Raw genomic sequence first — 72089 nt, 5'->3', positions numbered from 1 at the left:
TTAAATGAAGAACTTGAAAATGCCTGGTCCTTTTAAGATCAAACTTTAGAATCTTTTAAATCAATTAAATTGAATAACGTATTTGCAGATATTTAGCACACACTTGACCAGATTCTGTTCCCATTTACACCAGTGTAAAGCTGGAATGAATAGACAGATTTCAGTGGGAACTGTAGGTGCTCGGGACTTGTGGAAAAGCCAGGCCTTTGTCTAAATATGGAATTAGGCATTTAATTTTAGGCACCCAAATCTGGCATATTTACCTCTCTATCTCTGGTCTTTCTAAGAGGTCAATTATCTTGGTATTTAAACTCCATAATATAATATAGTCTGTGCTGGCTAATTGTCACAGTGGATTCGTTTAGCAGGCCTCCTCTCACCTCTGCAGGTCTTGACTCCAGACCCTGCATAGGTTACAAGAGACATGAACTCAGGTCTCAGCTGAGGCCCTCCAGCACTTCTCCTCAATGTCTTCAGCCTCAACACTGATTTGACCAGCCCTACTCACTGGGGGTCTAAAGTGCAAGGCCACATCAGGTGACAAGTCTATGAGTTAAGACTCACAAATTTGAGGTGAAATAGTTTAAGCAGCCAAAGATACTTTCCGAGTGCGAGTCTCTGTACCATGTTCCTGACGTGAGCAGGAAGCTGTGCTGGACTTAATCTTCTCACGTCAATTATGACAATGTTTTTGAAATGCCAGATTTCAGTGGGAGTTGAGGGCATTCAGCACAATGCGGGATGGGATCCAATGATCTGAAGAATCTGCTCCACAGAATTTCACTTTATACAGAGTCAAGATCTTATCCAGCATCCTGAAAAGGAGCAGCTGGCTGGCCTATTCCTCCCAGGAGAAATTAACCAAGAGTAAAAGAAGATTGTGTTGCAGTTAAGGTGTTCCCATACAAGTCAATAGTCTTGTCAGTTAAGTGTCTACATCCACTGCTGGCATGGGAGACTAGCATGAGAATAAGGCAAAGTATATGCTAAAGGAATAAAAGGGACATTTCATTAAACTCTTGGAGGGTTTTAGCAAGAGTTAGGAGCAGTGTTCAGAGGCGAAACTGAGCTCTGTCTGGTATCTTTGTTCAGTAGGAGCCGAGCCCTGTGCTAAAGGTCTGATCCAAAGCTCATTCATACCAATGGAAAGACTTCCACTGACTTCAGTGGGCTGTGGGTCTAGCCCTTATTAATTTCTCACTGTTCCACGTAAAAGTTTATTAACAATACACAGATTCAAAGAATGACGGAGGCAGTGAAGGGAAACTCAATCTCACAGAAAGAGGATGGAGGGAGGAGAACAGATAACTTGGAGTGTCTGTACTCCTTGCCCATGACCTTCTGGTGCATCCCCAGCTCCAAACATCACCAATACAACTGGTCAAAAGTTTTCCACTGAAACTTGTTTTTGATGGAAAACTGGATTGCCAACTAAATGAATGTTGCAGAAAGTGTCTGCTTTCCTTGAAAAAAATTCAATTTTTTGTCAAAAAAACCCAACCCTAACAACTTTTTCAATTTTTCAATGAAAAGTCAAAATTTCCCACTGAGTGTCAATGAAAAGGAACTGTTTTTGCTTTCACCTACATTTCCAACTAACTCTGCTCACGACAGCATCATGGAAGTAGTGCCGCTTTTCCAGCCTTGGGCCTTTTACGGATTCATTTTAAACAAAGAGATTCACACCTAAACTCCTCTAAGGAGCGCCGTCCGCTGTCAGAGGAGCAGATTATTACCAATCTATTATTGGGATTTCCTCACTTTTTTTTTCAATTAAATAAATAAATAAAAAATAAACAGAAAATGTTGACTAAAAAACAATCTAATAGAAAGTTCTTTTTGACCAAAGAGTTTGACCCTGCTCCACGACAAACGAGAGGAAATGAGGGTTTGTGACTTGCTCGCGGTCAAGGTAAGGCAGGAAGAGAACCAAGCACTCCTACCATGTACTCGTGTGCTCAGCAGTTCCTTAATATAATTGAGGCCAGCAGATGCGTTATTCTTCTCTCACCAGAAGCATGGGAGCTTCAGAGACCTTGCACATTTTTCTATTTGTGGATGAAGTCTGACGCTCAACAATGGTTTATTTAATACTGTAAGTGGGATCTGGGGCATTCCAGTGGGAAGCACATTATTGCAAACAAACTAATAAAAGAAATTGTACACAGTGGCTTGGAAAGCTTTTGCAGAGATATACAGAGGACAGCTCAATCAGCCCTGAGGGGGGGAAAATGAACTGTACCTAAGGGAAATCATTTTAATTGTATTAACAAATAATAAAACTCTGTATTGGCTTCCTGCGGGTTTGTTTACCTATATTTACCATTATAAAAGTTCAGCAAGGTTATCAAATCTTCAAGTCGCATCAACCACTAGCTGTTCTAAATATTATGGGCTTGATTCTGCATTGCCCTGCACTTTGTGCAATCACTGACAGCTGGGCACAGTGGACATAAGACTCTAATATTGATAGAGTTTTGCATCTATTTTCCAGTGGTGAAATTGAGCAGGGCAATGGAGAACCAGGCCGTCTGTTGTTTTAACCCTGTTCTAAGAGTTGGGGATCCCAAGGGATATGGCAATTTCATGCTTTTGAAATCCTGCTTCTCAGTGGAAAATTGACCCAGAGCCAGCTGCCGTAAGGTGTTTCCTCAGGAACTTTGAATCCTTCCCCTTTGGCGGAGTCAATATTTCACTGAAGGGCAGTCTATGAAGTCCTGGTTGCCAGGGTCATGTCCTGATTATGATGGGAAGGGTGTGCATGGGACATCTTTATGTCCTAACACAGGAAGTGATCAAGAGATAGGAGGTGAAGGCTGAACAGTTATAACAAGGACTGTTAATAGAACACTACGGGCTGTGCCTGACTTCTCTCTGGAATATTTATTCCACGTGATGTGCTTGGCTAAGTTAAATTTCTTTCCCCAAGTTTCTCTTGTCTTATGTCCATCTCACTTCCTTTTCAGACCCACCTTATTCTAGTACTTATGGAAACTATGAAGCAACAGACCAGAAGCTATTTTTTTAAAAAAAATTGTACTTCCTTTCACAGTCCTGTCTACCGAGGCCCATGGAAATGAGAGACTGAAAGGACCTGTTCGGTTATTTTTCCATGCCCTGACTAAAGCAAGATTTCCCCCTACAATGTAATCGCAAGAGCTTTGGCTATTTCAGTTTTAAGTGCCCCCAGTACACTGCTGTTCCAGACAAGCACTTTCACTTTTATGGAACCAGATCATCAAGAGTGAAAAGCGAAGCTGTTCACATGGAGTTATAGAAGCAACTTTTGAGACACATGTTCCTTCCGGACCTAATCGGAAATCTGGCTTCAGAAATGATTTTGGACTATCACACCTTTAGTTAGCAGGGAGCAGCAGGGTCACAAACAGAGCAATCTGTGTTCTACGTGGGGCTATACATAGCCTTTTATCTGAATACACAGGTCCCCTCGAACCAGAGCATCACAAAAGGGCCATAATGGGGCTGAAAATGTATGGGTAAAAAGCCCAGGACCCTCATATAGGGCTAAATTCTCCATTCATTTACACTGGTGTAAATCCAGAGTAACATCATTGACTTTGCATGGCAGGAGTGGCCCATAAATATCCATAAAATCACAACATTGTCCTCCTCAATTCCTTTTAAGACTCAGATCTAATAGAACACTTGGCAATGGTGAGGCATGCTGAGCCTACAGTACAAATGAACAATAATAATAATGGACTAACTTTGGATTTACGCTGGTGTAGCTGGACCCCTCTCTCAATGGAAGCAAAGGCATCTTTGATCGGCCATGTACCCTGTGTCAGGGCCAGTGCAAATGGGTCCAACTCTTCCCACTACAAAGCCAAATTATCAGGTGATAAATAAACAAACAAACCATTATTAGCCATGGAATAAAAGTGACTAGACCAATGCAGAGCTCGCAATGGTTCCCCTACACTACCAGCATGCATTAGTAAGCAAAGCCCCACAATCCTGAGGAAGCAGCTCTTAGGGAAGGTTGCATGGTGACCGTGCTAAGCCTTTTGACGTGCTCCCTGTCCCTGAGGCTCAGAGCAGAGCTGGCTGCAGTGGGAGACGAGGGATGTAATGCAGAGATGGTGACCCTGGAGGGAACCGCTAGGAGGCAACAGAAGGGGAACTCAAAGGATGGCCATCAGTGGGTAGAGAGGTTGGCCAACCAGCTAATTGGTGCTGTGTGAACCTCCTTCTGCCAGGTCCACAAAACACAGCAGACCAAGTCCTCAGCTTGTGTAGGTTAGCAGTCAATAGAGCTCTGCTAATTTACACCAGCTGAGGCTCTGGTCCAGAGACTTCAAAGCCCACTAAGAACATTGATCACAATTCTAATTGGGATCTGGGGACATCCATAGACACATGCCCCAAGCAGAAGAGCTTTACAGGGGAAAACTGCAAGGCTTCCTTGATACAAACCTAGAAATATCAGGGGAATAATTCCTTTGGTGGTTCCACTGCTAGTTAAATACCAGGAAGTGCAAAGGGGTGTGAATATTTTAATGTTAGTTGAACATTTGAGCCTTCAGCTAGGTCCTGGTCTAATTTAGTTCAAGTTCTAGATGGAGACTCAGGTTCGCTTTAGACCTGAGTTGGTTCAGTAATCCCCTACATTTAATTAACCAATGAGGACGTAAGCTCTTTTAGGCAGGCAATAGCTTAGTGTTTTATGTGCATGCAGCGGCTAATCTAGTGGGGCCTTGATCCCTGACTGGGACCTGTAGGCCATACAAATAATTATAAATAAGTAACTATGGAGGAACTTCCGTGGCTGGTCGCCAGTCACATGAGCAGATCTTCAGCTAGTGTGAATTGTCAGAGCTCCATTGAAGTCAACGCCAAGTAAGTTGTCATGGCTCCATCTGCCACAACTGTAAGCAGGATCTCCCCTCTGTCCATCAGAGCTCAGGGTTTTCTTCACATTTCGCTTCTTCTTTGTTTCAGCTCCATGCGTGCTCAGCTTGTTTCCACTGCCAGTGTGTTCTCAGCTGACCTCACAGCCTCTTGTAGATGACCAAGGAGGGAAACACGGGATCTGGGCCCAGCATTTACTCCAAATATTTACCTCATGTGTCACCCGACTCTGCATGCAACACTGAACTGACATGAAAAAGCCGGGCAGCCACCACTGAAGTTATGACTTGGCTAGTTTTGTAACTCAGCGAAAACAGGCGCCTTGTAAATATTGTACTTTGACCTAGCGAAAAGTTGGATAATTCTATTACGATAGACGTCTGAAGGAGAAAGGGAGGGGAGGCGCCTCTGGTATCCTTCCTCTCCCCACTCCCTCCCCCACTCCCAGGCTGCTACATCTCTCTATCATTGAGCCTACTTGAAACCCTGCATTACAAAGATGCGGCTGCCACCAGAGACCCCCAGCTGGATTCTTCGATTGACCGGAGGGGCGTTCCAGAGCCATGGGAGGCACTGCTCCCCATGCCAGGGGCTGAGCACACTGGCCCTGCACTGGAAAGGACGCAATCTAAAGTATTTCACTTGCACTGGTAGCCAGCGCAGTCCAAAAGTGCTTGCAAACGTTGGGTACAATCCTGCACTCCTTAGTCACTTCTCCCCTTCAGGGGTGCTCTAATGAACATGGGGGAAAGGGAATACCGGAAGGGAAAAAACACAAGAGCTTAATATGGACAGAGGCATCAACTGCTTATTAAGCCAAACAGCCATGGGCTCATTCTTGCCCTCATTACAATCGCCAGGGTTTGATCCATGCCTATGGAAGTCAATGAAAGGACTCTCATTGACTTCAGTGAACATTGGGTCAGACCCCGTTTACAGCTCAGCAACTGCTTTCATTAGCCTGCAATGAGGCCGCTTAAGACAATCTGCTGCCCTAGGCACAACTTCAGTGTGCCAGCACTGCTCCAGCCTCCCTTAGAACAGAGGTTCTCCAGCAGGGAAGGAGAGGTCCACCTCCTGGGGGCAGTGTCAAACCTTCTGAGGAGTGTGGCGAGTCTTCGGTTCAATGGTTATGTAGAAGTCGGAAGGCCAAGTGCCAGCTCACAGCACCACTCATTCAGGTTTGATCTGGCCGCCCCTCCATCATGACGGGGACGGCCAGGCCAAATCTGAGTGAGTAGCATTGCATCCTGGTACATAGGGTCACAGTACCACTCAGGTTTGGCCCAGCTGCACCGGCAGAATCTGGACTTATGGCTAGAGCAGGCCTCTGGTGCACGTTATGATGTTTTGGTTCAGCTAGTGGGCTTTAGAATAGAGCAGAATGAACCCGAAAACTTTCTGGGCCTGGAAAACCAGTGTAACTTAAAAAATATCCACTGGGCTTTAGTCACATTGAAAATGTTTCCATCACATTTGTAAATAGAACACACAACTCAACTTGATATAACAAGGCCTAAACGTTAGAACTTCCATGGATCAGATCCTCAGCTGGTGTAAATGTTTTTTAGACTGTACATTCATAAGTAGGGCAGGCCCTACCAAATTCACGGCCATGAAAAATGGTCTCCCCCCATGAAATCTGGTCTTTTGTGTGACCATGAAATTGACCAAAATGGACCGTGAATTTGGTAGAGCCCTATAAGGGTATGGACTGTTCTTTTTGTACAGCTCCTAGCACAATGGATCCATGATCTCTGTTAGGGTCCCTAGCTGCTACCATGATAGAAGTAATAAATAGGCATGCACCCATGTATACCAGGTGAGGATCTGGCTCACGTTGTTTTGAAAAGATTCTCTGTATCATGGGCACTGGATTATCTCCAGTCTCTAGAAGGAATTACAGCCTCTTCTGTACATGAGAAAGCAAAGAATGGCTTTTCCAAAACAAAGCTGAATGGAAAAGCCAGCTGTTTGCAGGAAAAGGTGTAAGGACAAAGAAGCCATTGCTCCAAAGATTTCAAGTAATTGAGAATAAAGCAGCAGCATGAAATTTGATTCTCCCACCTCTGGTAGTAGTAATGTGACATTTACCATTAACTCAAAACTGAGTTAGCTATGTGGACAGACAGGTGGTAGATCATTGGCAGAGAATTCCATAACAAGATGATACAAATATAAAATCTTCACTGTTTTGATGTTGCCTAAGTAAAAAAAAATAGCATACGAGAGGTTTATGCGCAGCTGTCTGAACTTCCTACCATCTATGGATCAAAGCCTGACTTTCTAATTCCATCTATTGTTACACTCACTCAAACGTGCACATAATATCCTTGCGGCTCTGTTGGATGGACAGGTGTTTATAACATGCATGCAATTACAGGAGATTAACAGATTTTAAAATGTGCGTTATACTCCTGTTAGGAAGTGGTATGTTTCTACCTGAAAAGGAAGCTTTTGCATGAGGACCTTCCAGTCTGGGACGAATAGGCTGCTCCTTCTCCTTCCTGTTGCTTGGGCAGATGGTCCTATTACTTTTATCTATAGGATGGTAGCACCTACAGATCCCAACTGCAATTGGAACCCCATTGTGCTGTGTGATGTCCAGATATGTAGTGAGAAGTCCCTGCCCCAAAGAGCTTACAATTTAGGACACAAAAGGCGGGTTGGAAGAACACAGGCCAGTGGAGGTGAAGTGACTCATCTAAGGTCACACGTCTAGGAATAGAGTAGCTTTTACCATATACTATACTATACAGATTTCAAGGGAGAGACAGATTTCATGGTAGCAGCTAGAGATCCCAACACTGGCAGCCACTGAGGCCGGAGCAGATGTGGGCGGGAGTAGGGGCTGGCTAGCATGGAAACAGACACGGGCTGGAGCAGAAGCTAGGGCTACCCAGGGATGCAGACTGTTGAAACAACTGGCAACGGGAATACTCCCAGCCAGGTACTGACACAGAAGCAGTCTCATCAGTCCACTCACTCGGGAGCCTATATACCTACCTTGGGATCACCTGGGTGGGTCCTCACCTGTGGATTGGCTGAATCCTAGTTGAATGGCATGGAGCCTATCACAAGACCTGCAGGTAATTGCCTCTGATGCCTCATCACACTCTCTGACTCCGTGATAGCTCATCAGGTATAAGCAGGCTCAGGCTCAGAGGTAACTCAGGCAAGCTCAGCAGTATCCCAGGTCTTCTGACTCTCCCCACAGGACCCATCCACTGGACCACACTGCCCCTCCTGACTGGCAAAGAGAGGTCAGAATCAAATCTGGTGTCAGTGGCTCTTACTCTGTGGAATTACCTTCTTACCCAGGTCTGAGTCTGGTCAAAGGTCTTCTATGCTACAACTTCCACTTCAGCACTCCTGCTCCTTTTACTCCTCATTCTCCTCCTATTGACTAAAACCAAGCCAGTTAACTGCAACCTGCCTTGGTGGATTATCACAGTGGTGGACCCCTTCACAGAGATTCACTTGTCTCCTTGGCTCCTAGAAGCCACTACTGTGATGTGTCTTTCACATGGTTATCAAGAATTCTGGATGGAAATAATGTTCTATACCCAGCACTCTCCCAAACCCAGGCCTGGCAGCAGATTTCAGATAAACAGAGGGCACATTTAGACTAAACTAGCTAGCAGTTCTGATCTCTTCTATTCAAGGTGGCATCTGAGGAGGCACTAACATCTACACAGGAATGCCTGATAAGGGTGTGTGATCGGATACACAAACTCCACACTAGGCAACGTGAGCTAATGTGGGCTCGGGTGGCTCTGCCCCATCATACCTGTGAGAAGTGTGAGGAATTTAAGACGGAGATCCCCAGTTCAGTTAATGGTAGCCTAGGGAGGAGAGCAGGCTTTCAATGCTTGGCTCCTGCCCCAGGCTCCTTCCTGAGGAAAGGGAGGACCGGCTACTGATGGACCTCAAGCAGGAACCATTCCCCTCTATTACCTGTGAACTCAGATTATTTGTATTAATTCCCTTTGTTTCCATCCATTGATGACCCTGGAAAGGGAGAGACTGTAAGGCAACCTAGCTCGAGGGCCAAATCACAAGGAGAGGCAGACTATCTCAGCACTAGGATGACTGTGAGTTGGAGATACCTGATGGGGGAGAGCAGCTATGCCTCCCTTGGCCACAAGGAGGTGCTAGTGCGGATTCAATCTCTTCCCAGAGTGTGATCTGAATGCCAGGTACATAGTGACCTGCAAGATGTTATCCCACTGGGAACTGATTCTGTTTCTGCCCAGGAAGCAGCCATTCCCTGTGGCAGGGACATATCTTAATACAGCTGAGAATCCTCACAGGTGGAACCAAAAGCAGAGCCCTCTAATTCAGCTGATTGGCATGAATTAACAGCCCTGATCCAAAGCCTGCTGAAGTCAGTGGAAGTCTGACTTTAATGGGCATAGGGTGAGGCCCGGAGAAAGGCATTCAGGAATTCATTGTGGCACATTGATGGGGATACTATAAAGTGGCACCAGAGAAGGCCAGGAGTAGAGTTGGCTGGAACCCTTCTGGCTAAGTGAACTTCACCAAAGTAGGCTGTTTCCTTTATGATGAAATGATTTGCAAATTGTATGAGGCAGGGGAGGACATTGCAGGGAAAGGGCAGAGGCCAGGGAGAGATGTTATAGCCTGGTAGTTGGGGGGTTGCCCCTAGAATGTGGCTAGGTTCTAGTCCCTGCTTTACCTCATTCAGTGACCTATGAGAGAAAAACTCCAGCCTGAGTCAAGAGCAGCGACTCCCATCCCAGGACCCATGCTCTTCCAGAATGGAAAAGCTCGTTTCAGTCCAAAAATCAGACATTTTGATACAACTGCATTTTCCCAAAGGTTTTGGTTTTGTTCTGATGCGGGGGCTGGTGGGGGGGCTGTATAAACCTCTAAAGCTGCCCCCAAACGGAATTGTTATCCTCTGGTCACCTCTAGCCAATAGCATCCTAGGCTGTACAAGGAAAAGGGAATTGCCATGCCATTGTGACCCAACCTGGGTGTAGCACACTGGCCTAATCGCCGCTGAAGAGACGGAGTCGCTCAGGAGGTTCTGTAAAGAGAAGAGCTGTTAAACCAATCAGTGGCATTGAATGTCTTAACTCGGAGGGACTGAAGAATTTAGAGAACAAGAGCTGCTGAGTTCAACGGCTTGGGGTACTCGTAAGGGGAAAAGAAAAGCTTGTCTAAGGGTCCATTGGTTTCCCCTCACAGGTTAGCATGGGGCAAACTTTTCCTCCTGGGAATAAAAGTAGATGGACATAATGTCTCTTAGGGTTTGAAGGGTTAAGTAACTATAGCCATTTTTGCTCACGTATGCAAAGCTGAACTGATCTCCCAATTCCATTAGGATCTGTCTTCACTGCAGCATTAACTTGGGCTCTTCCTCAAGTGTTGCTTCTCACCCTCCCTCCTATCCCCACACACAACCCTCTCACCTGAGTATGGTGGTGCTTTCAGCGCAGGCTAGCTGACCTAGCTAGGGGTATCTTCTAGAGCCCAGGTTCTGCTTTCACTCGAGCTGGTAACTCACCCACTCTGCAGTCAGGATCCAGGCTAAACCACTCGTGCCGAGACAGGACCTGGCCCCAGCAGTCCTAGCAATACACTTAGGTGAGTGCTCCACCAGTGAGGACCCAGTAGCTCTGGCAGGGCTTTGCAGTGTGGCTGTTCACACCCAGGCTAGGCTAACCTGGGTGCCAGTCACCTGAATTAACTATGCAGGGAAGGCATACCCTTAGCATGTATTGATAATGTCCCCCCCAAACTGACAGGTATTTACATATTCCCTTCTGAGTGGTTGGCATGCACAAGGGTGCATGCACACTTTTCCAGTGAACTTCGTACACTGCTTTGGAAGCTTGATTCCCAGAGCCAGAGCCTCAGCTAATGTAAAATGGCACAGGTGCACCAAAGTCTCGTTAGGCACATATAGTGTGCACAGCATATCCATGCACATATACACAAACTATAAGCGATTTGGAGCAGAGACTGTTATATGTTAATCCAATAGCCAACAGATGAGGCTCTGGCAGCTAGGATCTATCAGAATACTACTAATAACTTATAGATACATGTTCCCCACAAAAAATATGCTAAAAATATTAAGGTTGCAAAGACAAACCCTCAATAGAGAGGGAAGAGCATCTTCGCAAGCAGGCTGGCTAACCTAGTGAGGAGGGCTTTAAACTAGGTTCACTGGGGGAAGGAGACCAAAGCCCTGAGGTAAGTGGGAGGAAGCATGAGCAGGAAAGTGCAAGAGGGGAGGACTCCTGCCTCATACTGAGAAAGCAGGACGATCAGTGAGTTATCTTAACTGCCTATACACAAATGCAAGAAGCCTGGGAAACAAGCAGGAAGAACTGGAAGTCCTGGCACAGTCAAGGAATTATGATGTGATTGGAATAACAGAGACTTGGTGGGATAACTCACATGACTGGAGTACTGTCATGGATGGATATAAACTGTTCAGGAAGGGCAGGCAGGGCAGAAAAGGTTGGGAAGTTGCATTGTATGTAAGAGAGCAGTATGACTGCTCAAGAGCTCCGGTATGAAACTACAGAAAAACCTGAGAGTCTCTGGATAAAGTTGAGAAGTGTGAGCAACAAGGGTGATGTCGTGGTGGGAGTCTGCTATAGACCACCAGACCAGGGGGATGAGATGGACAAGGCTTTCTTCCGGCAACTAACAGAAGTTACTAAATCACAGGCCCTGGTTCTCATGGGAGACTTCAATCACCCTGATATCTCCTGGGAGAGCAATACAGTGGTGCACAGACAATCCAGGAAGTTTTTGGAAAGTGTAGGGGACAATTTCCTGGTGCAAGTGCTGGAGGAACCAACTAGGGGCAGAGCTCTTCTTGACCTGCTGCTCACAAACAGGAAAGAATTAGTAGGGGAAGCAAAAGTGGGAACCTGGGAGGCAGTGACCATGAGATGGTCGAGTTCAGGATCCTGACACAAGGAAGAAAGGAGAGCAGCAGAATACAGACCCTGGACTTCAGAAAAGCAGACTTTGACTCCCTCAGGGAATTGATGGGCAGGATCCTCTGGGAGAATAACATGAGGGGGAAGGAGTCCAGGAGAGCTGGCTGTATTTTAAAGAATCCTTATTGAGGTTGCAGGAACAAACCATCCCAATGTGAAGAAAGAATAGTAAATATGGCAGGCGACCAGCTTGGCTTAACAGTGAAATCCTTGCTGATCTTAAACACAAAAAAGAAGCTTACAAGAAGTGGAAGATTGGACAAATGACCAGGAAGGAGTATAAAAATATTGCTCAGGCATGCAGGAGTGAAATCAGGAAGGCCAAATCACACTTGGAGTTGCAGCTAGCAAGAGATGTTAAGAGTAACAAGAAGGGTTTCTTGAGGTATGTTAGCAACAAGAAGAAAGTCAAGGAAAGTGTGGGCCCCTTACTGAATGAGGGAGGCAACCTAGTGATAGAGGATGTGGAAAAAGCTAATGTACTTAATGCCTCTGTCTTCACGAACAAGGTCAGCTCCCAGACTATTGTACTGGGCACCACAGCATGGGGAGGAGGTGACCAGCCCTCTGTGGAGAAAGAAGTGGTTCAGGAATATTTAGAAAAGCTGGATGAGCACAAGTCCATGGGGCCGGTTGCACTGCATCCGAGGGTGCTAAAAGAGTTGGCGGATGTGATTGCAGAGCCACTGGCCATTATCTTTGAAAACTCATGGCGATCGGGGGAGGTCCCGGATGACTGGAAAAAGGCTAATGTAGTGCCCATCTTTAAACTACAGGCCAGTCAGCCTCACCTCAATCCCTGGAAAAATCATGGAGCAGGTCCTGAAGGAATCAATTCTGAAGCACTTAGAGGAGAGGAAAGTGATCAGGAACAGTCAGCACGGATTCACCAAGGGCAAGTCATGCCTGACTAACCTAATTGCCTTCTATGAGGAGATAACTGGCTCTGTGGATGAGGGGAAAGCAGTGGATGTGTTATTCCTTGACTTTAGCAAAGTATTCTTGCTGGCAGGTTAAAGAAGTATGGGCTGGATGAATGGACTATAAGGTGGATAGAAAACTGGCTAGATCATCGGGCTCAACAGGTAGTGATCAATGGCTCCATGTCTAGTTGGCAGCTGGTTTCAAGCGGAGTGCCCCAAGGGTCGATCCTGGGGCCGGTGTTGTTCAATATCTTCATTAATGATCTGGAGGATGGCGTGGACTGCACCCTCAGCAAGTTTGGAGATGACACTAAACTGGGAGGAGTGGTAAATATGCTGGAGGGTAGGGATAGGATACAGAGGGACCTGGACAAATTAGAGGATTGGGCCAAAAGAAATCTGATGAGGTTCAACAAGGACAAGTGCAGAGTCCTGCACTTAGGACGGAAGAATCCCATGCACCGCTACAGACTAGGGACCGAGTGGCTAGGCAGCAGTTCTGCAGAAAAGGACCTAGGGGTTACAGTGGACGAGAAGCTGGATATGAGTCGACAGTGTGCCCTTGTTGCCAAGAAGGCTAATGGCATTTTGGGCTGTATAAGTAGGGGCATTGCCAGCAGATCGAGGGACGTGATCATTCCCCTCTATTCGACATTGATGAGGCCTCATCTGGAGTACTGTGTCCAGTTTTGGGCCCCACACTATAAGAAAGATGTGGAAAAATTGGAAAGAGTCCAGCAAAGGGCAACAAAAATGCCTAGGGGGCTGGAGCACATGACTTATGAGGAGAGGCTGAGGGAACTGGGATTGTTTAGTCTGCAGAAGAGAAGAATGAGGGGGGATCTGATAGCTGCTTTCAACTACCTGAAAGGGGGTTCCAAAGAGAATGGATCTAGACTGTTCTCAGTGGTAGCAGATGACAGAACAAGGAGTAATGGTCTCAAGTTGCAGTGGGGGAGGTTTAGGTTGGATATTAGGAAAATCTTTTTCATTAGGAGGGTGGTGAAGCACTGGAATGGGTTACCTAGGGAGGTGGTGGAATTTCCTTCCTTAGAGGTTTCTAAGGTCAGGCTTGACAAAGCCCTGGCTGGGATGATTTAGTTGGGGATTGGTCCTGCTTTGAGCAGGGGGTTGGACTAGATGACCTCCTGACGTCCCTTCCAACCCTGATATTCTATGATTCTATGAATAGTTAGGAAATGCCAGAATTAAAGCTGCCTGTGCAATCTTAGGTTGGCCCCCTTGTGCATATGCATGATAATATCTTTAGGCATCTAGTCATGTCTGTACACGGCTTTTAGCTCCTTGGTGAAAGGCGCTATGTGAATGCAGAATACTCTTACAATAATATGATCCACTGTATTTCAAATGCATTTGTAATATAGCTGTTCAAAAGTGTTCAGTCAAGCATTTTTTAATTAAAACAAGCTTTGACAAAACTGAGGGTGGGGTTTCCTGGTGAAAATTTCTGCTTGTTTAAAACGTTTGGGTTTTTATTGAAAAACAATAATCAAACCAAAGTTCTGATTTGTGAATTTTGTTTATTTTTTTTAAATGATTTTTTTCAAAGAAATACTTCCATGAAAAAATGTTCATTTTTCACACAAAAATAACCTCCCAACCACCTCTAATTTCTAAGGCTGCATTTCTATAGTGCAGCTACATAATGGCAGACAAGATACCTGAGCACATGCCTAACTTTAAGCCCACGAGTCACCTCATTGTAGTCAATTGGACAACTTACATGCTTAATATTAGGCTCATAGTTAAGTACGTTGCTGAACCCGGGGCCCAACTCTTGTTGATTTGGATACTGAGGGTCTGACGAACTTCAGCTTTTTGTATAATATCACAATAGCACTGTCAAAGGAAATTCATTACGTTCCACAGCTCACTTCAAACCCTCAGGAAAGAACAGCCAGGAAGACAGTTGTTTTCCTTTGTTTTGCTTGTACTGCATTCATGTTAGAATCACATCGTTTCTTTTTCTGTTGTATAAAACCAATAAAAAAATAGGCATTTGTCCACTTTGATTGCAGTGGCTTATGTGAGACAAGCTTTGATGCAATGGAAGGAAATCATGTATTTTATACCTTTGATGCAGGACAGACGCAACTAATATAAAACAGGATACACAGGAGATAGGGAAGGGTGTGGGGAGCCTTAACCTTGGCTTAAAATCAACAGTCTGTTTAATTTTTATGTTAAGTTAACTTCTCCATTATTATCATTGAACTAAATCATTTTTTCCTCTGTATTGATTTTAGTTCCCTTTAGAAAGAGATGAAAGTGAGAAATGTCTTGTAATCAGCTTTCCAGAAAATAAATGCAAATCCTGGACAGTGTACTAAGACAGAACACCCCCCCCCACCCTTGGCAATCTTTCCCAAGAACAATGATTTGATATGACTTTGAAAACAAAGAGCTGGATGTCTTATTTGTTCACTATTGCAGTGGTAGATTCCATTTCTATTGTTATAGTAAAATATAATACACACGTGGCATAACTGCGTTGGCAAGTGTAGTGAGCCGGTGTGGTACCCCTCCGTCTCCGGCAGGGCCGAGCTTCCTCCAATCCCAGCGTGGGTGGAGCCACCGGGTCCGGGGCCCGCCCCTCCGAGGTCACGGCCCCGACCCGGAAGTATAAAAGCCCGTCAGCAGAGCTCAGTGAGGCCCAGACCGCCAGAGAGAGCAGACGTCCCGGGCCGAGCTCCTGCTTGGGAGACAGCCGCAGGCCGCGAGCCGCCTGCTACCCCCCCGCGCCGGTCAAGCCTACCTCTCGCCAGGTACCCCGAGGAGGACTGGCCCAGCCTGCCCCAGACCCGTTACCCCGAGGAGGACTGGCCCAGCCTGCCCCGGACCCGTTACACCGAGGAGGACTGGCCAAGCCCGCCCCGGACCAGCTGCCCCGAGGAAGAGCCAAGCCTGCCCCGTGCCAGCTACCCGGGGGAGAGCTGCCGGACCGGCCCCCAAGCCCCGCACCCGAGGAGCCGATGCTGCTGGACTGGCCCGAACCCGGCATCGCCGCCGAGGTAAGCCCCGAGGGGGAACAAGGAAGCAGCCCGGGGGTAGCCGGCCCCGGTCAGGCTGCAGAGGCCTGTAAGCCGATGTCAGTGTGTTTCGGTCAGGACACCCCACTGACCGGCAGCGACAGTAACCGCTGCTAGGGCCCCGGGCTGGAGCACAGTGAAGTGGGTGGGCCTGCGTTCCCCCCTGCCACCCCGCACGGGTGGCAGGCTTCCCCCTCACCCAATGCTCAGGTGTAGAGCCTGGGCCCCTTAACTGCTTGTCCGCTCAGCCCCTGCACCAGGGGGCCTGAGCTCCTTAACTGTTTGTTTGCTCAACCCCTGCCCCAAAGGGGCTTGAGCTGTGACTGTTTGTGCCCCGCCCAGGTCCAGAGCCTGGGCCCCTTAACGGCTTGTTTGCTCAACCCCTGCCCCAAAAGGGCTTGAGCTGTGACTGGTTGTGCCCCGCCCTGACCCAGGGCCTGGGCCTGCTTAGACAGCGCTCAGCCCCGGCCTAAGGGCCTGAGCTCCTGAACTGTGGGCCGCTCAGCCCCTGCGTAAAGGGACCTGAGGCCAGACTGTCTGCACTTTAGTGAGCCGGTGTGGCACCCCTCCACCTCGGAGGGTAGAGCCCCGGCGCAACCCTACTACACGTGGCAAGCCAGGCAGGAGCTCTTGCCCAGCAAGTGGGCACGAGCCCTAGACCCCTGTGAGAAGGAGTCCGGGGGGGAACGATCCCCCACAGGAGACATGGATCTAACAAAGCTTTTTACGCTCCTGACGGAGAGCCAGGAGCGACAGCAGGCGGCCCAGCTTCAGCAGCAACAGCAGCAGCAGGCCGCCCAACTGCAACAGCAGCATCAGCTCGTCCAGCAGCTGGGAGCCCAGCAGCAGCAGCTGCTACAGGACCTGACGGTGAAAACCCAGGAATTCCAGCAGCAGTGTCTACAGCAGTTGGCGACCGCTCTGCCCCGACCCGCAGGGCCCCAGCCAGGAGACCCGGACAGGGCTCCCTGTTCCACCCTGCCGGTAAGGCTGACCAAGATGGGACCACAGGATGACCCGGAAGCCTTCCTAGTGACTTTCGAGAGAGTCGCCCACGTTGCCGGGTGGGCGCCGGACCAGTGGGCTACCCTCCTGGCACCATACCTGACTGGGACGGCGCAAACCATCTACCGGGGCCTGTCCGTGGAGGAGGCGCGAGATTATGTCTGGGTAAAGGCGGCGATATTAGACGCCTTAGACACATTAGCCCCGAAACCTTCCGACAGCGGTTCCGGGCCCTGTCCTACACACCGGGCGCCCGGCCTCGGTTGGTGGCCCAGGAGCTGAGGGACCTGTGCCAATGATGGCTACAACCTGAGAGGCAGAGCCCCGAGGAGCTCGCCAAGCAAGTTCTGTTGGAGCAGTTCACTCACATCTTCCCGTCCCGGGGAAGGGCTTGGGTCCTCCACCACCGGCCTCCAACTGTAGCAGCTGCCGTCACCCTCATGGAGGACTTCCTGGCGGCCGAAACCCCGGTGGGTCCGGGTATGCGGGGTCATCCACCGGGGCTCGAGCGCCCCAACCCCGAGAGACGGACGAACCCCCGAATCGAACTACGGAATTCCCCGAGGGGTCAGGAGCCGCGGTATTGACGTCACGAGGGTGCCCCTCGGCCTGCCCCCATGGGACCTGAGAGCGGGACTGGCCGTGGCCCACGGAGTCCCCCTAAGAACCCAGTGCGGGGCCCAGCCAGACCCGGGCGACCAGAAATCGGACCCTGTTTCTCCTGCGGGAAGCGTGGGCATCTCCAACGTGACTGCACGGAGATGGACTGCAGCTTTGGGCATGTGTGCGCCGGGGAGAACCGTGCTCGACCCCCGCAGGCCGCCAAGGTCACCGTGCCCGTCGTTGTGGGTGGTTCCCAGACCCGAGCCCTGGTTGACTCCGGCTGTGGACAGACCTTAGTCCGCCAAAGCCTGGGCTTCCCCGAAGACCCCCAGCTGGGGAACATCCTCCTGCAGTGCATCCATGGGGATGTCCGCCCGTATGCCAGTGCCCGAGTCCCACTGACCGTTGACGGGGTCACGCGGACCATGGTGGTGGGCCTGGCCCCGCAACTTGCCTACCCCGTGATCTTGGGGCGGAATTCCCGAGCATCCTTAACGGCTTGTTTGCTCAGCCCCTGCACCAGGGGGCCTGAGCTCCTTAACGGCTTGTTTGCTCAACCCCTGCCCCAAAAGGGCTTGAGCTGTGACTGGTTGTGCCCCGCCCTGACCCAGGGCCTGGGCCTGCTTAGACTGTTAATTAGCGCTCAGCCCCGGCCTAAGGGCCTGAGCTCCTGAACTGTGGGCCGCTCAGCCCCTGCGTGAAGGGACCTGAGGTTGAACTGTCTGCACTTTAGTGAGCCGGTGTGGCACCCCTCCACCTCGGAGGGTAGAGCCCCGGCGCAACCCTACTACAGCAAGATTCTCATATGCTGACTGCCCTAAAAAAAGTCAGCACTTAATATGAATAGAATAAATACCACATAAAATATTTCTACATCTCATCTGCAAGTGTTTCACCAGCATTACGGACCAAAGGTCCATTCAAGTCAATGAGAGTTTTGCTGTTGACTTTGGGGCCTATTTTCATGAGCTCAGCACCCATAGAGAGCACTGGATTTTCCAAAGTGCTCAGCAGAGAATGTGTTCGGTTCTTTTGAAAGTCTGGCTACTAATCTTGGGGCCTAAATGGGAACTGAGCTTTTTTGAGAAATCTAACCCTAAAAGTTGCAGGGAGCCACTAAACCAGTTGGTATTAAAGAATCTACATTTGCCAACGGATACCACAGTGTTACCTGAGACTGTTTCCTCAAGGTTCATACCAGGAGGGGATGCCTCATGGAAGGCTTGTTGTGGGTCCAGGAATCCACACTGGGCAGTTGTTTGGCCTGGGAAGAGAGGCCTGCTAAATTTCTCCCTAAACACAGCCCCCCAGGTGACATCAACTTTTTGCAGCTCTCTGTATGTGGTTGGGGAACCAGACAGACACCAGCTGTGGAAAGCCTGCTAGGAAAGGACATAAAGGCACAGGACCTCGGCACACGTGCCCTGGTGTCCCTCAGAGGCATCTCAGGCCAGCCAAACGTTTTGTAAGCCAATCCCATGGCCTGTTCTGCAGGGAAGCAAATCCCACCCTTCTGATGGGACTGTTGGAAAGAGAGCTTCACAAAGAAACCCTCACAGGTGTCTCCTCCCTTGAGCCCTTTCCCATACTTTTTCCAATAAGGGTGTGTGGGGGGGGGGGGGGGGGGGCTGCGATATGGCCTACAGTTATGTCACATTTTATCAAATCTGGCCCTGTGTTGAGTGGAATGTGTAACCCTTCCCAGCCATACTATCCTTCAGTCTCAGTGGCATTAAGGGGTAACTCATAAGGATCAGCTAGAAACTGACCTATTTTGCCACCATAAAAAATAAGTTGAATATTTCACAGAGTTTTGTACCAGACCTCAAAATCCTGCTAGATCAGTCTTATGCCCAGAAACATTTTTTTTTTCCAGCCAGGGCCTACCAGAGGCTGTCCACACAGTAGCTAGGAGGTGTAAATCATAGAACAGAATATCAGGGTTGGAAAGGACCTCAGGAGGTATCTAGTCTAACCCCCTGCTCAAAGCAGGCCCAATCCCCAGACAGATTTTTGCCCCAGATCCGTAAATAGCCCCCTTAAGGATTGAACTCACAACCCTGGGTTTAGTAGGACAATGCACAAACCACTGAGCTATCCCTCCAAATCCCATCTTGGGTAGATATACATGCACTAGTTCCATTTGAGCTAGCACCTAAACATAGGCTGACTATATTTCCCTGTGCTGAATACGGGACACCTGGTAAAATTACTCGTATTCAAGCGAGTTCAATGGAAATCAGTCAGAACTATGCAGTACAAACGTTCAAATTAACATCAAGTTGACTGAACCCCTGTTAAAAAGAAATACTGCATAGTCGGATTCTTTTTATTTACCTTCTTATCTTTAAGGCTTTAGGGTTCACATAGGGAGGGGTGACACACACACACACTCCCGTACACCTCTCTCACGTGGGGGGGGCTGACCGACCAACCTGGCCCTCCCTGCCCAGCACTCTCTGGCCTCCATGCCTGGCTGGGCCCCCGGGATGGACCCGCCTCTCCTAGTACCTGACGCCGCGTCTTCCCGAGGCAACCCGCGCCTCTCCCCCCCCAGATTTCTGCCAGGGTTCATACCAGAAAGTGGCCAGCAGCAGCCTTTCGGCACGGTGCGGGAGGGAAGGGACGGGAGCTGCTTCCAGCCGCAGGGCAGAGGGGGGGGGAAGGGATGACCTGGCCTGTGTTTTTGCAGAGGTCATCTCTTCTCTCCCCACCCCTCTCCTGTGCCTGGAAGCAGTTTGTCCCTTCCTGCCTGCACAATGCCAAAAGGCAGCTAACACCTCCAGGCTGCTGTTGGCCACCGACATAACCCAGCCACCTCCTGTCCCCCAGCTACAGCGCAGGCAGGAAGGGGTTAAGCCCTAAGGATGCGTTGTGCACCAGGGCCCAGGGAACCTGACTGCAGGGGCTTCAGCGAACTGGCCAGAAAGGTGGCTCAGCAGCAGAGGGTGCCTAGGGGACGGAGCAGCCCCGCGCTCCCTGGGGGCAGGACCCAGGGCAGGGAGGGGAGGGGGAAGAGGATGCTAAGCCACGGCCTGGGGGGCTGCTGTGGAGTCTGGAGGGTTGGGGTGCAAACAGGCTGGAAATCGCTTTCTCCACCACCACCCCGCCACTCCAGAGCTGAGCCGAGGGGCAGAGAGGCTTCCCCGTGCCAGCGCTGTGCGGGGATTTGGCACACTCAGGGCTCGGCTCCTCCTGGCCAGAGGGTCTTGGGCTTTCCCGGGGCGCCGGCCCAGCCAGAGGTAGTGGGGGAAGGAAGGAGCCTGCAGGCCAGGCTGTTGGTGAGCTGAGCACTCTGACCAGGGGCTGGTTCTCTGCACAGCGCTGGGAGCAGGACACGCCCCACTGGGAGCAGCGGGGCTTGGGCTATGAAGGGGCAAAGCAGGGAGAGGACAGCAAGATGGGGGCACATAAAGGGTCGATGGGTGGGCGGCAGAGGTGACATGTAGCCAGCCCCCGCCTGGTGCCTGCCCACACTCACCAGCCACGGCACCTTGCAGTGCACAGCCAGAGCCGGCCAGAAACGGGACAGGGGACGGGGCCCTGCTGGCCAAAACCCAGAATGCAGCAGGGGCTGCGCTGATGGGACCAGCATGGGACACGGCCGGCCCCATGTGCTGCAGCTTTGCCCCGCCACCAGCCTTACACAACTGTCCCCACCGTTGGCAACTGGACTCCCCCCACTCACCACTGGTGGGCAGGCAGCTGGCGAGAAGGGATCCAGCCAGCAGCAGGACCCACAAGTACTGATGGGGAGGAGACAGAAAATAAGGGACAATTTGCCCGTTTTTAAGAAAAAAGTCGGGACACCTGCAGGAGGGCTTAAATACGGGACTGTCCCTTTAAAAACAGGACATCTGGTCATCCTCCTGAAACATAGCAGTGGGGCTGCAGAGGCATGGGCAGTGGTTTGAACTAGCCACCTGAATACATACCTGGGGGGTCGATGGGATTGTACTCACGTGGTCAGCCCTCGTTGCTGCCCGTGCTGGCCCAGCCACACAGTTATTTTTCAGTGCTCGCTTGAGCAGAGCTAGCATGTGTATGCGTACCTGAGCTGGGACTTAAACCTGCCACCGGCTGTGTTGATGTACCCTTAGGCTGCCAGCTATCAGCTGTGCCCTGATCCTGCAATGGGGCTCCACGCAGGCATATTTCATTGAAGGATCAAGGCCTAACACTTAGACCAAATGACGAGAAATCATCCATTCCAGAATCGCTCTGGACTCAGACCCCTAGTCTAAATGTAACTCACTCAATAAAAGCATCTCATCAGCAACTCCTTGGCTCCTGTGTTCATCCCTCTCCCCCAACACACACACACACACAGAGCCCCCACTACAAGGTTCTCATTTATTTGTTGGGGACAGACAATGCCCGCAACTCCCCCACCCCCAAGCCAAGCAGGGATGAAATGCTTCTGAAAAGGCTTAGAGAACCCAATGGCTCTCAGGGAACGGGAGTCTGAAGGCCAACAATGATCTGGCTTTGTAGGACACAGCATGGGAACAGAAGACATTTGCTATTCTGAGCTGCAGCAAACAGGTGTGATCGAGGAGTCAATCAGATGTCTTAACAAGGCAGACGCTGCTGCAGTCTGGGGTATGTTGTTTAAACTGCTTTATACCCACTGTAGCAGGCTGCAGCCCTGAAGGCAGCTTCTCACAGCTGGTCCCTTTAAATTGCTCACAGCCACTTCCACCTAGGCTAACAACACAGTCTTTCAAAAAACACTCTCAACACCACTCAAAACCTTCATGACAAAGTCCTTTCCTTTCAGGCATCCCTGCAGCCTTTGTCCATGACTTGGAGGCCAGGTCATACCACCTCAGCCCTTTCCCCCTTAGGCAGGGATAGGTCAGCCATCCTTCCCATGCTACCATCCCTCCCATCATGAGGGAAGAGGCAGCTTATATGCTGCTCTTCCTCAGAACTTATCCTGACTGGCTAAGAGAGAAGGGACCCTAGTCTCATCCTACAATACAAGGTTCCTGATCCCAGGTCCTTAAAGAAACAGTAGCCTGGGTTTTCCCAGCCACTCACTAGCATCCTGGGACCATTCCTGCTACCCAGCACTGCCTCTGCCATGAGTTAAGCCCTCATCTGCTCTACAATCCCTGGAATGGAGTAACCTGGTCTCCCTGACTTCCCCCGCTGGTCATAGGGGGCCAATATAACCTTACACTCAGCGTGTACAGTTGATAAAGACAGGACACATTCTCATCTTCATCCTACATAAAAGCCAATCGTTAAAACTGGGGAAGGGTCTCTAAACAAGCGCCCCAGACTTGGGGGAAATTTGCCTCTGGATGTTGCTCCAAACATCGGCTGGGGGGAAAACCAAAATAAACTGATCTGATCACCCCTTAAACTTTGCACCTTGGGCTAAAACTGAAAAAGAGCCTGATGCAAAACATATAGACGTCAATGGAAAGACATCCATAGACTTCTAGAATCATTGGCTCACGCCAAAAGCTAGCAAACGAATATGACTCAGAAGTGATGCATGACACGTAAGGACAAAAAGGAAAGGCCATTGGACTCATTAAACTGAATGACGTTGAGACTCTGGCAAAGTAACTGCTCAACTACGTATTCCTAACCAGTGCCAGGAATACCATCCAAACTTCCCGGATGTACTGTCCTTTCTGGAATACAGCTGGATGCTGGATACATTGAAATTGTTTGTAAAACAAACGACGGTCGCTTCCTCCCCGAGTTTTTTCCGAGTTGACAAAAATAATCACACCAACATTTAATACGATCGTAAATTATGGGCCAAATCCTCAGCTGGTGACTTCAATGAATTACACCAATTTGCACCAGCTGAAGCTCTGGCCTTGTATCAACACCCACAATACAAGCGCTCAAAAGCACTTTCACAAACAAACAGGCCCAGATGCTCAGCTGGTGTGACTCAATAAAGCTCCACTGAAGTCAATGGCGTTGTCTTGGCATACAGAAGTGGAACATCTGGCCTGTATGATCTATGGTGTTGCTTTATAGAATGCACATTTCCTGAAACTTTTTTGCATTTTCATTTGGTTAGAATGCAATTTTCCTTCATTTATCAGCTCATCGTTCCACAACATTCAGACCAATCCAATCCTGCAGTCCCTATGTGGGCAAAACGCCTCATTCACTGCTTAGATCATAACAGAGCTGGGGAAAAAAAATCAAAGGTCATTTTTCTGAAAGAAATAGAATTTTTGAAGTGTTCAAAATGGATCCAGTTTCAGGGGAGAGACATATTTTGCATTTTCTCCATTTTCTTCTCTGGGTGTATTATCAAAATTTCCATGAGGTTTTCAAAAGTTTCAGAAAGAAACATCGACAAAAAGGCTGAACAACTTTAAGGAAAAGATTTTTTGACAATGTCAGTAACTTTTCACCAAAAAATTGCCCTTTAAAAAAATACTTCCAACCAGTTGTATTTCAGAATGAAAAAGGCCTGCAAGATTAGGATCTCTAGTTTCTGGTTTCCATTTGTGCAGCATCATTTGTCTGTTCACTGAAGTTAGCCTTTAGCAACAAAAGACAGACTGGGGCTTATTGGGCCAAACCCCTGTAACTCTATTAACATCAGTGGAGTTATGCCAAATTACACCAGATGAGGATCTAGCCCATTGTCATTCTATTAGCCATGCTTAGCTCCCTATAATGGGACACTCTCCACCCCAATCCTTATGTGCCATAGGAACCTCCCAGACTCACTTCAACAAACAATCAGTGAGGCCACTGCATGATTGACGTGCTAAGGGAGCACTCAAGGAAGAGAAGGACATTGCAGAGAAGATAAATGAATTCTTTGCATTGGTCTGTACTGCAGAGGATGTGAGGGACATTCCCACACCTGAGCCAATCTTTTTAGGGGACAAATCTGAAGATCTGTCCCAGAATGAGGTGTCGACAGAACAAATTGATAAATTAAACAGTACAAATACCAGACGGTATTCACCCAAGAGTTCTGAAGGAACTCAAATATGAAATTGCGGAAATATTAACTGTGGTATGTAACCTATTGCTGAAATCAGCCTCTGTACCAGATGACTGGAGGACAGATAATGTAACGCTGATTTTTAAAAAAAGGTTCCAGAGGCAATCCGGGCAATTACAGGCTGGTAAGCCTAACTTCACTATCAGGCAAATTGGTTGAAATACAGTAAAGAACAGAATTATCAGACATATAGATGAACATGATCTATTGGAAAAGAATCAACACGGTTTATGTAAATGGAAATCATGCCTCACCAATATATTATTCTTTGAGGGTGTCAATGAGCATGTGGACAAGGGTGATCCAGTTGATATAGTGTAGCTGGACTTTCAGAAAGCCTTTGACAAGGTCCCATGCCAAAGGCTCTTAAGCAAAATAAACAGTCCTGGGATAAGAGAGAAGGTCCTGTCATGGATCAGTAACTGGTTAAAAGACAGGATACAAAGGGTAGGAATAAATGGTCAGTTTTCACAGTGGAGAGAAATATATAGCAGGGTCCCCAAGTATCAGTACTGGGACTTGTGCTGTTCAAGATATTCATAAACGATTTGGAAAAGGGGTAAATAGTGACGTGGCAAAGCTTGCAGATAATACAAAATTATTCAGGATAGATACGACCAAAGCTGACAGCAGAGCGTTACAAAGGGCTCTCACCAAACTGGGTTTCTGGGCAACAAAATGGCAGAGGAAATTCAATGTTGATAAAGTAATGCACATTGGAAAACAAAATGCCAACTATACATACAAAGTGATGGGATCTAAATTAGCTCTTATGACTCAGGAAAAAAATCTTGGAGTCATCATGGATAGTTCTCTGAAAATATCCACTTAATGTGCAGTGGCAGTGAAAAAAGCTAACAGAATATCAGGAACCATTAGGAAAGGGTTAGATAATAAGACAGAAAATATCATAATGCAACTATATAAATCCATGATATGCCCACAACTTAACACTGTGTTCCATTCTTGTCGCCCCATCTCAAAATAGATATATTAGAACTGGAAAAAGTACAGAGAAGGACAACCAAAATGATTAGGGGTATGGAACAGTTACATACAAGAAGAGATTAAAAAGACTGGGACTGTTCAGCTTAGAAAAGAGACTGCTAAAGGGCATACGATCTAGGTCAGTGGTTTTCAAACTTTTTTCTTGGCGACCCAGTTGAAGAAAATTGTTGATGCCCGCGACCCAACAGAGCTGGGGGTGAGGGGTTTGGGGTGTGGGAGGGGCTCAGGGCTGGGGCAGAGGGTTGGGGTGTGGGGGTGAGGGCTGTGGGGTGGGGCCGGGAATGAGGGGTTCAGGTTGTGGGAGGGGGCTCTGGGCTGGGGCAGGGGGTTGGAGTGGGGTGCGGGAGTGGGGCAGGGCTCTGGGCTGGGGGGGGCAGGCTCTGGGGTGGGGCCGGTAATGAGAGGTTTGGGGTGCAGGAGGGGGCTCTGGGTTTGGAGGGGGCTCAGGACTGGGGCAGGGGATTGGGGCACGAGTTTACCTCAGGTGGCTCCTGGACAGCAGTCCAGCAGGGGTGTTAAGGCAGGCTTCCTGCCTGTCCTGGTACTGCAGACCGCGTTGCGCCCCGGAAGCGGCCAGCAGCAGGTCCAGGTCCTAGGCAGAGGCACGCAAGCAGCACCCCCCACCCCCAGCTCCCATTGGCCAGGAACCAGCCAATGGGAGTGCGGCGCCGGTGCTCAGGATGGGGGCAGCGTGCGGAGTCCCATGGTCCCCCGCCTAGGAACCGGACCTGCTGCTGGCCACTTCCGGGGCACAGCGCGGTGTCAGAACAGGTAGGGACTAGCCTGCCTTAGCCAGGCAGCACAGCCGATGGGATTTTTAACGGCCCGGTCGGTGGTGCTGACCTGAGCCGCCACAACCCAGTGCCTTCCATTCCGTGACCCAGTACTGGTTGCAACCCACAGTTTGAAAACCACTGATCTAGGTCTATAAAATCATGAATGATATGGTGAAAGAGAACGGGGAAGTGTTATTTACCACTTCACATAAGACAAGAACCAGGGGTCACCCAATGAAACTAAAGGCATCAGGTTTAAAACAAACATAAGGCACTACATCTTCATACAATGCACAGTTGTTGGCAGGGGATGTTGCCAGGGGAACTTGTTGCCAGGGGATGTTGTGAAGGCCAGAAGTGTAACTGGGTTCAAAAAAGAATTAGATAAATTGATGGAGGATAGGTTCATCAATGGCTATTAGCCAAGATGGTCAGCGACACAACCCCATGCTCTGGGTGTCCCTAAACCTCTGACTTCCAGAAGCTGGGACTGGATGACAGGGGATGGATCCCTCAAAAATTGCCCTGTTCTGTTCATTCCCTCTGAAGCATCTGGTACTGGCCACTGTCGGCAAACAGGATACGGGGTTAGATGGACCATTGGTCTTACCCAGTATGGCTGTTCTTATAAGTGGCAACTTTGTGTGATTTATCTACATTCCCATCACCAGCACCAACACAGTCCCATGCAGCAATATTATATATAGTGCTTCTCTTCCTCTAGCCCTTTCCCACAGGGCTAGGGACGAACAGAGATCAGCACAAACTGGGCTCAACTAGCTTGCGTTTCCCCATTGGTACTTCCTTTCTGTCCTCCTTATACCCTTCAGCTGATGGACCAATTGGCTCCTCCAACCTCCCAGCCTGACCATCCAATTAGCTTGAACATCCTCACTCAGCCTTTTCCAGGAGAGCTGATTGATTCCTAAGGGTACATCTGCCCTGGAAGGAAAGACCCGTTGCATGGCTGGGAGCTGGGGCTGCAGAGCTAAAAATTGCTGTGCAAACGTTCAGGCGCCGGCTGGAGCCTGGGATCTGAGACCCGCCCCCTCACAGGGTCCCAGCACTTGGAGTCAAGCCTAAGCCCATGAGACCAAGGCAGCTGACCTGAGCCAGCTGTGGGTGTTTAATTGCTAGGCAGATGTACCCTAAGTGACCAGAAAGCTGGTTCACCTGCCAGCTCCCAGCACTGTCACTCCCCCAGACTAAATATTTTGGATCCTTTATAATATCAATATTTTAATACATCTCATTCTAACAGAACATGGTGTAACGGGTTGGATCACAGAAACCCCCTTGGGAGCTGCCACCTGATGTGCCAAGACTACTTCTGCTCCTGCTTTCCCTGCCAAGCTCGGGGCCTCAGCACTCTGTCTTGCTGAGCCAGACATGCCTGTCTACTACAACACAGACCCAGGGTCTGAATTACTTGCCCCAAAGCTACAGACTTGACTGAAAGCAGCTTACAGAAGTGTTCTTGTCTTTAACACTCAGATGCCCAACTCCCAATGGGGTCTAAAACCCAAATAAATCCGTTTTACCCTGTATAAAGCTTATACAGGGTAAACTCATAACTTGTTTGCCCTCTATAACACTGATAGAGAGATATGCACAGCTGTTTGCACCCCCCTCCCCCAGGTATTAATACATACTCTGGGTTAATTAATAAGTAAAAAGTGATTTTATTAAATACAGAAAGTAGGATTTAAGTGGTTCCAAGTAATAACAGACAGAACAAAGTGAATTACCAAGCGAAATAAAATAAAACACACAAATCTAAGCCTAATACAGTAATACAACTGAGTACAGATAATATCTCACCCCGAAAGATGTTTCAATACGTTTCTTTCACAGACTGGATGCCTTCCTAGTCTGGGCACAATTCTTTCCCCTGGTACAGCCCTTGTTCCAGCTCAGGTGGTAGCTAGGGGATTCGTCATGATGGCTCTCCCCTTTGTTCCATTCCACCCATTTATATATCTTTTGCATAAGGCGGGAATCCTTTGTCCCTCTCTGGGTTCCCACCCTCTCCTTCTAAATGGAAAAGCATCAGTTTAAAGATGGATTCCAGTTCAGGTGACATGATCACATGTCACTGTAAGACTTCATTACCCACTTGCCAGCACACATGTACACAGGGAGACTTACAAGTGAAACACAGCCATCTGCAGACAATTGTCTTGGTAAATGGGAGTCATCAAGATTCCAAACCACCATTAATGGCACATTTTGCATAATTACAATAGGCCCTCAGAGTTATATTTCATATTTCTACTTTTTTTTTTTTTTGGAGATATCCTAGCTCCCAGAACTGGAAGGGACCTTAAAAAGTCATCAAGTCCAGCCCCCTGCCTTCACTAGCAGGACCAAGTACTGATTTTGCCCCATATCCCTAAGTGGCCCCCTCAAGGATTGAGCTCACAACCCCGGGTTTAGCAGGCCAATGCTCAAACCACTGACCTATCCCTCCCCTTGTCTCTTTCAGGTACAAGAGTGATACCTTTATACAAATAGGATGATTACACTCAGTAGATTAAAAGCTTTGTAATGATACCTTACAAGAGACCTTTTGCATGAAGCATATTCCAGTTACATTAGCATATTTTCATAAAATCATATAGAGTGCAACATCACACATGGTTTTATCTACCACCAAGAGCCCCAGTCCCTACCCAAAGGCTGAATAAAATCATACTGGAAACAGTGTGGAAATTGTTGATTAAGACAGGAAGGTAGCAATGGCCTTTAGTGCCGCTTGCAATGAACTCTGCAAATTTCCATCCTAAAGGAATATAGAATCATAGAAATGTAGGGCTAGAAGAAACCTCAAGAAGTGATCAAGTCCAGCTTCCTGTGCAGAGATAGGACCTAGTCTAGACCGTCCCTGGCAGGTGTTTGGCCAATCAGTTCTTAAAAGCCTCCAATGATAGGGATTCCGTAACTGCCTTTATAGTTAGTAAGTCTTTCCTAATATCTTACCTAAATTTACCTTGCTGCGGATTAAGCCCATTACTTTTAGTCCTACCTTCAGTGGACATGGAGCACAATTAATCCCTGTCCTCTTTATAACAGCCCTTCACACATTTAAAGATCTTTATCAGGTCACCCTTCAGTCTTCTTTTCTCAAGACCAAACATGCCCAGTTTTTAATATCTTTCCCCATAGGTTAGGTTTTCTAAACCTTTCCTCATTTTTGTTGCTGTGCTTTGGACTTTCTTCAGTTTGTCCACATCTTTTATAAAGTGTCACACCCAGAACTGGACACAGCACTCCACCTGAGGCCTTGCCCTGCCAGCGCCAAATAGAGCAGGACAATTACCTCCCGTGTCTTACATATGACATTCCTGTTAATACAGCCCTTTTTTGCAACTGCATCCCATTGTTGATTCATTTTCAATTTGTGACCCACTATAACCCCCAGATCCTTTTCAGCAGTGCCACCACCTAGCCAGCTATTTCCCATTTTGTAGTCGCGCATTTGATTTTTCCTTCTGAAGCATAGTAATTTGCACTTGTCTTTATTGAATTTCATCTTGTTGATTTCAGACCAATTCTCCAATTTGTCCAGGTCACTTTGAATTCTAATCCTGTCCTCCAAAGTGCTAGTGACCCCTCCCAGTTTGATGTCATCTGCAAATTTGATAAGCATACTATCCATTCCATTATCTAAGTCATTAATGAAAATATTGAATAGTACCTACCCCTGCGGGACTCCACTAGATACACCCTCCCAGTCTGACAGCACACCATTGCTAACTACTCTTTGAATTCTGTCTTTCAACCAATTGTGCACCCACCTTATAGTAGTTTCATTTAGAGCATATTTCCCTAGTTTTCTTATGAGACAGTCATGTGGGATTATGTCAAAAGCCTTACTACAATCAAGATATACTATGAGACTACTCCAAATCATATGCACTACCAACTTCCATTCGCTTTTCCATAGTTTCAACATTTTATATCCTTTTTTTTATTCCTGTATTTTCTGGCTCTGTCTAGCAGGAATGAGTGCCAATGGCACCTGACTCTAATAAAGTCAGTGACCTTCATGAGCTGTGGGGTGGCAGAAGCTAGTTTAGGTTCCATGGGGGAAGTGCCACATTAGACAGTCATTGGCTGACACCCTTTTGCTGGTGGCAGAGTACCTAACTCAGGTACCATATAGGAATGACATTTGTGAGACTGAGATGTCATATCAGTCCTCGATGTCCTACATGGGAGCAGGTTTCTCTCCAGCTGACTGACTGACAGTCAGCCAGGAAAGAAATTTGAAGGCGGTATCACCCAAAGCAGGCTCTCTTTGGCTGAGAGTTCCATTCTGGTGCTGTGATTACTTCCTCAGCCCTTGATGCAAACAGTATTGCAAGAGTGCCACCATTATGGAAAAATCTTCCTCAGAAATGAGTGGTGAGGAACTGTCAACCCTCTCAAAAAAACCATGATCATAGCCAGAGAAGAGTTGGGCAGCAGTTCATCCATCTCCTCACTGGGTGTAACACAGGGTGTTCCCACTGCCCTAAGTTTGCTATGCCCCCACGGGCTACGAGTCATGAGTGAAGAGACATGCAATCCAACAGCTAGGAGCTGCAGAAAGGCAGGGAAGCAGTGAGATCATTTGCTTAAACTCCCTTCCCCTGACCAGTTCCATTTGGGAACTCCCTGCTGTGGAACTGCGGTCTGCTTGTTTAGTTTTGGTTATGTGGTCTGCTGATCTTTCCCCTGGGTAGGTGGTTCTGTTGCAGAGCCAGTATCAGTGGCCTTCTGAGCTATTGCATTGCTGATTTGTTAATATTATTACACACTTTGTTCCATAATCAGTTTCTAAGTTCTGTTTTAAAGCTGGACTCCACGACTGACATGATCAGGTGGACATTTAATTACCAATATGATCAATATCATCTAATTCCATATAGGTTGGAGGTGGGCCCAGACCAAAACCCCAGGCCCAAAGACTCCTAATCTTTGAAGTTTAGATCCAGAGTTACCAGTTGGCCTCTTCTATCTGTAAAATAAGCAGAACCAAATTCCTAGAACCAAACACCCGTGAACTCTGGGGAGGTTCAGATCTAGACCCAAACTAGGCAGCTCAGGATCATTTTTAACAGAGAGGATGGGTAGCTTTCCCCTGAGTTAGATAGTTAGGGCCTTATTCTCAATATTTTGAATGACCAGAGCCAGTGTTCAGCCAATGCCTTGGATATGAGCCCATCCAAAGTCAGATCCCTACTTCCCAGGTTACTCTGAAAAAAGGACAGTGCACGAGAGAGAAAGAGAGAGAGAGAGAATCTCTTTCTTCAAGCATTGAAGGGGCAATATAAATTTAAGATTAGGCTCCAATAAGGACACAAAGTAGTCTTTGGGCTTGATTCTCCTTTCACAATAGTGTAGAGGAGGACCAACTCAAGTGAGTTATGCTAGTGTAAAACTGGTATACATCAGAGGAGAATCAGACCCCTTATTTTTTTTATCTTTGTAAAATTCTCTTGCAACCACTACCCTCTTGTGGTGAGTTTTCATCACTGTTCCAAGTTAATTTTTTTCATTTTCTTATTTTAAAGTGAATAACAGAGATAAATATAGCATAAATGCATGGTACAGACACTCAGGAACTTGTTCTGACCTTTATTGTTTCAATTCAGAAAGGAATTATTTATTTTTTAAAAGAATATATGGTCCCTTTCTCTTTATATGAACAGGTGCCCAGTATGAGAAGGTATTCTCCCTAACCTCAATGACCTAATTCACAGCTGGCATAAGAAGGCACAATTCTTACCCCATTTGGTGAGTTTGGCCCATGATACGTATTGTTCAGAACCCAATGTCTGAAAACCCTCCCACAGAAGTCAATGAAAAGACTCCCTTTGACTTCAGTGGGCTTTGGGTCAGGCTCATAAGGCATGGTGGTTTGATATGTCTCCCCAAAGAACTAGCTCTGGGGAAACACACTAGTCAGCAGAGTTAATACGGTCCTGTAAGGAAACCATGTGGATGTGAATTCACTGGAGGACTGTTAGCTATATGTGCAAACTGTGCTATGAGAAATCTTGTGGACATCTCTGCTGACGGATTTTGGAGATTCGACAGTAGCACCTGGTAAGCCTCCCTGCCTATAGTAACATTGTGTAGAGCAGAGCACACTGTCCGGATTTGGCAAATAGTCAACTAACACCAAAGTCCACTTGAAATCAGTGAGCAGTATGGGTGCTTAAGCTCAGCCCCTCCAAAACTCAGGGCCGTAATGGAAGACCACTTGAGCAACCAGTGTGTTGAGTGAATCCTTCCCAATCTGGGAAAGATCAGCCCATGGACAAATGAATCAGGCAGAGCCCAAGGCAAATGCTTTGTGCCAAAATTTATAAAAGTGCCCATCCATTTTGGGTGTCCTCCATCAGACATCCTCAGCCCAAGAGCTGAGCCCCTGCTGCTCCTATTGACTGCAACTGGAGTGGGGGGTGCTGCAGTACCTTTGAAAACCAAGCTCCAAGGTATCTGAAGCTGGGCACGCAAAATCAGTGGACAGTTTGAAAATGTGGGTCTCATTACCTCCACTCATTTTATGCCGTGAGAATTTTAAAGACTGGCAACATGACGACTCCCCAACGTGTGCTGCTCATAATTCCCCAAAGTCTCTCCATCACTCGACACAGCAAACTCTCTAGCAAACGTTATTGCTCCATAATATAATACATGAAGCAACATTTATGGTGAAGAGTGATCATGTTCTGCATTTCTCTGACTGCCACAATTACAGTGGGTTTAGAGATGTGTATGACAAGTGGTGAGTTTAAATAAGCAGAAATAGCTGTTGTACAGTAGATGTCCTCATACAGTGACATGCACTTGGGTAAATGAGAAACTCTTGTATGCAATAGACTCATATATTTCAATTCTGTATCCAGAAAGAGGATTTCACAGATGAGCAAAAATATTATCACCCAATAATACTGTGCATAATTCCACCATAGTCTGTGGCCTTCCCCGAGCAATTTGGTCCATTCAAACCATATGACAGCAATCAAGGGGCCTGGTCATATAGCGTTATGGGTCAACTGTCTCATATTGACTAGTGTATCAACCACCCTGACATTCAAAAACGTTACCCCTAGTGCATTGTGGAGAGTCAGTCTATTCTAACACAGTTACTGACAAACTGCCTCATATGGCCACACTGGCTGCTCTTTAATAATACTTGGTCAGACCACACCTTCCCACTTGGGGAGGGCAGGGGGTAAAGAGGAAGAAGTTGCCATGAGGTGTTCATTGCTGAGATTTAGCCCTGATCATTCTGCTGGAGGGATGGCAGGGGTTTGGCCAGCTGGACATCAGTTAGGCCAAGCTTTTCCGTGTGAGGACATCAGGCATCTATGCTGGTTCTAAGACTCCAAGCACGACACTGGTGATGAGGCTCCAACAAAGCCATGGTGGTAGGGCTCCTGCAGCCAGCGGATACCCTGGGGACCACCTTAAGACAGAATCCCCATGAGGAGGGCAGCTACAGAGATGTAATACAGTCTATAGCTCCATCTGGCTTATTTATTCCTCTGTTGGACCACCCCCTGCCTATCTCGTCCAGACACATAGATCTCATCTAAGCTGCACTGAAATCACAGGCGCTGCGTTGATTTACGCCAACAGAGAATTCATATCTATCCTGGTGAAGTAATAGCATATTGTCAGAGGCCCTGATTCAGTAAATTCAGGAAAGCATTTAAGCATATGAAATCAATGGGATCCAAGCACATGCTTATATGCTTTCCAGAATCAGGGCAAGAAGGAAGAGTTTAGGAGTCCTGAGGCAGAAAGTGAGCCTCTGATCCACATTGCACTGACTTTACCGGAAAGATTCCCACTGACTTAAACGGAAATGGGATCGGGCTCTGAATGAGCTGACCTGACAAACTGGTGCATTACTGGAAATTCTAACAAGAGATACTAGAAGAACTTGTGTCCATACATTTGAATTTCCAAGCAGCTTCTGTAGGGGTGGCACCAAGTGCACGGAGCTGAAGAAAACAAAGAGAAAGCCAGATCAATACAGATGCTGGGGATGCCAAGCATGAAGGCAAGATTAGCATTTATTTCGGAATACTGTGGAGTGGTACACAAGCCGGGACAGATGGTAATAGACAGTGCAGCAGCGCCATCACCTGAGGGAAAGATGAGAAAGAGAAGCCAGCCAATTAAAATTCTAAGCAGAAATCCCAGTGTGGGTTCTAATTTTCTCACTAAGCAAATGCAGCAACTGATGGGTAGAAATTCAAATATCCCTCCAATGCAGACAACTCTCCGAAAGAAAATTGCCCCTCAACTGTTCTTCATTCCTAATATTGCATATTGCATAGAGACTACTGATGTAAAAGTATCATGCATAATATATTAAAGACATGGACAAAGCAGCAGCCAGAATTCACCTCTCTCCAGTGTTTTATATTCTATTACCATTCTTTATACAGCACTACAGTGCTGCATGGTGCTTTGACACAGGTGTAGCCCCTGCAAAAGTTACAGTCATAGGCTCCAATCTTGCAAATAGTTGCAAACATGCTTAAATCTTGGTAGGATCAGGATCTAAGGACCCAGAGCTATGCCATGTGGAAACTGATGAGAATTCAGGACTCTCAGTATCAGGCCCAAAGTTAGTAACTTGGGTGCATTGTATTTTATATTTGTTTCCTTGGCAATGGAGCAGGAGAGAAGTGAACAGTAGTTGAAAGAAGCAAGACATTAGGAACGACATGAAGGAGGTGAGCAAGGAAGCCTGGCACAATGGAGCTGTGAATATACTCCCAGCAGAGGGTGGCAGTATGAAACACAGTGGAATATGGCTCCTAGCATCTTATGATCCATCTTCTCCTATCCAGAAATCTGATCCAGGCAGGCAGGTACCTGTGCTGGATGGAGCCCCAGTGACTTCATTGGGACTCTGTACGGTGTAAGGTCTATCTGTGTGGGGCAAACTGTAGAGTTAGCGCAAACCCTTGATACAAGGGAGCATAAAGAAAAGGCATTCAGTCTCTTGAGATGTCGTAATGTCACTTATTCTTCTTGTTGAAAGAGTCCCTGGGTAGACAAGACATGAATTACCAATGTGATTAGAAATAAGACGGAGAGTGGGAGGAACCCTTAACAAAATGCAGGCCTTCTTTATAAATCATAAAAGAACAAACCAGAATAAAAATATACATGCTGTGGTGGAATTAGCCTATAGAGCTATGGGGTGATAGGGACTCTCAGGTGGAGTGGGAGGCAGTTAGTGAGAGGATCTCAACTTTGCATATTGAGTTTTTCAGTATAGAAAAATGGAGATCTGTGTGCTAGACACTTTAGTGCTACATATGTTTGTGAAATGCTGGGATTGTCTAAGTATAGCATTGTATCCTTCCACCAAAACATCCCTCCTGCCCCTCCCCCACAGCACCCCCCATCCTGCCTCCCCCAATCCCCTCAACATCCCCCTCCCCCCACAGCAACTCCCAACAAACATCCCCCACAACAACCCCCAATATCCCCCTCCCCTCAACATCCCCCTCCCCCACAGCAACTCCCAGAATCCCCCCTGCAATATCCTCCTACCCCAACAGCAACCCCCAATATCCCACAACATCCCCCCACAGCAACTCCCACTATCCCCCTCCCCCAGAGCAACCCCCAATATCCCACAGCAACCCTCCAACATCCCTTCCCCCTGCCCAGCAACCCCCAATAATATACCCCAAACACCTCCCACCGAGCCCCGCCCAGCAGTCCCCGGAGTCCTCCAGTGCATACGAGAGGGGCGGGACAGAGCGGCTACAGCTCCGTCCCTAGGCTGCGGGCGGAAGTGCGTAGCCTGCTGAGCCGGGCCCGGAAGTGGTGGGTGGCGCGTGTGGAGGCGCCTGTGAGGGGCCGCTGCGGGCACCGAGCGGGGCGGCTCTGAGGCCGGGGCCGGGCAGGAAGATGCCAGTGGCGGTGATGGCGGAAACCTCCTTCAGTTTCAAGAAGCTCCTGGAGCAGTGCGAGACCCAGGAGCTGGAGGTAGCGGGGCGGGCGCTGGGGCTCGCCGGGCTCGGACCCGGGCCCGGCGGCAGGAGCCGTTAGACCCCGGTGGGCTCAGGGGCGGGAACAGGCGCGGCCGGGTGCTGGTGATCAGTGGCCGCCTGACGAGCTTGGCGGGCGGCTGCTGAGCCCCTCCGCGGAGGGCGCTAGGTGGCCGCTGCTCTCCCTAAGGTGCGGGCTAAGCCCGGGGCCACCGCCTCCCGGGGAGCCGCGCAGCCGCTTCTCCCCGCCGGGGAAAGGGGAGCTCTGGGACTGAGGCCGCGTGGCCGGGCGGGTCGGACACTGGGCTGGGACTCGGGAGACCTGGGTCTGCCGCCGGCCTGATGTGGGACCTTGTACGGCTCGCCGCCTCTGTACTGTGTGTGTGTGTTTCCTCGTGCCCTCGGTCTGGTCTCTTTCGTGTGCAATTCCTCAGAGCACAGACTATCCCTTACTCTCCGTGTGTGTGTGTGTGTGTGTATAGTGCCGTGTGTGTGTGTATATATATATATTTTGCCTAGTATGATTGGGCACCAATCTCAGTTGGGCCTTCTCTCCATTACCATAATACTGCCGATGATGATGATAATTAATAATAGTTCCTCCCAGGGTTTAATTCCTGGACCCTTTTTTGAGAAATCTTCTGTAGTTTTCTGTAGAAAGTGTCTAATAAACTTGAAGTTCTCACATAAGCTGGCTGCTTAGAAGAAGGAATATTCTCTTTTCTTTTTCCTCACATCCCAGAGCCTACTGGCTACAGCAAAGTGGTCTGCACTAATATACCCCTATCTGCTTGTTTTTTTTAGTCCTACTCAGTATGTGTTTTGTGCCTGTCTGCAACCATGTGAGTGTCTTATCAATTTCATTTCTGCACAGTAATGTTCTGAATAGCAGCAGTGGAAGCTGGAGAAGGCTGGCCAACTTTGTTCTACTGCCGCTTGAGAAAGCTCTGTGCCATCTCCTCCTAGCTCCCTGATGTTGGGAGCATGGAGTTGCTGGAGTTCAGTGGGCTCTTGGGAGCTATTACAAGCCAGCATAAATTTTAGAGGAACCTCAAGGCAGCTGTAAGTTATCCTAGCATCAGGCCTAGGAACATACTGCGCTTTCCTCCTGCACATTGAGCAGAACACTGCAACTAGTTCTCAGTCTGTGTGTTTCAGTAGATGAGCTTGTTAAAGCCCTTTAACCAAATCAAGGAGCTGTGCAACTATCTGCGTACATATGTTTGCTGCATTGTCCTTATATGCGCAACACAACAAAGTCTAACAGAATTTTCATGTGTAATGAGTACTGTTTTCAAATTTGTAACTTTGTTTTAAAACCATTTTTTGTTTTCAAACTCAGCAGAGCATGTGCTGCTTATATTGTACGTGTCAAGTTTGAAGTTGCGAAGCTTGACGGGTGTGGAGAAAGTAAATAAGGAAGTGTTATTTTCTCCTCATAACACAAGTGGGGTCACCAAACGAAATTAATAGGCAGCAGGTTTAAAACAAAAGGAAGTATTTTTCACACAACGCACAGTCAACCTGTGGAACTCCTTGCCAAAGGATGTTGTGAAGGCCAAGGCTATAACAGGGTTCAAAAAAGAACTAGATAAGTTCATGGAGGATAGGTCCATCAATTAGCCAGGATGGGTAGGCATGGTGTCCCTAGCCTCTGTTTGCCAGAAGCTTGGAATGGGCAACAGGCGATGGATCACTTGATGATTACCTGTTCTGTTCATTCTGTCTGGGGCACTTGGCATTAGCTATTGTTGGAAGATAGGATACTGGGCTAGATGGACCTTTGGTCTGACCCAGTATGGCCGTTCTTATGTTCTTGTTCTCAGTTGGTAATGGGGGGGGATTTACATTCATCTCCAAAATGGCCAAAGGAATTTTACTTAGCCTTTGTTTCAAAAACAAACAAATAACTCTTTCATGCAGAGACCAAGTATAGTAAAGTTCTGCCTAGAAATGGGGCTTGGGTGGGAACTGTCTGGATCCTGAAGTATAGTGGCTGCTGCTAAGGTCAATGTTCTAATTGTTGCTCATGTAACGAAAGACCTTATTGTAATCTACCCATGCTGGGGAGCAGAATTAAGGTTTCAGCAGAATTAAGGTTTCCGCAGAAACCTTAGTTAGTAATTTCCTGACTTGTTGGAATTAAAATCTTGACCTTAATATTGATGTAGTCTTTTATATAATTATCACAAAGCCAAACAGAGCATCTGTTCACAGCCATTCTCTGATGTGGAAAACAGCTAATTTTATGTGTAATGTTAGAATTATGGGTTCTCTCCAATTGGAATCAGAGGTATTTAATTTAAAAAAATACTTCAGTTTCCCTTCTTAACTGTTTAAGATGTATAATCCAATTAAGTGAGTTGGATTTGTTTTTTAAGGCCCCTGGAGGAATTGCAACACCCCCAGTTTATGGTCAGCTTCTAGCACTATACCTGCTGCACAATGACATGTAAGTAGCTGTTACTGTTACCCTAAAAATTTAAAAATATGTACAGCAATTCAGTATCCTAATTAGAACTTGATCTCTACTTGTCAGAACTGTGTAAAAACTGTTGTGTTAATAATTTGGTTTATAAAAATGGATTTATCCAGTGCACTGGGCACAAGTATGTGAAAACAACAGCAAATTTACAGACAAACTAATGATATGTTATAGATCTCATGATTATCTTCTTCCTTTTCAACTTGTCAAGAATAGTAAATGCTATTTTCCCTGTAAATTCTTTTTCTTCTCTCACCTACCCCTTCTTGAAAGCCTAGGAAAACAGCTGGGTCTTACAGTGTTCAGCTTACTCAGCTCTGGTGGCTCATGGCTGGTAGCTTTCCAGAGTCAATGGCCACGTCTCTGCTGAAATGTCCTGTCTTCATATTCTTTGCAATTAAACCAGGGGGCTTATCTTCTCAAGCACCATAGGCATGGTTTCATGCAAGAAAAGTGTCAGTTTCTCAAGCAGACATTACCCAATCCAGTTACTTTGGCAGCTGGTGGAGATCAGGAAGCACAGCTTGTAATTTACCACCACCTGGGAGAGAGTGTATTCGGCACTAGCTGAAGCTTCCAAATAGTCTTCCAGCATAGCCCAGTGTAGTGTGAATACTGTGATCTATTCTGGAGATGACAGTGGAAAACTGGCAAGGTCCACGTAATGAAGAAAAGGTCTCAACCTTCTAGACAACCATAGATGAAAAAGCATTTTTGGCCACTATTGGCTACCTAAATATTAGAGGCAATTGAAGCAAATGAGATTCCCCAACAGACTGCAAAGCTGTATTGCAACTTGTAGACAATCATAGAAACTAAAAACCGCCAACTAGTTCTTCTGATTGGGCATCAAAACAATCATTAAACAGTTACTTTTAATCTTGTCTAATGCCAACCAGCTAACCCTAATTCAAGTCTCAATCTGGTAAACACAGGATAAATTTCTTAATCATAGTCTGAAATTTAAGACAGTATTGAGATTGGATTTATAGGTTACATTTCAATGATATTTAACACTTTCTTACTGGTGCTGGAAAATCCTGTAAGCTTTTTCAGATGAGCAACAATATAGATAAAATCGAGAAATCTTTGCTGCTCAGCCTTACAGTATGTGCATATGCTGTGTCACTACATTGATATGCATTGTTCTTGAGGGTGTATAAGAACAATCAGGAATAATTCTGCTTTCAGGCTTCTGAAAGCATGGGTCACATATGCAGTTTTTAGCATTTTAAGAAGTCAGCATCTACCCATGGATACCACCGAGTGATATCAGAAATCGCAATATTTCCCTTTACTTACAATGGAAGGTCAGAAATATCCAACCGTTGTGTTTACTGTGTGGATAAATGGTGATATCGGTATTCTGGCTGCTCATAGGAGAGGAGGGATTGGCGCAAACTTTCCAGTTAACAGGCTTGTCAGTTTTAGTGGGCACTCTGAAGATAAGGAAAAATCTTTACCTATATTACTAAATAGCATCTTAGATCATCTAGCCTGAGCATTTTACCTCTTATTTACTACTTGCTTCTTGCATTTCACTAGGCTGGATAATGAACATAGACTTCAGTTTCTCTTTGGTTTTATCAGGTGCTGCTGTTTGTGTTCATAATATTGCAGGGGAATGTTTTCATTAAACTTCAGTGTCATGACATTCTGAACACTGGCTTGCAATATGTCCTCTTACTGCATCTATTTCAAAATTACTTTCATAGTTGAATTTTTATATCTCGCTTGATATAAAGCCATTATACTGCAGATTTTTAAGCATTAAGATGACATTGTATATGGCATAAGTCTGTGTGTTATGCTACTAAATGCTTGATTTGTTCACCCCATTAAGTGTAGCACTTACATCTGAAGACATCTTTAATATCACTGTCTTTTCATAACTGGGCTCTATTTTGTTTACTAGGAATAATGCACGATATCTTTGGAAAAGAATTCCTCCTGCTATTAAATCTGTAAGTACTCCCTTCAGTGCAGTTTAAGACTGGAGATGGTACTGTGCTCCATTCTACATGTTTGAAGAAAAAGGTTTTTCCAAAATGTGGCATTTAAAATAAATCTTCACTTTTGGTCTGAGCTATATGGTTGATGAATGGCCAGGTTCAAAGGTTTGAGCTCTACAACCACTTTGCCAGCAGATGGCACTGCCAAGGCATGTCAACCTGTTCCCTCTACTGACAGGGATCATCTGCATCTGTCTGCTCCTGCAAAGTACTCTCTTATTCTATCTCTTTTGCTACCCAAAATAATTAGCCTTTCAGGCCACCTCCTCAAAATATATTGGAGTTCAGCAAATCAGCAACAGTTGTTGCTGGAAACCTAGTTCCTTACGACAAAAATGGCCACCAGCAGAAAGAAGGCAAAGGTCCTATTCTGAGTACTGTCAGGCAGATACATCCTGTAGTTGATTCACAACCTCAGCCAACTTTTCAAAAGGTCAAAATGGTGTCTGGGAACACTTCTGTCACTGTTGGAAAGAGGAGGCTGATAACATCACTGGATCTTATTTATAATTATATTTTCATGTGAATGTTTCCTCTTATTGGCATACATTTCAGAAGGTTCTGTCTGACTTACCACCCGGGATTTAGGAGACATTACAGCGTTCAGTGTAAATTACTATTCTCCCTATGATACACTGGAGTGCAGTAGAATCCTAAAAGACAAATCTCAGAAAAAAGTTGTTGTTTTTTTTCTCTTCCTCCTTGCACCTCTTGGTATAATGGATAGAGGACTGAAAATAAAACAGCCAACAGGTATAGCAGGAACCTAACTGCACGTTTTGCGTCTCATGGCTACAGTGATGTGTAAGTACCAGAAACGATAGAGCACTTCCATATGAGGCACACTCCAAGATATCTGAGATATGTGGCCACAAGCCAGACTGATACATCATTCCAAAGTATGATTTAATGAATTCCAGTGTCTGGGTTTCCAAATTACAAGTGAATACTGAAAGCGCTGTATTGAACTACTGAATCAATAGTGTAGGTTTACTGTAATGCCCTGCTTGAGAACCACCTTTTGAGATGTCAGGTCTCTAATAGCAAAAGTGCTTGCCTGTTTGTAGGATTTTTCTTTAGAATGTGGGTGTCTAAAGATACAATTGGGGTCAGAAAGCTTTTACATAAAGAAATAAGGAGGAAGTGGCTCTGCAGTCCTCTGCCAGGTCTGAGACTGGGTAATATCTCCTGAGATACTTCTGAATACCACTTTCCTAGCAGTGACGGAAAGGTCAATCAGGCTCAGCCATTTGATGATAAAAGTCAACTAGTGGTCTCAGTAATATTGCTGGGTCAAACATTTTTTGTATCACACTTGCAACACATCTTGCCACACTTGTTAACGAGGAATTACTAGTAATTGTCACAGCAGCCTTTGCATCTTCCTCTGACAAAACTCATGGGAGGTAATTTCCGTGATCCTCATGCCATTTTGTGGGTCGAAACAGAATTGACATGTCAAACAGGACTGAGAATCAGTCTCCTTTCATTCTGGAGTTCTTTCCTCTTCTTCTCACCCAGACTGCTGCCCATTTCTATTCTAATATGTAATTATTAGTGGCACGTTGCTCTGGAGACTAGTTAGCAAGATCCACTTTGTTGGCTACATAGAAGAATCTCTATTAATTTCTTCCTATATTTATACAACTGGTTTCTAACTTTTCCACCTGATTGCTTTGTTTATATCTGTTAGTTTGTAAAATTAATCATCCAAGATTAGGCCACTTTAAAAAAGTGTGGTATAATTGTATATGCATGTTTCTTGCTTCCTTCTGCACTACATTTTTTGGGTGGTGAAGCGGGTGTAGAAAGATGGAATAGGCAAATAACATGTTTTACTCTGTGTTGCTTTGCTGCTTTGTCTGTGTAAAAAAATTAGAATTGTTTGAACTGGATCATCACTCTTATACCAGTATCAGTGACATGTGGTACTGTACTGTCTGAATCTTAATATCAAGATTACTGTAGTATTTCAGTCTAATTGTTCTGATTCCTACTTGTTCCGAGAGGGAAAAATATACTTTCAGCAAAATGCAATTAGTAGTGGAGTGGTCATGGCAGGGAATAATACATATGTTCTGTTTTGATTGCTTGCTTGCTTTGTCACTGTAGGCAAATTCTGAACTTGGTGGAATTTGGTCAGTAGGACAAAGAATTTGGCAGCGAGACTTTCCAGGAATCTACACAACAATCAGTGCACATCAGTGGTCTGAGACTATTCAACCAATCATGGAAGCACTTAGAGGTACAAAAAATATTCTTTTGAAAACTTAACACAGACTAGGGGCAGAGAAGTTTAATTTGAATTTGTTTTGTTGGCCATATAGGACTACATGCTACCATTAACCCTTGCTCAAGACTCACTCTGAGTTCTAGGAGGTTGTATTTTGGCTTGGATTTTTAGTGTATGCTAATTTGTTGTCAGAACAGTTTTGCTTAGATTGTGAATTCCTTGGGGCAAGGACATTCAGCCAGGCACTTTGACAGTTCTTGATAAATAGAAATAGGTTTTGGTAACTGACTTGGGCTTTCTGCAGTAACTGAGCAAATACCCAGGTGTTTTGTTTTTTGTGTTTTAAGTAGAGCAGTGAATCTTGAAAAATCTGAATCTTGAACATTTTGAATAAATTTCTTTACCCATATAAGTTATTTATGAAACCAGTAGCTTTGATTGAATATTTTGAGTGTACAAATCTGGTTATACTACTGATTAATATTTCATTTGAAAACAAAATTAGACCCTGATCCTGCAATGTGCGCTGTGCAAGTAAAACCCCTGCTCATGTAGAACTCATTGCAGGGCTAGGCCTACTTTTGCTTTTCAAATGAAATATTAATTAGTACTGTAAACAGATTGATAGACTATTTTGAGTGTACAAAAGCTATTGGTTTCATAAATAACGTACATGTGTAAAGAAATGTATTCAAAATGTTCAAGATTCAGATTTTTCAAGATTCAATAAGTCTGTGGGCTTCCTTGTTTTGGGAATATACTATTACCTTGGTTTAACATTACAGTATCTAAAGGGAAAAAGTATATTAACCATTTGGGGCTGGCGGGAGTAAGTGTATTTTCCACATTCAGAAACTAAGTAGATACAGTCCAGTTTAGAATAACAGTATTTCAGCACCTGCCACAGTGGTGGCCAGCCTGGTTGGTTGTGACCCTTAGGTGCTACCACAATGTGTGTGTTTAATAATATGTGGAACAAATGGGCTAGAGCAATATTTTACTGAACATCTAATATTTACTAAACATCTAAAACTTCAAGATATTGCTAATCCAAGGTAAGAAAAAACTTGTTGAATATCCCTCTAACTGAATAATTGAAATTTATACAGAGTGTATCGCCAGTAACACCACATTGTGTTGAAGGGTTATTTCCAACTTGTTAAGAATAAAAATCAACCTTGAAGATTGTCCCATAGCCTTCAGAGGTCTTACCTGACGGATTTCAGATATGAAACTTACAGGAACACATCAGTTTCAAAATTAGATTTAAATGATTTCTTCTTACAAACTTTGATGTACCGTAAATAGAATGATGGTCATCTTTTGCTCTCACATTATAGTCAAGTTTTAATTGCATATCTGGAATACGGATGATCAAGTTTCAGATATGACTCAACTTTCAAAATAAGTCCCTCTTATTGGATTCCACAAGCTTGACACTGTCCCTTTAAAATTAGTCCTGCAGCTAGCAGGATTCTAAGGAATCTTATTTGGAGTTTGCCCATAACTGCTTACATTAGACAAAAATTCGACTTTAATTTAAAAAAAAAAAAAAAAGACACTTAGGCCAGGTCTACACCCAGCCGCTAGTTCGGCGGCTGGGAATCGAAGTTCTGGGTTCGATTTATCGCGTCTGGTCTGGACGCGATAAATCGATCCCGGAAGCACTCGCCGTCGACTGCGGTACTCCAGCTTGGCGAGAGGAGTACCGCGGAGTCGACGGGGAGCCTGCCTGCCGTGTGTGGACCGCGTCTGAACCGCGGTAAGTTCGAACTAAAGTATGTCGACTTCAGCTACATTATTCACGTAGCTGAAGTTGCGTACCTTAGTTCGAATTTGGGGGGTAGTGTAGACCAGGCCTAAGTGCAGATGTTTCTGAGTAGTAACATTCTGCTTAACACTAATGTGCTAATAGCTTTTCACTGCAAGGGGGCACTAGAGTCTGTGAAAAAAAATTTTTGCAGGCTATTTCACTCTCCCATCCCAAAACATGAATTCCAGTTCCTTCTTTGTGCTAATAAGGAAACAGTTTGATGTAGTGTTACTTTGGAGCCATATTGGGATTAAAGCATCAAGCATTATAGAAATTTAAGACATGAATGTCATTTATTTAAACAGTCCCTTATTGAATAATTATATTTAAACTTTAATTAGTAATTGAATTTTTATAACTTTGCAGAAATAAAATTGTATAGCTAATTAGCTATGAACATTTCAGTTTTACTTACAATAAAATTGGAAGCATTTTAGCACTTTCTGGGCTTACACCAGAAATGTTTTAAAATACTAAGATGAATTTTCTAGGATTTTCAGAACATGTTATCCAGATCCTGTCATTCTGAATGAGCCTAGTCCTGGGCTCAAGAGCAAAGTGACTAGACTGTACCTCATACCCTTTGTACTTAAATGTTAACTGTTAAGGCACAGGTTTGGGAGATAGATGATCTAGGTTCTGTTCCTAGATCTACCACATACTTGGGCAAGTTGTTTTAACCTCTTTGCCTCATTTTCTCTATCTGTAAGTCATGATACTTACTGCTTGCCTCATAGGGGTGTCAAAGCTCAGTTAATATTTACAAAGCCTCTTTTAGGTTTGCACTCAATGGAACATACTGTGTAAATATGAACTATTAGTATTAAGCACCAGATTTTCAGAAATGTGGCTCTCCACTGTTATGTGAGGCCACGCAAAGCATTTTCGGACTTGCTGCGTGTTTTGAAGACTGTTACAATTGTATCGTTTAAAAATGTGTTCCCCTTAATAGATGCAACTAGGAGGCGAGCTTTTGGACTGGTTTCTCAGGCATATACCTCAATAATTGCAGATGATTTTGCAGCCTTTGTTGGACTTCCTGTAGAAGAAGCTGTGAAAGGTAGCTTATTCTTTTACTTTTTGGATTGTCTTTCACGGACAATTTTGTTTTGAGGCTGAGACCAGAATTAAATTGACTAACTAAAGAATCCCATTATAAAATAAAAGTGGTTTAAGAACACTTTTCCTTCCTTACACCAAGTCCAAAAAAAAAAAAGCCAGGGGGCCCTCTGTATTTAGAAAATTCTTCATTGTAGGCCTAACAGATTTTGGTGAAAATGTTTCAAATAAATTGAAGGAAAACTGGAGATAAAGTTGACCTTTATGAAATGTTACTAATGGATTTATGTATGGTCCTGATTTTTAATAGAACAGTGTTCGTCCGCTTGGGTCTGAAGTCTTGTCCATAAAAGAAAACCTTTACAAAACCCAATTAATAGGGTTTCCATTAATGTAAATCTGTCTTGGAGTTTAAATATTTCAAAGCAGTGTTACAATGTGAATATTGCCAACAATTGCTTGTACCTGAGAATCGGAAAGTGACACTGGTTAGAAACCATAGTGACATTTCCTACTTTATATTTCTCTCATCTTGTTGGATTCAAATAAAGTAAAATTAAAGTATAAATGTATACATTAAATAACATTTCAAAAAAAAATTCAGTTTTAATAATCTAGGGATATCTGTAACATGTGAGGTACATCTTGCTGAGAAGCTTTCACCTTGCTCGGTTCTCTGCCCAGTGAGGTCCCACTTCCACTGCTGCTCCCGTAACTCATTTTGCGGGAAAGGGATGGGGCGTAGAGGGGTACTGCAAAATGAAGTGGGGAGGAGGATCCAAAAATAAACATAAGCTTGAGATTATTGTGAAAGGAGATGATGACTGAAAAGGGAAACAGTAAAAGCAAATTGCTTAATTTTTAGGATGGGAAATGTATTTGAGTTCTCCAGTTACCACCACTTACTAGATTAGGAGCCACAAAAAGCCTTCCTCCTTTGAAATAGCAGAGGAATTCCATTTTTCTTGAATGTGAGAAGCCCACGCTCCAGGACAAAAAATGAAAGTAAAGCTTTGCATCAGGCCTGACTGAATAAGTCTCAGGATACTATCACTTCTACAAAGGTCATGCATTTGTACAACTAAATGTCTCCAGCAGTGCCTCTTGTCATGAGCTCATCTGAGAAATAACTTTTACTGTGCAATCCAACTTTTAAAGTGTATTGAGACATTTTTCCAGCAAGTGGGAACTTTGGGTTATTTGATACTGGAGTCAAACACACGGGGTATCATTTCTCCCTCACCCCTTTCCCTTCAATGTGCCAACCTGTTTCCCTTTAGCTGATCGCCTCCTAAATAAACCTAGTCTCACCCGCCCCCCCCCCCCAAATTGTGGATCTAACATAACACTTGCTGTCATCACATTGTTCGCTTTGCTTCTGTATTCCTACCCTTTCCCTCACACTGTGTCTGTATTGTCTATTTAGATTGTAAGCTCTTCAGGGGAGGGACCATGTCTTGGTCGTGTTTATACAGCGCATAGCAAATGGGGTCCTGGTCCATGGCTGAGGCTTATAGGTGCTATGATAATACATATAATAAATTGTAATAATAGTAATCGTTTTGTTCTTATGAATTTTTAAAATGTATTTTCAGGGGTGTTAGAACAAGGCTGGCAAGCAGACTCAACAACTCGTATGGTAATGCCTAAAAAGCCAGGTAGGTGGAGCTGTTATTCCATGATGCATTTTGGATCTGGCTTGGTATTTCTAGTTTTGTATCCTTTAGTGTCATTAAAATGATGCCTAATATAATTTGAGTTTGTTTTGTATAACAAGGACATCTTGACACAGGAGATTAGGGGAGCGGCTCCATAGAGCATACTTTTTGCCAATGACTTTATGCTGTTCTGTAAAGATAAATACTAACTGGAAAGAGACCTAGAACTTTGGAGGGCTGCATTAGAAGAAAATGGCATACAAATCATCCGACAAAAGATGGAACATGTGCAATGCTTCATTGAGAGGGACAACAAGAAGCCAGTAAAATTAGTGTGTGCAACAGTTGAAGTACCTCGGTTCAGTGTTGAGCCATTCGGAGAATGTGGCTTGAATAGTGCTTGGTGTAAATGAAGGGAGTTGGTGGGAATTCTCTGTGATAAGACAATGCCAAGTAAACTACAGAGCAAAATGTGTAAGATCATGATTAGGTCAGCCACAATATATGGGTCAGAATGCTGGCCAATAAGGACGAGAAAACTACTTCTGCTTCACGCTGCTGAAATGAGAATGCTCAGGGGAACACTTGGGTAAGACGAGAGCTGGTATGCTATGTAATGAAATGGTACAAGCCATGAGGCAGAAAGTCTCCATTATGGAAAAGCTGAGGGAGTATTGACTGAGATGGCTGGGTCCTGTGGGATGATGTGGGTTACGTTGGCCAGGGAGTGCAAGAGCTAGTAATCGTGGGACAAAGATGATGAGGAAGACCTGGAAAAAGGTGGTTCGAGATGCTGAAGGACGACGTGAAAGTTGATGTCAGCTTGGAATATGCCCTTGACAAGAACCCTTGGAGACGAAGAACAAGAGCCGCTGACCCCGACTGACAAGGCAATGGTGGAGAAGATTGTATAACAAGAGCTAATGCAGGAGCACAATATGAGATGCTCAAAATGTAAGAAACATGAATCAGTGGCTTTAACTTTGGCACAAGCAGTATCAGTTAAACTAAAAGGACCCAAACCTTTGTAAACAAAAGGAAACAGAATATGCTTTAATTTCTCCTACTCCCCTTCTACTTACTATTGGTTCCGATGACTCAGTGGAACATGTTACATGACCTCAACTGACATTTCTTAATCTAATAAAGCTTAGTTAAAATTTACTATTTTGAAACACGTGGTGTTTCAAACTAAAGTTCCTTACTCGTGGGACTTAGAGGATCTGTCTTCCTGTGCCTTGTGATTAAATTGCTGGAACTCGTGGAGTCGAGCCTGCTGAAAACATCTAGGGCAAGCAGCTGATGTAAGAATTGTCTGAACCTGCTGTTTACTATTTCCCAACACAAGGCGGATTCCCTGATAACAGACACTATGAACAAGGCTTAATTAAAGTAGATTTCCACTTATTGGCGACTACTCGGTTGCCACCTAAAAGTTGCCATTATTTGGCAGTTGCCAATAAGCAGCAGGCAGGTTTGTGAGGCTGCAGCTGGGGAAGGAAGCTCTGGGACGTGCCTTCCCTGGCCTTAGTCTGCAAACTTGCCTGCGGGTAGGGCAGCAACAGGGAGGGCCACTGGAGCCCGGGTGCTGGGAGCCCATGGAACTGCACAGTACTTCTTCCTGTGCTCTCTGGGCATCAGGGCTCATCATGTCCCAGTCCTTCCTTCCTTGAGTGCAACCCGCCAGCAGGACAGTGTTGATAGCACAGTGCGAGGTACTGTGCAGCTCCAGAATCCAAGTTTTAGCTACTGCTCTGCCCATAGCCTCCCCACCCAGCCTGCAGCATCTCCCCTCCTGTGCAATCCAGGTGCACAGGCAAGTTTGCAGGGCTGCAGCCCCAGAAGGAAGCACTGGGATGTGCTGAGCACAGGCTGCAGGAAAGTTTGCAGGGCTGCAGCCGGCGAAGACACATCCCAGCATCTCCCTTCCTGGCTGCAGCCTAGCAAACCTGCCTGCAACTGGGGTCTGTCTTCCAAAATATGTTGTGAATAAATGGCATGCCATTGCCAGTATCCAAATCCCATTAACATTAAAGTCAATGGAACGGGATTGGTTCCTGGCAAAACATTGCTGTTAACCAGAAGTTAATACCTGGGTTGCTGTTAAGCAGAAACTACTGTGTGTAAAATGAAGTATGTTCAGTGTGCCCAGTGCTGGGTGTAAAAAAGAAAGCAAACATTTTGTGCAGATCCTTCAAATGTGTAAGGAGGCAGCCAGTAGTACGGTGTAGTTCAGCATGATCACATATTTACATGTCTGTGTTTTCAGACTAGATTACACGCTCCACTACAGCTTTTTTTAACTGTAATTGTGGTATGGTATTGAAAAGATAAAGCAAGTTTTTGCAAACAGCACACTGGGAAATGCTTGTCTTTAACAAAAGTAATACTAATTAATTTCTATTGATGTAAAAAGTTGAGCAAAATTTTGTGAAGGGCAGAGACTGCTGTTCTAAACTTCTTAAATAATAGTTTTAAACAGCACCATTTATAAAAAAAAAAAAGGAAGAGGGATGATTAGATCTGCCAGAATATATCTTGCTCCTAAAATGTACTGTTGCATTTAACAAGCTAGGAAAAAATCCTACTGTCTTGGGCTCCTGAACAACTAAAACCCTGCTCACCCAAACAAAAAATGATGATTTAATGTGTTCCAGACAAGGTGATGAAATTCACTTATAATCCTGTGTGTATTGACTGACCTGAGGCTTGAACTCAGCTGAACAGACACATCCTCCATTTTTTCCCCCCTGCGATGTGGTGATGTTTACAGCAAAACTATTTGCAACCCACACTGCGCTTACTAGTGCATGTAACTCAAAATGTTGTGTGGGGCTGAACTACCATTGTGAGACAAACGAAATCATCAGGAGGCCAGTCGTCCTTTTCAGTCTCTCATTCGCTATGCCTAGGAGTTTAAATGTACAGATATTATACTATACAATAAAAATTTCCATGAAAGAAAATAGTAACAGGTTTGTTTCTAAGGGTTTGTCTTCACTACGGGGGTAAGTTGACTTAAGTTACGCTGTTCCAGCTACATGAATAACCTAGCTGGAGTCGACGTAGCTTAGGTTGATTTATCCCGGTGTCTTCACTGTGCTGTGTCGATAGGAGACGCTCTCCGGTCAACTTCCCTTACTCTTCTCGGAGAGCTGGAGTACCAAGAGCGCTCTGTCATCGATTTAGCGGGTCCCGATTCCTACTGAATCAATTGCAGCAGCGTCAATCTCCCTGTAGTGAAGACCAGCCCTATGAATTTATAGGGTTTTAGAAAATTTTGGCTTGGTAAATAAGAATTGTATTTTTAGCAAAATGGGTCCCTTAATTGATTAACATTTCCATTGCATTTTTCCTTTAGGGGCACTGGAAGCTTCCTTTAACAGATTTATTCCTTTACCAGGTATTTGCTCATTTTGATTTATTTTAAAAGGTGTAATATAGATAAATACACAATTTGCCTTTCTGAAACTCATGTACCCTTTACATATGTAAACAAAACAAATAGCTAACTCAACACCACCTTCCCAGCAATGTCAAATGAAACACACAACCTCCAGCAATTCACTCATTGACCAGACAATATTAACCACCTCCTCAGCCCCTCCCTCCCACAGACATCTGAGTGAGGGTGAGCATTGTGGCATGCCCAGGAACCAGTAAAACGCAGGCTAGTTTAGACCAAGTAGAGAGCTGGTTCCAGAATAGAAACACACTTGGAGAACTGTCAGTTCCCTCTCCTAAACTGAGATGGATCCAGCTCAAGCATCTCACTGATTGTCATAAGGAGAGTTACCTCTCAAGTAGGCAAGTCCCAAGTGGTTAAATGGCTTTATATAGCCCTGTGTGATACAAAGAATGTATTATCTTAAATTTTCCTTTAGACGAAAAATTTGAAGTAGATCTTTCTGCTTCCATCTCTCATTTTATTTTTTTAAATGTAACTGAAGGCTTCGTTATAGATTAAGCTGTACAATTTTCATTGGTGATGCTGGCACCTAAAACTCTGTTCTGCACATTGTACAACCAAGTATGTTCAGAATAAATCTGATTTGATGGTTTGACACATGCATTATAGATTCCAAGTGAACTTAAATTTGCTGGAGGTTTGTCTTTTCAAGCCAGTGTGAAGTCTCTCGCTTTCTGAAAGCATGTTTTTTTAAATGATAGCCTTCTGTTTTCCCCCACCTGGAAGTAGGGTGCTTCACATACTTGGGGTTCAGGATTCATTTTTTATACGTAGGCTAGGTGAATATCTCCCCAGTGTACTTTTACATCAGAGAAGACTTTACAGGAGGAATCACTTCTATATAACACATTGTTTCTCTGCCTTCCCTTTCCTCAGTTTTGACTCCTTGTGTTCTGTTTTCCTTTCTTCTCCCTGCACTGTTTTTCATTTCTCCTCCTAATTATCTCTTGCCTCTATTCTTGACGGTCCTTTCTTCTCACTCTACTCTTCTTTTCTCTTACCCCTACATTTCATTCTCTATTTCTCTAATTTTCCCTTCCATTTTCAGTTATCCTCCTCTTTAACCTGCACTTCACCCTTACCACCGGATAACTCTGCATTCTTGTAGAGTTTGTACATGTACTATGGCTGCCTTCTCTTGCCAGCCATCCAGTGCTTTTTCCACCATGTCTTGATTAGGTATGTCTCACTTTACCTTAGAGACATGACTCAGCAGACATGCTCATTATTGCTGCTTCTAGAGCAGGGGTGGCCAAACCGCAGCTCACGAGCCGCAGGCAGCTCTTCACAGTTAAAGTGCGGCTCACGGAGACCCGCCTCCCTTACCGCATTCTCTACCTACCAGACTGGGATTGGGGTTGCTCAGGGCTTCTGCCCTGCATCAGGGTGGTGGGGCCCAGGGGCTTCTGCCCTGTGGGGAGGGGTCTCAGGCCTTCAGCTGAAGCCCCAGCTGGTGCAACCCGGAGGGCTGAAGCCCTGGCTTGGCTTTCGAACTTCTGAAGATTATTGTATGTGTCTGAGAGGGTCAGTAAGTTTGGCCACCCCTGTTCTAGAGGAAGGCAGAATGCAAGCAGACCTATAGGAACTTTACTGTCGTTGAAGATGCTGCAGGAGTCCTTTCCAGAGTTGGCAAACAGATATGACATGCTGGAAACTTGGCAGTCCTTCAATATATGCAAATAACTCTTGAAGAGTGAAGAGGTCTAGAAATAGTGATAGACGTATCCTAGCTATTTGTAACTTTTGTTGCAGTCGTGGTGTGTAATGGGCCAAATAAGTAACTCCTCCACAACACAACATAAGAATATATGAAGAGATTGCAAGTAGGAGTGTCAGTCACTCTAGGGCTGATGAGGAAACAGTCTGAGAAATTTAGTTCGCATTTTTCTTTAATGTCAAGGGAGCTGGGATGGGTGACGTTGGGCTCTGTTTTGCCTCTTTAATTTTATTAATGCTGTGTGTCTTTGTGTTCTTTATAGAACCTGCTACAGTTCCACCAATTCCTAATGAACAACAGTTGGCCAGATTGACTGACTATGTGGCTTTTCTTGAAAATTAATTACCCCATTCCTGTGTTCAAGACAGAACCTGGAAATTCTGTGTACTGGCAGTTCTACTATCTAAAACTTACTTTTATCCTGTTTGTTAAAGGTTGCAGCCTCCCCCTACTGGAATATGTTGATAAAATATATATAGTATATATTTTGTTCCTATATGTGTTTTGCCAAAGCAAAGTTAGTAGTTGAAATAGTCCTTAACTCCAATAATATTTATCCATTAGGTACACAGCAGTATTACATGTTAAGTTTTATTCTCTTATGACTCGTAGTGGGAAAGGGCATATCTCTCCAACTGTACTGATATAGACTATTGCAAAGCAGCAAACAGAAGGAAAGAGAAGAGTTTCCATCAGCGAAGGAGATGAATGTAATTGTTACGTCCTTTGTACTCATGACTTCGATGCTTCCATTGCTGGCAGTGGAATACTTACCAGGAAAATCGGTCACAAATGGATTAAGTATAAACAGGGAAAAGCTATTCTACCTGCATCTGTAAAGGGGAAGCCTTGCAAAGTACAATAAATATTTAGTTGTGAACCATAAGTAACAGCAAGTTACAGTAAATATTACTGTACTTTCCTGCAAGATTCCTTCCATTTATGGTGAGATTTTTATAACTGGTTACTCTTGTATCCCATTGCTTATCTATTTCTGAGTTGTCTTATTTCCCCTAGGGTTAGTTTTGAGTGCTCTGTGAAAACTGTTTGTAGGCCGGTGTACTTTTTTTTTTTTTTTTTTTTCCTGCAGACTGATATTTTTAATATACCTGGGGCACCTAGAGAATACATTTCAGAAAGTTGTTTTGGGGGTGGGGGATGGCAAATGTTCACTTCACTTGCTCTGAAAAAGCACTTGGTTTTGGAAGGCTTAACTTTTAAGAGCAGCCACTCTTGGGGCACTCAGACCAATATTTTACCCTGTAACTTGTTGGAAAGTTATGCTATGATTCTCAATACTACTCTAAAACCTGGATCTATTTGTGTCATAGGCTGGTGATGGCTTCACCAGAAGGAGTTTTTGCCTGCCTTTGTAGCTTTCTGGACTATTCTTGTCATTGGAAAAGAATTTAAAAATTAGATGCCTTTGAATAAAATAAATCTATGGAGGATGGGCTAGAGTATGCTGCACTGTCAGTTCAAGTAGCGTACATCCTGTACCAGAGCACTGCTGTATTAATCCTTGAATTCAGAATCGGAAAGGAAACAACTTACTTTCCCTTGCCTGATCCTAATGTTTAAAAAATGGAGCCGGGGCGCATAGTGGTGCTTTAAGGGGCAGTGCATGCCTTTACCTTCCTCTCTCCTTTCATTTGGTTATCGTCAACATATTCAGTGGTTTGTCACTTGAAGATGGCAAGTTCTTGTTATCTGTAGTGACATTCTCCCAGTGTGTGCTACCTACTGTACATTCTTTTGTTTGGGGTCCGAGGGGAAGGGGTTCTAAACACTGTGCTGTTGCTTTTAGACCCCCTTTTACGTGTAACCATTTACTTTCAAAAGATTATTTATTTGAAGCCCATCCAAGTCTTGGATCTCTATAAATATTGATGCAAATATAATTTCAGTGATATTAAAACATGTTTACACTAAGCTTGTGTACCTGACTTCATTCCCTTCTTCAAAGAGTAGATGTTCAAATCTGATGGCTGTGGAGGTTTGGTATAGTCTAACTGGTCAGTTTGAATGGTAAAGCTGTACGAAGGTTAATATAGTACATTATGCTTACACAGTTATTTAATGAAGATTTATACACCGCATAAAGTGCCCTCTGCATATTCCCACTCATGGGATGCTCTGACTGGTGCAGCCTTGAATGGTAGAATTCTAGATGGCAGTAGCTGTTGGAGCACTCGCTCATCTCCTTTGCACCACCCTTCAGTGAACGTCGAGTGTTTCAGGCAAGGATATAAAAGGGGTGTGGTTCTCCAGCTATCTCAGTTCCTTCTAACCACGACCAGCTAAACAGATTTGTGTGGAGACCCGTGATTAGCTGGCTAATTTAGATCTTAGGTGTTAAGTGTTAGTTTTATTAGTGGTAGTAATATAGTTACTTGGGTGGAACTGAAGAAGAAACACGGTTTCAAAAGATGTTTCCAATGCCCTTGGGTCCAGATGAGCCAATTCCAAAAATGAGGCTTGAGGCACCAGTGAAACAAGAAGGTACCTACTGTGGCACCAGGGGCCGGTAGCAGTGTGGCACTGCAGCAGATAGTAGCCGAGGCACAGGGTCATAGATTGGATCCCAGCCTTTGTTCAGCCAGAGAGGATCAATTACAGTAAAGAAGCAAGAAGAGGATGTACTACAACAGACTCAGATATGTATTTCTCCAGAAAGCAGAGATCACATAGAGGAATTTAGAATTTCTCCTCTTTTGCCATCACCTGAAATGCTTTTTGGTTCTTCAGAGAACTTTTTTTCTCCAATTTCCCTTCTTCAGCCCAGGGTATTACTGTCTCCAGTTATATCTGAACTAAGAATAACCTGAGAGTGGAGGAAGAGTATGGATCGCGGAAAGGATCTATAGGGGGTGTATTAAGGACAAAGATACCTATATATCTTGGATTGATCTGGGCAAAGATGTATACCATCAGATCTGACTATGGGTTTCTGGCCTGACTAGCAAATACCACCTTGGATTTGATGGTAACAATAGCTTTCTCCAGCACCTTACTAAGAATTTGCTATGTATGGGACTATTTCTCCAGTTAGGTTCAAAGAGGAGGTATAATTACCGGACCTGAAGGGTACTGATCCAATAAAACTTACAAGCTTTGCTATGTCTCCTATATCAGGGAGAGAATTAACAGAAAAGGAGGAATTAATGGAGTGGTGAGAGTCAGATCTGGACTCTGGAAGAATGACATCCCCAGATGAGAACGTAAGGGGCAAGTCAGCCTCGTCACCTTCAGAAGATACAGTGGCATTCATGAGTTAATGCATTTTTATATACTGGGAGCAACCACTAGACAAAGGGTTACTCTTCCCTTATTGGAAGGGCTGTTCCAACCAGCGAAGGCAGTCTGGAACAATCAAAGAAGGCTGACAAATTGTACCAGTTTTCTTGGAAAGATATGGCCATGTTTCACACCCAATCACGTCCCAATTCATTGGTTGTAGAAGCAGCTTTAAAGATAGAGGTGCTCAATTGCACTCCACTCCCTCTGATGTAGAAGGGAAAAGACGATGTCATTGGTAGGAAAATGTTTTCTTCTACCGCTTTAGCCATGTGTGTTTCAAATTGAGGTCACAGCAAGGCAACAGTGTCGTCAGTGGGGGGGGAATATTATTCATCAATATCTGAGGATAAGAGATTTAAGTGCTCTGCTCTTGGAAGGGCAGCACATTGCTAAATATCAATTGAGTAGCATTTGACTCTTCAGATGCTTCAGCCATCGCTTTAAGAAGCATGCATGGATCAGATCAGCAGGCCTACCTCTACGAAGATGAGGATTGAAGACCTTCCTTTTGAAGGGGAAGGTCCATTCAGTGTACGGATGGATGGAGCACTAAAAAGATGAAAAATATGAGCTCTACAGCTAGTTCTCTGGTCGTCTTTATGAATAAGATCGTTCACAACTCCAAATTTTAGATATCAAAGACAGTATGTAGTCTTCTACATTGATTCCTTAATAATGCCAAGGAAGGAATTATTCTCAGCCTCAAATATCAAGTCTCTCAATATTAACATCAGAAAAAGTAGTCTTATAAGCCTCATAATAATGGAAAGAATCACTTTTGTCATATGTGATTCCTACAAGGTCTCAGATTTGACATAAGGATTTGGAGTTATAAACCAGCCCAGTTGGACATGGTTCACCCACAGTTTGGGTACTGTTTGTCCCAGTTTGCCACAAATGGCAGTTAACATGCAGGATCCACCTGTCTGATGTTATTGCATGTGGCTAGGCAATTCAGTTCAAGACTTTCCCTTTCTCCCCACCCCAACAAATATCCACCTCTTTCATCCCTGGCCAGGGGTTGGCCTTGTTATGTAAAGCCTCCGCTCAAATGCAATTGTAAGATCTGTAACTTGTATCATTAAGTTCTGCAACCTTTTTGCAGATTTTGTAACTTCAGTTATTGTTAGCATAGCCTTTTTAGTTTTGTAACCTTTGCAAGCTCTGTAACCTTTTAAAGTTACCACTTGTATGAACTTCCAAGCTTTGTAATATCCCATCCCCAAGAGAGAGTGTGAACAAGGGAGTGTATGTGGGACTGGGCGGAGAGGAGCTGCAAGGAGAAAGGAGCCCAGAGACAGGAGACGGGTGTGTCTGATATAATCTGCCCTGAGAAGGCAATCACGAAGTGCTGTAAAGAGAAGAAGAACCTGGTATGCATGAAAGGAACTGGACTGGGAATGCTTCTCGGTGATGGACACAGAAGGAAAACTCAGTGTACGTGACAGGAGCTGCCCAGTTCCAGCAAAAGGAAGCAGCCATGCACACAAGCAGCTGCTGCTCCTTGACCTGCTCAGCAGCCTGGATTTGTGACCGCAGGCAGACACACCAGATCTACCACGCTTCGGCTTCTCGGTCTCCATGCTGTCTCCGGTAACTCCGCCTGTGTAAGTGGGTGGGCGCATGAGGGTATGAATGTGTGCGTGTATGAATAAGCCCCAACAGCGGCATCGTAATAAAACGAATACAAGTGTGACCCTTTGTTGGTTTTTTAGGGGAACAGAGGTAACAGGCCTGACAGATATTTATGAAGCCTAGAGATTCAGTCTGTAGTGGAGTTAGGTTTGGTAGAGGTGGTATCATTAGATCAGAGAGGAAAAGGTTTTTAGTCATTTTCTAATTTCAAAAAAAGGATGGGGGGCCTTTGCCCTATTTTAGATTTAAGGAAATTAAGCACCTCTAGAAAGAGAACATGCAGAAATTTCCAACTTCTATAATCCGTTCCCCCCCCCCTCTGGATTGGTTTGTAGCTCTGGATTTAAAAGATTAATATTTCCATATATTTAGACCTTGTCACTAAAAATACCTGAAGTTTATGGTGGCAGAGGATCATTTTCATTGTAAGGTTCTCCCTTTTGGCTTGTCTACAGCACCCAAGGTGTTTTTAAAAAGTCAATCTGTAGTGGCAGTGTTCCTCAGAAGGCAGGGGATGTTTGTGTATCCAATTTCAACGACTGGCTAATAAAAGCATCATCCAGGGAAAATGTCTTTCTTCACGGAAAACAAATGTTTCCTCTTTGCCAGTCTGGGATTACGAGAAGTCGCATTTAATTCCCTTTCAAAGGATCTTCTTTATTGGGGCAATGCTAGATTCATCTGTGGCAAAAGCTTTCCTTCACATGGAGAGATTTATAAAGATAATGTCTATAATTATCTCTTTTCGCTCCCCACAATAACTGATTTTTGTTTTTCTACAGTTCCCGGGTCTCTTGGTGTCAGCCATACCACTGATGCTATATGTTCATCTTCAGATTAGAAACCTTCAGCTCTGGTTAGCAATAAATTAGGACCAGGTTTAGAAAACATGTATCGCAAACTAGTAATTCCACAGCAGGTGTTAGCATCACTAATATGTTGGGCAAATGTTCAAAATTTAATGAAGGGTATGCCTTTCCATTCCCATTCTCCATCGGTAATGCTTACCTCTGATGCATCTACGCTGGTGTGGGGGTCCATTTGTACAATAGGCTGTTAGAGCTCATTGGTCACTAAAAGAAAAGGATTTTCACATCAAAGTGTTAGAGCTGAGACCAATCACTTTAGCTTTAAAGTCATTTCTACCTCTGGTCAAACACAAGTAGATCAGGTGGTTACAGACACTAGGACAATGTTATATTATCTGAACAAGCAAGGGGGGTTTATTCCTTACAATTATGTGTGGAGACAAAGACCTTTGGAACTGATGAATAGATCAAGATGTTCATCTAATACCAATCGGTGTAATGGGGAGTGAAACATGCTTGCAGACTATTGGAGCAAGTCAGATGCACAAGTGGCCTTTGAAGGATAAAATAGTAAAAATACCTCTTCACTTTATGGGGGACTCTGACAATAGACCTTTTTGTATCCAGTAGCAAGAGGAAGTGTTAAGAATTTTGCTTGAGAGCAGGCAGAGACAAGGAATCAATATTGGATGCCTTTCTAGCACATTGGGCTCACAGCTTAATGTCTGATTTCTCTCCATTTCCTCTCAGACAGAAAGGGATAAACACGGTAAGACAGGACAAAGCCAAAGACATTGTAATCGTGCCAGCATGTCCCAGACAATGAGGGTATCCAGGCTTAATTCACCTGCCAAGAGAGCTAATTGGAGCCCCTGCCACTGGCATCGGACGTGTTGCTACAACACGGGATAGTTTATCACCTGGATCATCAGTCTCTCCATCTAGCGGCATGTCTGGGGATGTTAGAAAAAAATTGGGCATTGGAGGTGCAGAATGTATTGTATTGCAGGAAAGAGTCTACAGGACGGTTATAGCCATACGTGGAAAAGCTTTTTATTGTGAATTTCCATGTATGATATGATATGTGGAGTACTGTGTCCAGTTTTGGGCCCCACACTACAAGAAGGATGTGGAAAAATTGGAAAGAGCCCAGCGGAGGGCAACAAAAATTATTAGGGGGCTGGAGCACATGACTTATGAGGAGAGGCTGAGGGAACTGGGATTGTTTAGTCTCCAGAAGAGAAGAATGAGGGGGGATTTGATAGCTGCTTTCAACTACCTTCCAAAGAGGATGGAGCTCGGCTGTTCTCAGTGGTGGTAGATGACAGAACAAGGAGGAATGGTGTCAAGTTGCAGTGGGGGAGGTCTAGGTTGGATATTAGGAAATACTATTTCACTAGGAGGGTGGTGAAGCACTGGAATGCATTACCTAGGGAGGTGGTGGAATCTCCTTGGAGGTTTTTAAGGCCCGGCTTGACAAAGCCCTGGCTGGGATGATTTAGTTGGGAATTGGTCCTGCTTTGAGCAGGGGGTTGGACTAGATGACCTCCTGAGGTCCCTTCCAACCCTGATATTCTATGAGTCTATGAAATACACAGCACCAATTAGTTATGTACCTGAAAAAGAAAATCTTTCACTATCTTCGGTAAAGGTTCATCTCTGTCATGTCAGCATATCATGTACCTGTGTGGGGGGGGAAATCATTGTTCACTAATGATGCGGTTACAAGGTTCATTAAAGGTCAAAATAATTTATACTCTCCAGTAAGATACAATATGCCATCTTGGGATTTAAACATAGTGCTCTCACAATTGATAAGACCTCCCTTTGAGCCTTCAGGAAACTAATTTATTTAATTTGTCTATTAAAAGTGTTTTAATAGCCATTATCTCTGCAAGATATGTAAGTTAACTACATTTGTTAATGACTGATCTGCCATTTACTGTTTTTCATAAAGACGGGATAGTTCCTCATACACGCCCAAAGATTTTACAAAACCTCATATAAACTAATCTATAATTTTACCGGGCTTTTCCCCTCAGCCCCATACTCGTGAGGGCAAAGCTATGCAACATACCCTGGATGTTTAGACAGGACTAAACAATTTAGACAAAAATTGTTTATTGCTTATGAAAGAAAGAACCATGGAAAAGCTATTTCTGTACAATTGTATATTCAAATAGCTTATGAATTGGAAGGGTTGTTCCTTCCCCAGGGAGTTAGAACACATTCTACTAGGTGGAAAGCAGCTTCTGTGGCTTTTTTCCCCCTAAACACAGTCCCCTAGTAGAAAAAAGTAGAGCTGCAACAAGGAGTTCTGTTCATGCATTAGTAAAGACTACTCCTTAGATTTAGAATCTAGATCTGATGCAAGATTTGGCAAAGCAATTCTGCAGTCCCTATTGAATTAGAACTCTGTGGTCTGACTATCCAGGGTGAGTCTACTGCTTATTAATCTATGCCATGAGTATAGATGCAGAGGACATTTGAAGGCTAAATTAATATTACTTACCAGTTGTCATAACTATAAAGGGAAGGGTAACAGCTCTCCTGTGTACAGTACTATAAAATCCCTCCTGGCCAGAGACTCCAAAATCCTTTTACCTGTAAAGGGTTAAGAAGCTCGGGTATCCTGGCTGACACCTGACCCAAAGGACCAATAAGGGGACAAGATACTTTCAAATCTTGGGGGGGGGGGGGGAGGCTTTTGTTTGTGTTCTTTGTTTTGGGGGGTTGTTCGCTCTTGGGACTGAGAGGGACCAGACATCAATCCAGGTTCTCCACATCTTTCTAAACAAGTCTCTCATATTTCAAACTTGTAAGTAAACAGCCAGGCAAGGCGTGCTAGTTTTACTTTGTTTTCTCAACTTGTAAATGTACCTTTTACTAGAGTGTTTATCTCTGTTTGCTGTACTTTGAACCTGAGGCTAGAGGGAAGTCCTCTGAGCTCTTTAAGTTTGATTACCCTGTAAAGTTATTTTCCATCCTGATTTTACAGAGATGATTTTTACCTTTTTCTTTAATTAAAAGCCTTCTTTTTAAGAACCTGATTGATTTTTCCTTGTTTTTAGATCCAAGGGGGTTGGATCTGTATTCACCAGGAGTTGGTGGTAGGAAGGAGGGGGGATGGTTAATTTTTCCTTGTTTTTAGATCCAAGGGGTTTGGATCTGTATTCACCAGGGAATTGGTGAAGGTCTCTCAAGGCTACCCAGGGAAGGGAATTAGCTTTGGGATGGTGGCAGTGGACCAGATCTAAGCTGGTAGTTAAGCTTAGAAGTTTTCATGCAGGCCCCCACATTTGTACCCTAAAGTTCAAAGTGGGGAAGCAGCCTTGACACCAGTAAACAAGGTTCTCTGAGATGGACTCCCCAAGATTCTCCACTACCTCAGAGTCGTACTTACCAAAAGTGCTTAAGATCAAGGAAGAAGGAACTGAGGCAGATGGAGCGCCACACCCCTTTTATACCCTTGTCCTGGAATGCTCAAGGGTCACTGAAGGAAGTGATGAGGGAGGCATGTGAGCGCTCCAGCAGTGACTGCTTGCTAGAATTCTACCCTTAAGGCTGCAGCGTTCAAGATCAGAGCATCCCAGGAGTGTGAATATGCAGAGCGTATGTCGAAGAACCTTGGTTACAGGTAAGTAACCTTCATTTTTTTCATATAGAGACAGTTTGAGTCTTTAAATCATAGAAATGTGGGATTGAAAGGGACCTCGATAGGACATCTGGTCCAGTCCCCTGCACTGAGGAAGGACTAGGTATCATCTAGAGAAGTGGTTCCCAACCTTTTTCATCTGGCGGGTGTCAGACGACGAACCACGGAGGACCGTGGCGGCAGATGAGCATCCGCCGAAATGCCGCTGACAAGCGGCAACGTCAATAGGCGTTGCCGCCGAAATGCCGCCGCGAAGCGCCTCTGGATGACGCTGCTTCTCAGACGAGCATCCGCCGAAATGCCACCGTCGGCCAGTACGCGGGTGCACTTAGATGCCCCAGCGGGCACCATGGCGCCCGCGGGCACCTCATTGAGGACCCCTGATCTAGAGAATCCCTGGCAGGTGTTTGTCTAACCTGCTTTTAGAAACCTCCAGTGACAGAGATTCTACAACCTCCCTAGGCAATTTGTTCCAGTGCTTAATTACCCTGTGTGGCGTTCCCTTGGTGTTGTCTGGACCAGTGAGCTGCTAGGTCACTCCAATCTTTGATTCTGGGAGCCAGCCTTACCCTGCTCTGCTGTGAGAACCCCCACTCCTGGGCTGTTCACGCACAGCATCTAGCATGTAAGCTGCTCCTTGCATTGTGCAACCGAATGACACTAGCCAATATCTCTGGTCCCAGACACAACCCTAGGAACCTCCGTCTTGCAGTGTCCAGTTATGCCCGCTGGACACTGCAAGCTTATATGAGTTTGTCAGTTTAACAAAGAAATTGATATGTACCAGGCTTGTTATCCCAAGGGGGCGGGGAGGGGGTCTCTGACATGCTTCAAACCAAACACACTGCTTCAGGTAGAATTAAATGGATTTATTAACGACAAAGATAGATTTTACGTGATTATAAGTCAAAACATAAATCAGATTTGGTCAAATGAAATAAAAGCAAATTGCATTCTAAGCTGATCTTAACACTTTCAGTGCCCTTACAAACTTGGATGCTTCTCACCGCAGGCTGGCTGGTTGCCCTTCAGTCAGGCTCTCCCCTTTGATCAGCACTTCAGTCCCTTGGTGGTGATGTCTGTATATGGAAGTAGAAGACAGAGGAAGAGCATGGCAAACGTCTCCCATTTATCGTGTTCTTTCTTCCCTCTTGGCTTTGCCCTCTCCCTTCAGAGTCAGGTGAGCATTACCTCATCGCAGTCCTAACCTGACCAAAGGAAGGGGCGTGACTCACTCGAGAGTCCAACAGATCCTTTTGTTACTGTCTATGCCAGCGCCCTTTGTTCCTGTGAGGCTGGGCTGGGTTTGTCCCACACATGCCTTGATGAGGTGAGAACTGCCCTTCTGCTTTTGGAGAGTTTTTGCCTGGGCTTATTTTAAGCCATAAAGGCACATTTTTAGCCTCATAACTATATACATGAAATTACTACCTATAACTTCACCATAACAATGCTCAGTACATCATGAGCCTTCCGAAGACACCCGGCATGACAAACTTTGCATTAGATACCACACAATCATATAAGGATGAACATGGAGGTGTAGGATGTTCCCACGAAGTACAGAATGTCATACCCTGATAGGAACTTTTTCCTAATGTGTAACCTAAATCTCCCTGGCTGTGACTTTAAGCCCATTAATTCTTGACCTGTCTTCAGGCAATAAGGAGAACAATTGATTACCTTTCTCTTTGTAACAACCTTCATACTTGAATGTAGTATTGTAGCTGTGTCAGTCCCAGGATACTAGAAAGAGAAGGTAGGTGAGGTAATATCTTTTATTGGGCCAACTTCTGTTGGTGAGACCAACAAGTTTCAAGCTTACACAGAGCTCTTCTTCAGGTCATACTTGAAGTCTTTTGTTATCATATCTTCCCCTCAGTCGTCTTTTCCCCAGACTAAACAAACCCAGGTTTTTCAACCTTTCCTTGTAGTTCATGTTTTCTAGACCTTCAATCATTTTTATAGCGCTCCACTGGACTTTCTCCAGTTTATTCACATCTTTCCTAAAGTGTGATGCCCAGAACTGGACACACTACTCCAGTTGAGGCCTTAACAGCGCTGAGTAGAGCGGAAGAATTACTTCTCATGGCTTGCTTACAACACTCCTGCTAATAAGTCTCAGAATTTTGTTTGCTTTTTTTACAACAGTATTGCATTTTTGACTCGTATCTAGTTTGTGATCCACTATAGTGCCCACATTCTTTTCTGCAGTACTCTTTCCTAGATTCTCCTTTCCCATTTGTGCAATTGTGTATTGTGTATTTGTGCAATTGATCATTCCTTCTTAAAATGTAGTACTTTGCATTTGCCCTAATTCCATTTCATCCTATTTATGTCAGACCATTTTTCCAGTTTGTCAAGATTATCTTGAATTCTAATCTTGTCCTTCAAAGTTCTTGCAACCCCTCCCAGCTTAATATTGTCCACAAATTGTGTAAGTGTCCTTTCTGTGCCATTATCCAAATCATCTATGAAAATATTTTGAATAAACTGGACCCAGGATAGATCCCTGCAGAACCCCATTTGCTATGCCTTTTCAGCTTGACTATGAACCATTGATTACTTCTATGGTTTTTCAACCAGTTGTGCATCCACCTTATAGTAGGTTCAACTAGGCTACATTTCCCTGGTTTGCTTATGAGAAGGTCATGTGAGACAATATCAAAAACCTTACTAAATTAGAGAGACATCCCATCTGCTGCTTTCCCTCCAAGCCTCAAGACTTGTTACCCTGCCAAAAATACTATTAGGGTGGTTTGACATAATTTGTTCTTGACAAATCCTTGTCTATTACTTATATTCTTATCTTCTACATGTTTGCAAATTAATTTGTTTGTTTGCTCCATTATCTTTCCCAGCACCAAAGTTAAGCTGACTTAATTCCCAGGGTTTTCCTTATTCCCCTTTTTATAGATAGGCACTATATTTACCTTCTTCCAGTCCTCTGGGTTTTCTCCTGTCCTCCATGGGTTCTCAAAGATAATCACTAATGGCTCAGAGATCTCTTCAGCCAATTCCTTAAGTATTCTAAGATGTATTTCATCAGGCCCTTGAAGACATCTAACTTGTCAAAAAAATTCTTAACTTGTTCTTTCCCCATATGAGTTTCAGATCCTACCCCATTTACATTGATGTTTGCTATGTTAGTCATCTGAGCATTGCTAACCTTTTTGGTAAAAACTGAAACATTTCTGCCATTGTTGTGTTTTCTGTTATTTTCGGTCTCCTCATTAGTCCTCTGTCCTTGGTCTTCCTCTTACTTCTAATGTATTTGTAAAATGTTACCCTTTATGTCCCTAACTAATTTAATCTCATTTTGTGCCTTGTCCTGTCTAGTTTTGCCCCTACATGTTTGTGTAGGTTTTTTTAATATTCATCATTCATAATTGACCTAGTTTCCACTTCTTGCATGATTCTTTTTAGAGTTTCGGGTCACTGAAAATCTCCTGGTTAAGCCAGGCTGGTCTCTTACCATACTTCCTATCTTTCCTACACATTTGGGATAGTTTTGCTCTTGTGCCCTTAATAATGGGTCTTTAAAAACCTGCAAACTCTCCTGAACTCCTTTTTTCCCTAGGCCTGGTCTACACTACACGGTTAGGTCAATGCAAGGCAGCTTACATTGACTTAGATGTGGATGTGCCTTCATTCACCTTCATAAAGAACTCCATATCGGGACCTCCCTACACTCCCCCCTCCCACCCCCCCCAAAAAATTCCAGATGGCCTCAAGGATGGGTGCAATACACCGTACCACTCCATCTGGGGGAACGTTAGACAATCACAGCTTCACATACACTGTTGGTATATGTGTTCCTGGAATGGAATGTTCTTTCCCCTTTGTAAGTTCTGTTTCCTTAACTTATTAAGTTTTAAATGTTTTTTTAATTGCCTGGTTTATGTTACAGAATAAAATTCTATTTTTTGGAACAAAATTAGTCTTTATTAGTTCACAGCATATGCTGTCCGTTGCTGAGCAGGTCTGACCACCAATTTCCTGTTACTTCATTTTGTCACAGAACCCATAACATCATTCATAGACAATATTAACAGGTGCATTGACAGTGTTAACTTCCTGCATACGGAGCAATCACTACAAGATTCAGACCAGGCTGCAAAAGAGCAATGCCGGGTGGAGCACACTACAGCAACACACACTATTGTGGCTCACTATTAAAATGGTCTTTCAAAACCTCTCTGAGCTGTATAGCTCCGTGTTGAGCTCTACTAATAGCCCTTGTATCTGACTGTTCAAATTCAACAGATAGCCACTCCACCTCCACCCTGGCAGAAACTTTCCCCCCTTTGTGTCACAGATATTATGCAGGACACAGCAGGCAGCTATAATCATTGGGATATTTTTCTCACTGAGGTTTAATCTTGTAAGTAAACAATGCCAGTGACCCTTCAAATGCCCAAAGACGCATTCAACTGTCATTCTGCACCTGCTGAGCCTGCAGTTGAAGCGCTCCTTGGTGCTTTCGAGATGGCCGGTGTACAGCTTCATGAGCCATGGGATTAAAGAGTAGGCTGAATCTCCCAGGGTGACTATTGGCATTCAACATTCCCAATGATAATCCACCAGTTGGGAAAGAAAGTCCCTACTTGAAGCTTTCTGAACAGTCCTGTGTTCTTAAAGATATGCCCATCATGCACCTTCCCTGACCAACTCACACTGATGTTGGTAAAGTATCCCTGGTGATCCACCAATTGCCATAGAAAAGTAGCCCTTTCTGTTGATAACCTATGTGGCAAGGTGGTCTGGTGCTAAAACAGGGATATGTGTGCCATCTATTGCCCCACCACATTTCAGGAAGCCCGTTGCTGCAAAGCCATCCACTGTGTCCTACACATTGCCCAGAGTCACAGTTCTGCGTGACTAGTGGTCCTGCACACTTATATGACAACAGGCCCTGCAGTGGACTTCCTGGTTTCAAAGTGATTCTGACTGACCGGTAGCAATCTGGCATTGCAAGTTTCCACAGTGCGGTTGCCACTCACTTCTCGACTGTCAGTGCAGCTCTCATTTTGGTGTCTTTGCACTGGAGGACTGGTGTGAGTGTGGCACACACAAATCCAGAAATGGGACCTTGTGTATCCGAAAGTTCTGCAGCCACTGCTCATCATCCCAAACCTGCATGATGATGCAGACCCACCAATCAGTGCTTACTTCTCAGGCCCAGAACCAGCACTCCACCACCTCCAGCTGCTCCGTGAATATTGCCAACAACCTTGAATTGTTTCTTTCTATGTCCCACAGCAGTCTAGCCTCCTAGGAATCGGCATGCTCCCTGCGGCTCTGCAAATACTGGAGGATCATGTGCCCTGTGCTTGCAATGCTCTTGAGAATACTGCAGAGCTGTGCAGGCTGCCGGCTTCTGTCAGAGATGACGGACAATGAGGAGGGATGCGTGGGTTTGTGTGGATTTTGAAAAGAAGGTGCAAAATATGGGATGCAGATGAAATGATAGGATGGAGAATACCGCATTAATGGAAGTTGAGCTCATTCTCCCAGTCACCCCTGCACAGCTCATTTTGGTCCCGTCAGGCATTGCAAAGACTTCCCAAAATACCCTTAACTGGGTGGTAGCAAGTTGTACAGTGGGATACCTACCCACGGTACACTGCACTCTGCATCGATACAATTGCTCCTGGTGAGGACCTCCACCCCTGACACCAGGAGCGAAGTGTAGACCCGCACAAGTGATGTAATAACTGCAGCGGCTGTATGCTGATGTAACCTAGATCAATATAATTTTGTAGTGTAGACATGGCCTCCTTAGACTTGCTTCCCATGGGAACTTACCCAGGGCCGGCTCCAGGGTTTTGGCCACCCCAAGCAGCCAAACAAAGAAAAAAGCCGCGATCGCGATCTGCAGCGGCAATTCGGAGGGAGGTCCTCCGCTCCGAGCTGGAGTGAGGGACCGTCCGCCAAATTGCCGCTGAATAGCTGGACGCGCTGCCCTTCTCCGAAGTGGCCGCCCCAAGCACCTGCTTGGTAAGCTGGTGCCTGGAGCCGGCCCTGATCTTACCTACCAATTCTGAGTTAGTTAAAGCCTGCCTTCTTGAATTGTCTTTATTCTTCTGTTTTCCCTCCGACCCTTCCTTAGAATCATGAGCTCTTACTATTTCATGATCACTTTCACCCAAGCTGCCTTCCACCTTCAAATTCTCAACCAATTCCACCCTGTTTGTCAGAATCAAATCTAGAACAGCCTCTCCCCTAGTTGCTTTCTCCACCTTCTGTAATTAAAGGTTGTCTCCAATTCATTCCAAGAACTTGCTGGGTAATCTGGTGCCCTGCTGTATTATACTCCCAAAAGATGTCTGGGTAGTTGAAGTCCCCCGTCACCATCAAGTCTGAGCTTTGCATGATTGTTAGTTGTTTAAAAATAGCCTCATACACCTCCTCTCCCTAGTTCGATGGTCTACAGCAGTGGTTCTCAACCAGGGGTACACAGAAGTCTTCCAGGGGGTACATCAACTCATCTAGAGAGTTTTCTAGTTTTACAACAGGCTACGTAAAAAGCACCAGCGAAGTCAGTACAGACTAAAATTTCATACAGACAATGACTTGTTTATACTGCTCTGTATACTATACACTGTAATGTAAGTACAATATTTATATTCTAATTGATTTATAAATATTGTAAAAATGAGAAAGTCAGCAATTTTTCAGTAAGAGTGCTGTGACATTTTTGTATTTTTACGTCTGATTTTGTAAGCAAGTAGTTTTTGAATGAGGTGAATCTTGGGGTATGCAAGACAAATCAGTCTCCTGAAAGTAGTCTGGAACAGTTGAGAACCACTGGTCTATAGTAGACCTCTACCATGACATCACCCTTGGTTTTTTATCCCGTTTATCCTTACCCAGAGACTTTCAACAGGTCTGCCTCTCACAGGTATATCTACCTTAGTGCAAGTGTGTACATCTTTGATATACAAGGCAACACTTCCACCCTTTCTTCCCTGCCTATCCTTCCTGAACCTGCTGTACCCTTCTATATCAATATTCCAGTTGTGTACTATCCCACCAGGTCTCTGCCGATTATGTTGTAATTGTGACTGTTCACTAGCATTTCTAGTTCTAGTAAATATTTTACAAGGCACACCAAGAACATAATGAGTTTAAGAACATAACATAAGAATGGCCGTACTGGGTCAGACCAAAGGTCCATCCAGCTCAGTATCCTGTCTGCCGACAGTGGCCAATGCCAGGTGCCCCAGAGGGAGCGAACATAACAGGTAATGATCGAGTGATCTCTCTCCTGCCATCCATCTCCATCCTCTGACAAACAGAGGCTAGGGACACCATTCCTTACCCATCCTGGCTAATAGCCATTAATGGACTTAACCTTCATGAATTTATCCAGTTCTTTTTTAAACCCTGTTATAGTCCTAGCCTTCACAACCTCCTCAGGCAAGGAGTTCCACTAGTTGACTGTGCGCTGTGTGAAGAAGAATTTCCTTTTATTTGTTTTAAACCTGCTGCCCATTAATTTCATTTGGTGGCCCCTAGTTCTTATATTATGGGAACAAGCAAATAATTTTTCCTTATTCACTTTCTCCACATCACTCATGATTTTATATACCTCTATCATATCCCCCCTTAGTCTCCTCTTTTCCAAGTTTGAAGATGTGTGCGTGGGAAAATCCTCTTGTTGCATATGTGATTAGACATCGTTATGTGATCTGCAAATCTTTTTCTTGTGACACACTGAACAGGTGCTGCTTGGGACAGTGAAGATCAGACTTGATTGGGAATAGCCATCTGTAGTTCTTAAGTGGTATTACATTGAGGAAAGGAAGAACGTAGGCATCCATTGGTGTGATTCATAACTCGCTTGACTGTTGTGGTCTATTGATGTTTCATTGGTTATTCTTGATATCTCTTCAATTTCAATATGAGTTCAATAGTTTCAGATACTGTACCCGTCCATTGCGAAAGCTATTCATTTGAATAGCTGTGGGTGCAAGTTTTGTTCCCAATCCTTGAGGGGGCCATTTAGGGATCTGGGGCAAAATCAGTACTTGGTCCTGCTAGTGAAGGCAGGGGACTGGACTTGATGATCTTTCAAGGTCCCTTCCAGTTCTATGAGATAGGTATATCTCCATATATAAACTTATAGTTTGTCCTTTAACTATTGCTGGTGGTGTCATTACACTAAATGTGGAAAGAAACGTCTGTGCAGTTACACAAAAAACTATTTTTAGTTAAATGCAATGAAATAGTTTAATCTTATTTATCAAATAGCTATCAGTGGTCACATATAAATTATCATTAGAACTCTGAATTAACACCAGTGATGAAGATAATTACCATTTCTGTAAACTATTGTCTCTGCAGTCAAAACTGTATTTGCTCATATTTAGATTGTTCTCTTCAACGGGGAGGCTAGATGTTTTTTTAATAAGTTCTGCAGATAAGTGGATGAGGTGATTCTAAATCTGTAGAATGTGCAGAAATCTCATGCAGACTTTGTGTATCTGCTGATGAAGATAACTAACTAAAGAGTAACTCATGATTTAACCCTTTATGTACTATGCCATGGTATATGTCCAAAGCCACACTGCCAGAAATACAGGAATCTGCCCTCGTCCATCTGTGAAAAAATTTACATCTATCCCATCAAAATGTCCTTGATGTTAGGATGTTCTTTTCTATGCATGGGAAACTGCATGATACAAAGCCACATGGGAACAATAGTGCCACTTTTGACATGAATTCAAACTGAAGTAGTGATATTTTTAAGTATCAAATACAATTTCATTCTTTTGTACTGCTTTGAAATACTTAGGTAGAAAGGGCAATAGGTCGGGCCCTACCAAATTCATGGCCATGAAAAATGCATCACAGACCGTGAAATCTGGTCTCCCCCCATGAAATGTGGGCTTTTGTGTGCTTTTACCCTATACTGTACAGATTTCACAGGGGAGACCAGCATTTCTCAATTTTGGGGTCGTGACCCAAAAGGGAGTTGCGGGGGGGGGGTCACAAAGTTATTTTAAGGGGGTCACGGTACTGCCACCCTTACTTCTGCACTGCTTTCAGACCTGGGCGGCCAGAGAGCAGCGGCGGTTGGCCAGGCGCCCAGCTCTGAAGTTAACGCCCCGCCAGCAGCAGTGCAGAAGTACGGGTGGCAATACCATACCATGCCACCCTTACTTCTACGCTGCTGCCTTCAGAGCTGGGTGGCCAAAGAGTGGCAAACACTTCAGTCTCCCTGGTCACTCGATTACAGACCTAAAAGTCGCAATATTACAACAAAAAAACTTCAAAAACAGACTCCAACGAGCGACTGCTGAATTGGAATTAATTTGCAAACTGGACACCATTAAATTAGGCTTGAATAAAGACTGGGCGTGGATGGGTCATTACACAAAGTAAAACTATTTCCCCATGTTTATTTTTCCCCCCTACTGCTCCTCACACCTTCTTGTCAACTGCTGGAAATGGGCCATTTTGATTACCACTACAAAAAGTTTTTTCTTTCTCCTGCTGGTAATAGCTCACCTTAACAGATCACTCTCGTTATAGTGTGTATGGTAACACCCATTGTTTCATGTTCTCTCTCTCTCTCTCTCTCTCTCTCTGTGTATATATAATCTTCCTACTGTATTTTCCACTGCATGCATCTGATGAAGTGGGTTTTAGCCCACGAAAGCTTATGCTCAAATAAATTTGTTAGTCTCGAAGGTGCCACAAATACTCCTGTTCTTTTTAATAAATTTAGTAAATCATAACCTTTACAAAAATATGTTACATGGCATATGTAGCATAAAACACATTCTAGTTATGTTATATATAAGCATATTTCCATAAAGCCTTATGGGTGGCACCATCACAGGGGTCGTATCTTTTATCAGACCAACTTCTTTTGGTGAGAGAGACAAGTTTTTGAGCCACACAGAGCTCTTCTTCAGATGTGTGTATGTTGTAAGCAACTAAGATCTTCTGGCAATAATCTATTAAATGTATTTTATCTGATGTCCAGATGGTTGGCCA

The 72089-nt window shown here is 44.9% G+C and overlaps 1 protein-coding gene across 1 annotated transcript; it reads left to right on the top strand.

Annotated features, from left to right (window-relative positions):
• Nucleotides 1-36156: 36156 nt before the first annotated feature.
• On the top strand, nt 36157-54614 carry COPS8 (COP9 signalosome subunit 8). Its single transcript, XM_065413065.1, has 8 exons — nt 36157-36234; nt 38618-38688; nt 40637-40685; nt 42846-42978; nt 45732-45839; nt 47434-47496; nt 50858-50899; nt 52945-54614. Exons 1-8 carry the CDS (start codon nt 36157-36159, stop codon nt 53022-53024), a joined length of 624 nt encoding a protein of 207 aa, XP_065269137.1. The 3' UTR covers nt 53025-54614.
• Nucleotides 54615-72089: the final 17475 nt, after the last annotated feature.

The sequence above is a fragment of the Emys orbicularis genome, chromosome 11 (genome assembly GCF_028017835.1).
Source record: "Emys orbicularis isolate rEmyOrb1 chromosome 11, rEmyOrb1.hap1, whole genome shotgun sequence".
In the NCBI taxonomy this organism is placed as follows: Eukaryota; Metazoa; Chordata; order Testudines; family Emydidae; genus Emys; species Emys orbicularis.
The sequence above is the reverse complement of the archived record's forward strand: the minus strand, read 5'-3'. Positions and strand labels throughout refer to the sequence as shown.

What these genes read in the sequence shown, in the direction of transcription:
- COPS8 (XM_065413065.1), top strand. Translation starts at nt 36,157, where the DNA reads ATGCCAGTGGCGGTGATGGCGGAAACCTCCTTCAGTTTCAAGAAGCTC. An exon ending in TTCCTCCTGCTATTAAATCT is followed by an intron (nt 40,686 to 42,845) that starts GTAAGTACTCCC and finishes TTGTCACTGTAG; the next exon opens with GCAAATTCTGAACTTGGTGG. An exon ending in GGTAATGCCTAAAAAGCCAG is followed by an intron (nt 47,497 to 50,857) that starts GTAGGTGGAGCT and finishes TTTTTCCTTTAG; the next exon opens with GGGCACTGGAAGCTTCCTTT.